This window comes from Chenopodium quinoa, unplaced genomic scaffold (genome assembly GCF_001683475.1).
Source record: "Chenopodium quinoa cultivar QQ74 unplaced genomic scaffold, ASM168347v1, whole genome shotgun sequence".
Taxonomy (NCBI): domain Eukaryota; kingdom Viridiplantae; phylum Streptophyta; class Magnoliopsida; order Caryophyllales; family Amaranthaceae; genus Chenopodium; species Chenopodium quinoa.
The window spans coordinates 2,986,799-3,058,887 of NW_018745523.1; the positions used below are offsets into that span (position 1 = coordinate 2,986,799).

The 72,089-nt window shown below is 33.7% G+C and overlaps 7 protein-coding genes and 1 non-coding gene across 8 annotated transcripts; 4 read left to right on the plus strand and 4 right to left on the minus strand.

Annotated features, from left to right (window-relative positions):
* Nucleotides 1-976: 976 nt before the first annotated feature.
* Nucleotides 977-6,829, minus strand: LOC110715383 (hexokinase-1-like). Its single transcript, XM_021893956.1, has 9 exons — nt 6,052-6,829; nt 5,022-5,172; nt 4,750-4,932; nt 2,660-2,734; nt 2,359-2,514; nt 2,159-2,257; nt 1,925-2,055; nt 1,621-1,702; nt 977-1,485 (listed from the first exon to the last, which is right to left on the minus strand). Exons 1-9 carry the CDS (start codon nt 6,324-6,326, stop codon nt 1,093-1,095), a joined length of 1,545 nt encoding a protein of 514 aa, XP_021749648.1. The 5' UTR covers nt 6,327-6,829; the 3' UTR covers nt 977-1,092.
* Nucleotides 6,830-9,731: 2,902 nt separating this feature from the next.
* Nucleotides 9,732-16,578, minus strand: LOC110715578 (nuclear poly(A) polymerase 4-like). Its single transcript, XM_021894165.1, has 12 exons — nt 15,888-16,578; nt 15,717-15,794; nt 14,611-14,718; nt 14,113-14,175; nt 13,856-14,017; nt 13,263-13,376; nt 12,998-13,060; nt 12,565-12,894; nt 12,299-12,463; nt 11,218-12,093; nt 10,841-10,917; nt 9,732-10,734 (listed from the first exon to the last, which is right to left on the minus strand). Exons 1-12 carry the CDS (start codon nt 15,990-15,992, stop codon nt 10,710-10,712), a joined length of 2,166 nt encoding a protein of 721 aa, XP_021749857.1. The 5' UTR covers nt 15,993-16,578; the 3' UTR covers nt 9,732-10,709.
* Nucleotides 16,579-24,768: 8,190 nt separating this feature from the next.
* Nucleotides 24,769-28,087, plus strand: LOC110715553 (protein IQ-DOMAIN 14-like). Its single transcript, XM_021894141.1, has 3 exons — nt 24,769-25,981; nt 26,838-27,044; nt 27,145-28,087. Exons 1-3 carry the CDS (start codon nt 25,565-25,567, stop codon nt 27,748-27,750), a joined length of 1,230 nt encoding a protein of 409 aa, XP_021749833.1. The 5' UTR covers nt 24,769-25,564; the 3' UTR covers nt 27,751-28,087.
* Nucleotides 28,088-31,886: 3,799 nt separating this feature from the next.
* LOC110715378 lies at nt 31,887-33,973 on the minus strand. Its single transcript, XM_021893952.1, has one exon. It carries the CDS (start codon nt 33,241-33,243, stop codon nt 32,149-32,151), a length of 1,095 nt encoding a protein of 364 aa, XP_021749644.1. The 5' UTR covers nt 33,244-33,973; the 3' UTR covers nt 31,887-32,148.
* Nucleotides 33,622-33,695, minus strand: TRNAF-GAA. The gene has a single exon. It is a non-coding gene; the product is annotated as a tRNA-Phe (tRNA).
* Nucleotides 33,974-38,822: 4,849 nt separating the features above from the next.
* LOC110715527 (zinc finger MYM-type protein 1-like) lies at nt 38,823-41,481 on the plus strand. Its single transcript, XM_021894109.1, has 2 exons — nt 38,823-39,102; nt 39,520-41,481. The coding sequence occupies exon 2, from the start codon at nt 39,548-39,550 to the stop codon at nt 41,375-41,377; it is 1,830 nt and encodes a 609-aa protein (XP_021749801.1). The 5' UTR covers nt 38,823-39,102; nt 39,520-39,547; the 3' UTR covers nt 41,378-41,481.
* On the plus strand, nt 41,389-42,021 carry LOC110715474 (zinc finger MYM-type protein 1-like). Its single transcript, XM_021894055.1, has one exon. It carries the CDS (start codon nt 41,389-41,391, stop codon nt 42,019-42,021), a length of 633 nt encoding a protein of 210 aa, XP_021749747.1.
* A 1,483-nt stretch (nt 42,022-43,504) lies between these two features.
* On the plus strand, nt 43,505-46,834 carry LOC110715610. Its single transcript, XM_021894198.1, has 3 exons — nt 43,505-43,929; nt 44,032-45,671; nt 46,460-46,834. Exons 1-3 carry the CDS (start codon nt 43,875-43,877, stop codon nt 46,538-46,540), a joined length of 1,776 nt encoding a protein of 591 aa, XP_021749890.1. The 5' UTR covers nt 43,505-43,874; the 3' UTR covers nt 46,541-46,834.
* Nucleotides 46,835-72,089: the final 25,255 nt, after the last annotated feature.

Consider the following 72,089-nt stretch of genomic DNA (forward strand, 5'->3'; position numbering starts at 1 on the left):
AAATCATTTACTTCCCTCCTTTCCTGAATTAAATCAAACCCGACCCGTCATCCTTCCAAATCGGGTCTGGGGGGCAAGTTGTTTGGGTCCAATTTAGTCAAAATTGGGCCTGAGCACTAAATGATCCAATTAAAAGCCCAAGGTCAAGGTTCAACTCTCCAATTGCTCAAAAGTCAAAGGTCAGCCCACAAAGTAAGCCAATTGGGCTAAAGCCCAACCTCTCCATGTATGATGAGGTATAAAAGCCATCATATTGACACATTCACGAGGACATTGATATTCCAATTCATATGCTCATTCTTGCATTCAGAAATATTCCACCAAAGCCTCAAGCTACAAACTCTCTTGCATAGTGTCTTCCTTTTACACATTGTACTGACTTTAGCATCGGAGGGGCCTTCCTCGGAAACACCCCCGAGGCTAGTTTACGTGTGTTCACTGTGCAGGAAACCTTCGGCCCAACACAACTTGGATCGAATCCAGTCTTCTCCATTTCAGCGGACCTTCGGCAAGGTCCCATTGTTTTCAACCGAAACAACTATATACAAAGTATATTAATAAAATTGTACTCTATTCAATTTGAAAATTAACGAACATGGTCGTATTCAATTTAAAAATTAATGAACACGATCCATGACATCTATTGTTGATTGATACTGTATTGATTAATTTAATTAATTCTAGTTGACATTGATTATAACCAAAAAGCTAGATAGGCCATATGACGTGGATAATCCAACGAGAAGCCTTGTCATCAGGTTGTTTGAATATTGACTTTTTCATCCTTGTCAAGATCTCAATATTTCAACAACACAAATCAGGGCTTTTTATTTCATGATATGAAATTAATTGCATGATTAGATAAGATAATACAGTAATAGAGCTTCTCAAAACATTAGGAAACTCTTTTATTATTATTATTATTATTATTATTATTATTATTATTATTATTATTATTATTATTATTATTAGTTTATTTAAAAAATTAAGCATGAACTTTCACTCAAATGTACTTCCATTTCCCAGGTTATGAACTCATCCAGAAGCTCATTACATACTGAGAGGACTAATACATGTGACAGAATACAGAATTTACTGAGGTGTTGAAGCCCTAGGAACAACTACAATATCTTCTTGAGTTTCCTTGGCCTCAAGGTAGCGCGAATGAGAAGCAGCTAGTAGGGAAGCTCCGATTCCAGAACCATCATTAGCATGCTCGATGGAAATGTTTTCCCAGACTTGTTCCCCAACAAGCTCTTTCAACGTTTCCTCTAAGCATTCCCGGAATTCAGTGTAATGCTCGTATAATCCACCATCCATGGCTATGACAGTCCTTTGCTTCTCCTTGTTGCTAGGCAGTGTATCTCTTCCCAACATCTTCAAAATCCCCAAAATGCCTGCTGCAGCAAGACGGGCCCCACGTGTTGCCACAATTCTGCAGAGCTCGTGTATGACTTTTCTTTTCTTGAGGGAAATGGTTGGTATCTGAAGGTCAAATTAAAGATCACATTCATTCATGATGTAAGAGAAAATTGGGGTTTGACCAGAGCTTATCCAAATATACTTCTTGTATGTATATACTAAGATATTCTTGGTTACAAATCGAAATAAAAATAATACCTCTAAAATTTCCTCCATTTTGGATCCTACGATGCTGAGATCAGGTGATGAATCATGATGCATAGCTGACATGTCAGGTGTCCTGCAATCACACATTCGATTAGTTCTCCATAACTTTTAAAATTCCTTTTTATGGCAATGTTTTAAAAAAAATCCTTTATTCCAGCTTAAAAATGAAAGATGAAAGGACTAGGAATTTGTCCAGTTTTCTGTATGACAGAAATATTGAAGATTCTTTGAAGGGGAGAAGACAAGAAATGATACATGTATTATTGTTTCAGTATTCAGCAAACATTAATCATACCTTAAGATGAATGGAATCCGCAATTTTGGAGGGATGGTATCACCAAAGAAGGAAGCTTCTTCAGCCATTCGGCACAAAACTCTACGTACAATGTCACCCAAATACATTCCAGATATCATCTTTTCATAAGTCTAGCAAAACCATTATACAGATACAAAAAGTCAGTAACAGCATTGCAAACACTCATGATTTATAAGTGTAAATGGTAGATGAAATGAATATTTAAGCAACCACCTGCTCACCACTGTTGGGACTGTCACAATCCAAGGCCTTATCATATTCTGTCAATGGAAGATGTGATGTTTTAAAATTACCCCATTCCGTGTTGATAACCTGCAGCACAACATTGTTAAATTTCTTAAGATATGACCATGCGGTTTATCCTAAATCTTTAATAACACAACCAAGATAAATAATTGATGCCAATTATGTACCATCTCTCCTGATTTTGGTAGTGGACCATGCCATTTAGGTATCGCTTCTGCACGTTCCACATATGCTGCATTTGTTCCTGTGCCCAATATCACTGCAGCAACGACATCTTTGTTTGAGAATCTACCTCCAGCTAGTGTACCAACTGTATCATTAACCTAGTTTTTATAATGTGGATCAGCGTATCTAAAATGCAGAAATGATAATCAGAAAGAAGTTTCTGAAGAGGTTTGTAAAAAAGTTTCACTTTTTCAAGACAGTACTTTGAGTGAGCAGAATAGCCACATGCAGATTTAAGCTTACCAAAGCTGTGACATGCATATCAACACCTTGTTTCTTCAATGATTTTGCCAACTCATCAGCTACATCCTTACCAACCTATGATAGCAACAGACAGAAGTCAACAAACATATATATCCAGATAAGTTTTCAAAAGTAAAAAAATTATAAATTAAATAGTACACGTCAGTTGTCAGAGAAATATAGAACATTTGTTAGCCAACTGACAAGGTTGCACAAGGCAACAAGAATGGATCTTAACTTTGCAGAACTACAACATCACGGGGGCAAGGGGTTGATCAGAAGTACCCCTGCTAACAAAGAGGATTATTTTTATCCTTAATTCGATTGGCAATCATCATTTGCTACTTCACAACAAATATAAAGTGCAAGCACTTGTAGTTTCATCTTCACTGACGGAGACTTAAGAACAGATATTCCCCAAGTATCACTAAGCAGGTGCCTCTTATCATCTCTTGCCAAGATAGCATCTCAACAAACTTGTACAAATTCAGAATCTCAATATATGCCCTTTTTGAATCAAGGACCTCATAGCTTCTGACCAAATAACCGGCTAAGAAACTACTTATTAGAAAGCTCGGACATATGTAGGAATATTCTGAATCTAGCACTAACAGTCAAGAATCAGAATCCAGGAAAGAGCTCAAGACACTGAATGCATCACACAAGAACTCAACAATCAACATATTTCTCTCTTATTTCAAATCACTATCACAGGCTCACAGCCCCCAAAGCTCTGATCCCAAATCTCTAGCACAGCCCCCCAAACTCTCCCTCTCTCAATCTCAAAAAAAGAAAAGGGAATATCTGTTATGTACAGATTTTAAACTTCATTTTCAATGCTACAAGAATGTCTTCCCCAAACCTATTATTAATTTACATTCAATGGAAGTTTGATTTTTCCATAATGTATCCAGAACTTTGGCCAAAATCTTCTTATACTGATTAATACAAGCCCTGATCCACAAGTATCACCATTGAAGGTCAAGATTGCATTCTTTGGAAACAAGAATAGACAGATTATCATATTACATGTAATTGGAGAGTAAGTTGATTGAGACTACTACAATTCCTCTTCACTTATTGACTTTCACATTTACTCTCTCAAGCAGACATGAAAGAAGGTGAAGAGATTAGGTCAAGTAGCCATCTGGGAATGGCACCAAAGGTTGGTAAGAAGTGAAGTTGGTTTGAAACTACACCAAACTTGTGTATGAGAATATTTGACAGAAAAAATAGGACCAAAGTTGATTCCTTGTGTTTTTACATTTAATGACAATTGACAAACTATTCTCAACGTCTCTAAAAGGGAAAGGGTGGCCAAAGGAACAGGTAGCTGCTGAAAATTCTGTTACTATTTCCTTCTTTGTTTCTTAATAAATACGATTTCCATGTAAGAGTAACAGAATGAAATGCAATGACCCAAACATGACTACAGAGAGACAATATTTTTGACCCTTTCATATGCCAAAATTCAAAGATCCTTAAACCGTTTGTAACTTCCTTGCTATATGCTTAACGTACACTAGGTTTTCGGTCACAATTTTCATTTCTAATAAAAGGAGTTTGGGTATTTGTATCAGATAAATCCCTCCATCTGGAGTTGTTTTCCCCTGACTTCCCTTGTAAAATATAATCATGAGATAACACCATGATTGTTCAGCTATCCCAGGGACATGATAGTCACGGGCTACAAAGAAAGGGGCTTAGGCGAGTATAAATTACGGAATACAGACAAGAAACACCATGTGCAAGTTGTGCACTAGTGCTTTTTGCGTAATAATGCATACTTACAACTCTCAATCTTATTATTTCCTTTTAAAAAAGGGTCAGATGACCAATACTCATCATACACTAAAATCACAGTCTCTAAAACAAGCTACATTCCCATGCACTAAAAGTGTAAACAGGCTTAAACGACCACTCACAAGCTAGAAAGTTCTCGTACGTCATTCACACCTCAAAACTTCAGGAATATGCCAATTTTATAGAACTAAAGTAGACCCATACTAGTTTCAAACAGAATTGCACATTTTCATAAAATTAACCAATATCGAAATTTTGGCAATGACAGTATTAGATAGTAAAGTTACCGTATCATCTATACAGAAGCCTTTTGCCCATGTGATCAAAGTTCCAGAGTCAATGGATGTTTGCATTACAGGGAATGAAAATGTAAATCCGAGCTCCCTTTCTCTACCAGAAGGTAGGCTAAACTCTTGACCTTCTTGGGCAACAAATTTCGCAAGTTCACTTGCAATGTAACCAAAAAGATCCTGCCATCCATAGCTATTTGTCAGTATGGATAAATCTAACAAATTAATAGTATCAAAATGTGACATACAACAGTTACAGAATCACACACATCTGACGTTCCAATCATCAATTCCATAGGGATTGGAACTTCTGCGAATTCCTGGTGCTTAATACCACCACCCTTGCCACCCAACTGAACCCGAAGAACACGAAAATTAGTTCCACCAAGGTCCAATGCATAGAATAGACCCTCCTCATCCCTGATTGCACCGAGGGAAAAAGGCAACACAGGATAAGAACAAAGCTCTAGAAATAAACTTAAAACATTCAGTCATCAAAGATACTTGTAAAATTAGCCACTTCCATAAAACTTGAATTTCCTGGCACCTAATTCACAGTAAAATGCAAACTAGCTTTAAATTCTCTAGAATTCATTTTAATCCTAATTCTTCATGGTTCAGTCTGTTGAAGTCTTTTAAATATTAAATAACCCAGTAACTCATTTACTACCAAAGCAAGACACTTTCACCATACACACAATTACAAAAATCATACTTCGATAAGACTAACATTATCACAATCAACCAAAATGATGATATTATAATATCATGTGGGATTGGTACCCATGATCTGTTATAATATCCCATCTACATCAACACCCTTGTAACTCTATACACAACAAAATGAATAATAATCAATATGAGCAGATGGCAACTAGTTTAATTACTGGTTGTTCGGTTGACATTTAAAAACAAGACAGATGAGACATTGAGACTACCTTGGGATCACAAGGTAGGTGAGTTGTTTGGTTGAAATAAATTTGGGGAATAGGGAATGGAGCTTCTTGTGAATTTCCACTTCCCATAGTAGGCAGGAATTCACTCACCTATACTATACCAGTATCACCCCCCCCCCCCAAAGTAAGAAAGCTAGCTAAATTCCGTCTACATCATTGCCCTTGTGTCTCCGCGCACAACTAAAAATTAACTAAACATCTAAAAAAATAGCTCATAAGTAATAATGTGATTCAATCATGACCAAATAACAAGAACAGGAGCAAAATTTTCCATCAAATTACATTTTCAAATCAACCTTATTATTGAATAACTAGCAATTCATTAAAAATGTTGCAGAATTACCCAGTAGGAAGATTATCAACATAACTAACAAGCATCTTCACACGACCAGCAGTATCAGAAGCAAGTCCAGCATTCATTTCCTTAATCAAAGCATCAGTCACTTGCTTCAATTTCTCAACTGGGGTCCCACATTTCTCCTCAAATTCCCTCAAAATTTCAATCGTACGTCTCCAATTCGCCCCCTTTTTCATCCGACGGCTCAAAATCAACCCCCCTGCCGCCGCACAAACCGCCGCAACTCCCACCACCGCAGCCACAACCACCACTTTACCCATCTTCGCCAAAATCCCAGATACCCAATTATCTAATTATCTCAAAGATTCTGAAATGAAAACACTCAGAATTTACCCAATTATGTACTATCTAATCTTAAAAACTCTGAAATTTAAACACCCAGAATTTAGAATTTCAAGAGAATAACACCCATAACCCCACCAATCCAAAAAAATCCAATTTTTTTTGGAAAGAGTGAAGATATGATATTATTCTGGAATTATTAAAGGAAGTTTTTAATGAAAAATTGAAGGTGATTGGTCCGTCAGAAAAAGGAAAGATAGTGATTGGAGAGAAGAATGATTTGGATCTTTGCTTGACTTTGAGGATTGCTCTTATTACCTGCTTTATTTTCTTGCACAATTGGGTAACTTAGTTCAATGCCAGAGGACAACCCATACAATTTGGTGAGGAATCAACGATAGTAATAAGACTATTAACAAATTCTAATCTTGTTATTAGAGATTTTGAGTAAGAGTAAGATTAAATGGTTACTTGTTAGTTATCCAACTCAATAACATGAGTTATATGACTTATATCACATGTGTTACATGAGTTTATTTTTTTGTGACTTTTTAAAGATTCGTTTATACTTTTGACTTTTATTTATGTTGTATTTTTATTTTTATTTTTGTTACTTAGATTATGTGATAAAAAAATGGCAACTTGTGAATATGAAAATCAGTGTTTAGTCCGGGTGTTGCACCAGTTGTTACTTTAAGTAGACCTTGTGATTATCAATTATATACATTTATTTTCATGTTTATAACATAGCTTATGATTGGCTTAGATGGTTAAGTAACTATCTTTCTTCTAAAAGGTTGGGTGTTCGAATCCCCAAATTTAGCTAGATGGAGTCATACTAACTGAAGGGTACCGACACCACTAGTGAAGTTTCCTCCCCTCCCCAATCTCCACCCACCTTCCACCGCCAAATTAAACGAAAAAAATTAGGGCATGGTCAACCCCAAAGGGTAAAGATGGCCATGTGCTCCATTGATCATTGAAGCTAATGGAAGAAGAATACATTTTTAATGGAAGATGGAGGAAGGAGATTGTTAATTGTGTTTGCTGACGAAGTAGTCTAACGTGGCATTAGTCCCAATCATGCCTGGTAAATGTACCACAATACGTCAATACCCATCACTTAATGGAGGAAATGTCATTAATACCTCCTCAAGTGAAAATGTTTATCATGTTGATCAACTTGAATTTCCTCGTAAATGTGTTCTAATAGTTGCATTACTTCTATACAAGTATCATATATCATTTTTTGTGATCATTTAGTCTCTCAATCTATGAATTCTAACAATAGTTTACAAGTAACATTCAATTTTTGTCAAAAAAAAAAAAAAAAAAAAAAAAAGCATTCAATTTTTGATACTTTTTATATGGTTGCATGTTTTATGTTACTACTAGTATGATCAAAGTTCTACATGTAATTTCATATATCAAATTTAAAGTGAAACAATTTTTTTTTAACACAAAAACAAGATTCATATATTACTGCCCAAGGCGTAAAACATCCATTACAACAAAAGCATTACTCTTCCCATCATAACCAAAAGGAACCCAAAATATGGTACTAATGGAAGAGTAATAAAAGAAAGACTTATTACAAAGGTGAACTAATAAGACAACACTAGGAAAGAAACTATAATACAAACTGGTAGTAGAGCAACTACAGCAAAAGCAATGAAGCGCAACACAAGAAGACATCCAGCACCGCGACAGGAGAACACCAAAGAGACTACCCTGAAGAGGTGGAAGATCAGCATCATTGATCTGCTTAGCAAAAGGAGGAACCAAGAGTTTAGTAAAGATAGTACTAGAACAATTAGATGAATGAAAAGAGTACTAGTACAATATTTAATCATAATAAAGCTATTAAGGACTATGACAAAAAATGAAAAGCAAGAGATTAAAAAGGATAATTAGAATAGTGAAGATCAGCTTATTGTCGTTTTGGAGTTGTCATTGATGTTTTATACTCGTTGTAAAATATAAAATGGATAAAAAAAATATATATATATATATAAGGTCTCGTTTTGTTGTATATGGAAATTAAATGACTATAAGAAGTTACAATTCATGGAAAATTTTATTGCCTAGGAAATATCTGAAATTGTGTTTGGTTGACATATAAGAAATCGTATTTCCCATGTTTAGTTTTCTATGTTTTGTTTGGTTAACTTATGTAATACCAGTGTGGCAGTGTATTATTATAACTTGACCTACTTTTCCAAAATTTTAAGGATAATAATGTAATTTCACCCAAAATACATGTGGGAAGTTTGAGTGATCAAGGTAGGATGTGGGAAATAAGTTCCCATGTTTTGTAGGAATTCCAAATTCCTTTGGAATTTTCACTTCCTACATTTTTGCTAACAAACAACTACTCTTAAACATATTTTTCATGAATTTATATTTCTCCCATTATTGAAGTGCAACCAAAGAAGGCCTAATTGATGAAATTAAATCATCATCCTACCCACAAATGCTTTTTTGTTGTAAAATTTTAATTAGTAGAATCTTAATCACCCACAAATGCTTTTTTGTTGTCAAATTTTCACAAGTAGAATTTTAGGGTCTGTTCTCTTACGTTGAAATTTAGTTCATTTCAGCTCAGTTCATCTCAGTGCAGCTCCTAATTTCCTTCTCTTATAAAAATATTCATTTCATTTCAGTTCAATTCAGTTCAGCTAAGTTCAGTCAATGAGAACAGGCCCTTAATGTAGATTTGAAAACATGTTCGGCAATAATCAATTAAGTTAATTGGTGGTTAATTAGAAGAATTTAGAGTTTAATTAAGTTAATTGTTGCAATTAGGGGAATAGGTTTCCTCTCGAAAAAAAATGAATGTGGTGGTTTTTTTTAATGAAAAACTTTTAAAAGGTTTTTTTTTTCACAAAATGATGCTTTTAAAAGGTTTTTTTTTTTTTTTTTTTTTTTTTTAACAAATTTGCCTTACTTTTATTTAGCAGATTTTCATAATATTAATAGAAATTTAGTGGTACTCCACAAAATTTATCATACAAAATTACAAACTCCTGAAATACGATGTATTTGAAGAGGTTTCTAAAAAAAGTATTTGAAGTTACGACTCAGCTAAATCAAGTAATATCAAGAGATGTCCGAAATAAACATATTTAATTTTTTAAGAAAGATTTTCATAATAGCTTTCCATTAACACTAATTTTTTAAGAAATTAGTTGCTGTTGTCAAAAAAAAAAAAAAAAAAAAAAAAAAGGATGGAAATTCTGTTTATAAAAAATTCAAATATCTTGGGATTTTGTGGGATTTTTTTAAAAAGAACACAGTGAATTACAAGACTACAACTACAAGTCATATTTCATGTAGCATATCCATTGAAATGCACAAGGTCTGGAGAGAAAAATACACCAGTATAGAGACTAAACACAATTTAGAATTTATACTATTATTAACAACGAAATCTGTAAGGTCTGAAACATGAGAAAGACTACATTGCTTAATACAAACTATAAACTAATCATTATAGGACCAACCTCAACCTATCCCACCCCCCCCCCCCCCAAACAAAACAAAACAAAAAAAAAAAAAAAAAAAAAAAACTTCGAACCAGAATATGAACACCACTCGTGCAGTGCAAACTCCAAAGGGCAGACCTGAGTTGAGAGACAAATGGTTTAAGAAAAGGCCAAGAGATCTGAAAGTCCGAGCATACCCTGAGATGTCCAAGGCAGAGCACCATAACTTTTCCCCCAGATTGAAAGGCCAACACCATCAAACCAGAGATGTCCGAGGTGGATTATCACAACTCTTCCCGCCACGCACCAAATTGAAAGGCCAACACCATCAAACCAGATATGTCCAAGGTGGAGCACCACAACTCTTCCCCCAAGTTGAAAGGCCAACACAATCAAACCAGAAATAGCAATGCTTCCATTGTTTCTACATTAAGTTCCTTTTTTTTTTTTTTACTTGATTTGTTCTCTCTTAATTATTTTTTTTTTCAATTTTTTTTTTCTATCTTTATTTTTTTTTTCTTTTTTTTTTCTTTAATTTTTTTTTCCCCTTTAAAATTTTTCTTCTCGAATTTTTTTTTTTTTCTGATTTTTTTTTTTAATTCCAACTTCTGCTCATCAGTTACTCCTAAGTAACCCAAAACTAACTGCACAAATAACAGCAGGACAGAAGTTGAAACCGTCTTAAATCTAGCATCCGTAGTATTGTCTCGAACAACCAAGCAAACCTGAAACAGTCAAAGGGAAGAAAGCCAGCAACACAATATTGCACTTACCCGAGAAACTGGCTTTCTCTCCCACCCACCAAACTCACGCCAGCACAGTCGTTGTGGACCCAGGTTTCTGCAAATGTCCATCAGATTACTACACTGCCCCACTTCAAGCTGTACTAGCAAGACTAAGCCTGAAAATTATCACAGAAAATGCAAACAAAAGCAATATAAAGATGAACATTGTAATGAATATAAGTTACACTAAAAAAAAGGATTCTAAATCGGAAATAAGCATGCCTTATTACTGGATCTTGAATTGTTCTCGAGTCCGCTCCAATGCTTGCCTTCAACTTTACACCATTTATTCCATTTGTCTTCACAACATAAACACAAGAGTCACAAGTAGCTCAGAAAAGAAACATAATAAGCTCAAGACATAAAAGACCAAGGAAATTCCGAATAAAAGTTAAGTGACCAGCCAGCTTTTGCTCAAACTATTAGTTAAAACTTAAAATAATCAAGGAAGCATTAGCATAATTGCAGAAATTGACACAGTGAAAGAGGACAGAGCAGCAAAAGGCCAATATTTGTATAATAAATATTAGCACAATGAACCACAAATTTTGGAGCCAATACTGATATAATAATAGCAGATAAGAGTAAAAAGATAAAACCTCATATCCATCTTGCAATGCTACGTTGCTCTTCATGAAATCACTTTTTGCATTAGTGAGCAAGCCAGAAACTTCCTCAAACGCATCATTTTGAATTAAACTCTGGTTTACACTTCCTTCAGAACTGCTAATTTTCCCACCCTCTTCATTTGCTTTAGGTTCCGAATCAAGATCCCTGAAAACCCCATTGCTTGTAAGAACAGAGACAGCACTGCAGGTAGAGGTAGAAGGAATATCTGACTTTTCTGCAACTGAGACAGTACTGGCAGAAGTAGCCAGCCCAAAATCTTTAGCATCATGATCCAACACCGCATTCTTATTTGTTGAAACATACCCTGAGACCATCCCTGGAGGTGAACCCCGATCTACCACAGCTGTCACATCACACACTGGCAGTGGAGACCCAGAATTATGAAGCACTGAATCAGGAGACACTGAAGCACCACATGGACTAAGTGACCGCCGCTTCCCCGGTTGCCCAGATATATCTTCACTAGAACACTTTCTTTTATTAGACCTTCCACCATAAACTTCATCTTTTGGACTACTCGAACTTTGTACTCGCAGGTCACCTAGAGACCTTGATAATTGAGAACGCTTATATCCCTCTGGAAAAACAAAAGCTGGAAGCAGCTTTTTACGGACATGGGACACATATATATCCATTCCTGGTTTCCAGTAAGAGTACATATTTATTGAATTCCTAAACTCATCAACTGTTACGCGAATATCAAACTGCTGTCCCTCCTGAGCAACCTCGCCTTGCTTCCTTTGCAAACCCATAAAAAATGCACAATGAGCCCTTTGCCTGGATGGATCAAACAAGTCATGTGGACAGGGATGGCACTGCAGTTTCCCAAGAGTATCACGTTCTATCTGAAAAGTACAACAGATAAAACAAGACCTATTCAGACAAAAACCAATAACGAAATGCAGAAGAGACAACTGGAATTCATAAGATAACACATAACAATTGTGTGCAATGTAAAACAGCTTGACAAGCACCAATAAAGCTTAAGCCCCAGCAAAGACCAATAAAGCCACCACTATTCCATTGCAGACAAAAACAAAAATGTCTTACCATCAGAGTCAACTGTCTAAATCGGGATTCTACCCAACCTCTCCAAGAACGCAAATCATCAGCATCAGCAGCAATTATGTCAACTTGTAGATAGTTTTTATAGCTCTCAAAGAACAAATATGGCTCAAACAGAGAGCCCCAGCGTGCCTTGTTAAGCTCAATATCCTATGATAATCAAGTAAAAACAAAAACTACATTAGTGTCTTCCGAAAGATCTTAAAAAAAAAAAAAAAAAAAAAAAAAAAACAGGCTTCAAACCACCTTACCTGACAAATCTTGTTGCCAAACTCGAGCTGCTCCATCATTACCCGGAGAGTACTAGGCGAAACATTGTAGCTAGAATTCATGCAAGGGTACGCAGGCGTAATGATAGGCATGTGATGAGTACGGTCCCGATGATTTTTACGAGGATCCCAAACTGGAAATCCAAGCTCTTCCTCTTCAATCTCACAAAGCATCACAGGGTTGGGCCAACGCCACTGGGTAAAGACCCTAAAAAATCGAGAAACCAGCATACTTGGTACTGCATTTGGATACAGCTGACAAACCCGAGCAACTAGAATTGCCCAATTTACACCTCCAAGAAATCCAGTCACCTAAGCCAACAGATTGATGGAATTAACAAAAGAGGGAAGAAAAAAAAACACTAAATTGGGAATATAATCAACAATAGCAACTTGGAACAGCATAGAAACTCACATTTGAGTAAACACCTCGTTTTTTCGCCCAAAACTTAAGACACCGAAGCACAGTGCGGAAATGCTGAAAATGGAAGATAGTTTATAATTTATAATCATTCAAGGATCAAAGCAACAGCAAATAAAAGCTGCTAGTGGACCAGGACTATAATCATATTGTACTAAAAATACAAAATCTAAAATACAACAAAAAATCATTAATAACTAAAAAAAATGAAGGAATATAAAGCATTGCAAGGCTAAAGAAACTGAGTTTTCATGTGTACCTTGATGTTAGGAACTAACTTAAGAATTTGATCTGCAACCCTGCATCCATTTAAACTTCGAACAGTAGCTTCGTCAACATTGTATAGAACCGAAACATCGGAAATATCCAAGTCCTGCAACAATGCTCATTTTAGTTATCATGCTGGAGTCACACTATTAATAATAATAACTTACAGGAAAAGAAAACAATCACAATACTACCAATGTACAATTCTTCAGCAATATATATAATAGATCCTCTAAGTACACAATAGGAGATCAAATGTTACTATAAGAAAGAAGATGCAGCTAGTATTGGAATAGGATATTGTAACTAACTACCCCAAAAGAGTCACTGCTACTGCCCTTTGCCAAAAAAAAATGCAGTCCCGCAAGATATTATGCAATTACATGCTACAAACTTCAATAGTGCTGACTACAAAATAAAGGGGATGGCATCAAAACAAGCACTACCTCATCATTTTTAACTCCATAAGCAAAAGCATGAGGACAAATAAAAAGGATAGAAAAAATATACTTCACAATAAGAGCCATGTAAAGTCCACAGAAAATTAAACCAATTATAGTGTGAAAAAATCAAAGTACTACTTACTTTAGGAACAACCAAGACGGAAACACTAGCATAAAGAAGATCAATAGAAATCCCATCAAACTTAAATTTCATCACTGGTACATGCGCATCAGGAATTGGTTGAAGCTCGGTCACTTCCACCAATTGTGCCAGAATATCATGGAAAATGTAAAAGAAATCCTCCTATTGAGCACAAGGTAGAAAAACTATTAGAAGCTAAAACCCGGAGCAAATTCAATGAAATTGAACAAATCGCACAAATTAAGACAACTACTTACATCTCGGTTGATATATGATGGCCCCACACATAAAGCATCTATATCAGCTCCGGGACCACTCACCTGTATAGCACATGCAAAGGATAAGTTTCAAATCGAATTAATGCAAAAAAAAAAAAAAAAAAAAAAAAAAAAAAAAAAAAAAAAACAATTAGTATTTATGTCAGAAAATAAGTCATACAAAAAATAACTCCTTTCTGAAAGCATACTTTAATAAATCACAGCAAGAAACTGATACCATAAATCAGCATAGCAAACCAAAACAAGACACGTTAAGAAAACTATGAAACCATCAGTTATCGCAATAAACGACATCAAAAATCTCTGAAAAGAAGTATCAGAAAAACCAGACAAAGAAAACTTTAAGAATCTATAACTTGAGTTTTAATCAACAACGCATAATCAATCTCCTCAAATGCAGATTAACCAGACAGATATTAATCAATAGCAGCAATCTAAAAATGGTTTCACCAAAGCATAAAATCTTTGATTTCTTACCCCCAGACAACAAGATCCAAAAGTGAGTATCAATGCATTAGCATCCTCAACCATTTGATCTGTATACCCTCTTAGCCGAGTAAGTTGTTTCACCCAATCTTTGACAAGCTGAGAAGTAAAAGTATGAATTAATACTCAGAATTCAGAAATTAACATGATATCAGAGAGCTATGAAATAGGAGACGACACAATATCATGTAAGGAAAAGGCAAATATAACAAGTGTAGATACATTCACATATAGTACTGAATGCCATTCAAAAACAATTTTCTTTGAGTCTCTTACAATCCTCACCACACAGGTCATGCAAGAAAGTGAAGGCATAAAAGAAAGAAAATCCATCATACCCTTGTTGTCGTCAATAGTAAAATAATACTATACAAAAACAATCTTAATCCTAAATCACAATCATTATTGAGTTGAATGCTTGGTGATATGATAGTCCAATAGAGTTCAAGAAAAACTCTACCAATACAGACACAATCTTAATCTTGATTGAGATAAATGCTTGGTAATATATATCTAATCCAACAGAGTTCAAGAAGATCTCTACAGCTTCTGGTGGAAACAAAATTTAGTACCTTGACATTAACATGGAAAAAAACTGTCTCTGGCCATTCACCAGAGCAAATCCAACGACCGATAAAAGGAATCACACCGGAAAGGTAATTAAAGAGCTAACGACCACATTAAAGGTAAACTCTTCTAAATTATTACATATTAAACAAAAACATACACTGCTCCATCCATGTTAAAGATTTACTGAGTACCGACACAAACCAACATATGATAAACTTTAACATTTACAGACTAGTTTAATCGCACTCTTCAGCACATCTTTATTCTCTACAAAAATTATCTTGATCATACAGTAATATCTAACTATAAACAACAAATAAATCCACTAAACATATATGATTACAACAACCTCATTTATATTACAACTTCAGCAAGTCTAGGGGCTAGGGCATTTTCATACAAATGTAAACTAATTGACAATAATAATCAACCATCAACCAACAAAATCCCAAATTCAACATAATCAACTAGAATTCATGTCAGAAATAAGAACATAACTTCAACACACATCAATTAAGTTCTTATACCTCTCTAAGGCGAGCCAAAACCGCTTCCCTCTTCACCGCCTCGTCTTCGCTTTCATACAAACCAGAATCAACCAAAAACTGAAATTCCAATACAAACGATCAACAACAATCAATTACCAAAAACAAAAATCCCTAATTAAAATTAAAAATTCAAGAATCAAACCAACAAACCTTCTCCAATTCCCGAGTCTTCTGCAAATCAACAGCAGAAGGTCCCGCCATAGAAATCGGCTTCGTCACTCCAAGTTGCTTCACCAATCCTTCTGTACTCCCCATCCTTCTTCACTCAACAAAAATTCTCTCAAATTTTCACCCAAATTCCCAATAACAAACCCTAAATTCACAATGATCTATCCTCAGAACCAAGAAATAAACCCGAATTTCAAAATTAATTGAAACCCTAATGATCAAAATTCAATCACGATCAAACAAATTAGGAAAGAATGAAGAAAACCCGCAATTCTAAATTGAGAATTGGGAGATAGTAATTGAAAATCAAACCCTAAGAAGAATCGGAACCCTAGAAAAATCGAACGAAGAAACGAATTGTAAGGGGGTTCCAATTCAATTGAGAGAAGAAGAAGAGGAGAGAGAAAAAGGGAGGTTGATCGGTTTGGCGGCCAATTGATATTTTTTTTTTTATTTTTTTTTTTTTTTTTGGAAGAGTTATTTAATATAGGAAAAAAATCTCAAAATCCGTAACATTTTCGGAAAAGGAAATTAAAAAAAAAAAAGGTAGAAATATAAAAATAATGGGAGTAATTAAAGGAAATAAAAGATATTGTTAATGTGATTTTAGGAAATTAGGGGGAAAGATAGATTTTAGCAACGTTGGCTTTAATTGAGTTGGGATTTTTGGCGTACTATTTGTTGATCCTTATACACGTCTACGCGGGTATCTAGTTTGTAATTGTTGTACTTCTCTTTCCTTTTTTAGGATGGTGCTTTCAAATAATATAGTTGATCGTTGTTGGTTGATTTATCGGTGTTTTGTTTGTACTCTTTTCATATTAAAATAATTTTTGAAAATATTTGATTAAAATGGTTGATTAAATAATGAATGGGGTTGATTAATTTTTTTTCAAGATCATGGGTCTCTAAACACCAAAAAATAAAGTTGTGGAATTTGCTAATATATCTCTAGTAACTTAAAATTTGATTTTGTTCAAACTTTTTGTCAAAAATTATAAGGATCTTGCTAATGAACGCCTCTGTGGTATTGATTTGGGAATGGAGCATTTAAAATTAATAAAGTGGTATTTGATTATCAAAATAAGCATTTAAAATTAAATAAAGTGGTATTAATTTGGGAATGGATGACAAAATCACGCGTCAATTAGTGTAATTATGCTTTATTTTGATTTAATATTTATATATTTTGTTATCTTGTTCAGTGCCCTTAGGACGTTCATTAGCTTTTGCCAAATTATAATTGCATATTTTTTGGGTAATGTAATTTGATTGTGTAGTCTTTTTGTCTTAAAATATATTTATGTTTGCGATTGATTGGGGTAAATTTATGTAAATGATTTGATTTCAAAAGGTTAATATTTGATTTGTTTGAAATTGTGAACAACTCATTTTGTGTTTTACTTGTAACCTCATTCAAATTTGATGAGGATTGAATAAGGGTTTGTTTTGATTTACTGAATTGAAATGAATTGAGCTAATCTGAACTGATTGGAGCTGAACTGAACTGAATATTTTATGAGAGAAGGACATTAGAAACTGAACTGAAAATAAGTTGAAGAGAACTTGCCTTAAAAGGACTACTTCTTGTTGTTGAAATTGACTAAACAATTAATGATTGTTGCAATATACTAACATAGGCAAACGTATTTGGTAGTAAGGTCGATGGTGTCATTTGACCCTACTTGTTTTATGTTCAGCCTTCCTAATTAGTAAAATATTAGAGGTTAAAACTAAAAACTTTGTACTCTAGATGAAATTAAACACTAAGATCATTTTTTCACCTTATTTCAATTATTCACTTATTTTATTTAAAAAAAAAAGAGAGTTAAAATATTTAGAAAAAATAAGCTACTTCATCTTCTGCGATTGTTGATTTGTCTATGATGTAATTAGGTTTTGAGGTGTTATGTACTTGTATTGGCATTCTAGATTTCTCATGAATTGTTTGTAAGCGCATTAAAATATCTTTTATTGATGAAACCTTAAAGTTAAGAAAACAATTTTTCCTAATTAAAATAATATGGCTCACAAATATCATATTCAAAAAATGAAGTGAAGTTCTTAAACAATTGGGCTACTAACCATTGTCCTGTCGAACAACAAGTGACATTATGTATTGGTGGCCGAACAAGAGTGGAGAGTACTCCGTGCGATCTGGGTAATGGTTGGGAAAGCAAAGCCTTGCTTCTAAGGGTCTCAGAGGGCCACCAAAACTTGCTCATTTTTTGTGGAAAGTGTGCAAGGGGTTCCTCGCTGTAAGAGAAAGGTTGCACTATCACCATTTGATCGATAATATGACTTGTTCAATTTGTGGGAATGGTGACGAATCTGTTATCCATGCTACCTCTGAATGCAATGCTACCAAGGAAATTTGGTATGCTAGCAGCTTTTCTCATCTTATTGCACAAGCTCCATCTTCTAGATTTTCTAGACAGACTGATTTGAATGGCTTCTCATGTGAATAATGGGGAACTAAAATCCTTTGCTACACTACCATGGGTTGCGTGGTGGTGTAGGAATTTGGTTATATTCGAAAATGCGAGTCTTTTCCCTGTTATTAGTATTGCTGCAAACCTGTTAAAATTTGTTGCGGATCGTGGAGAGTATGCGAAGAGATTGTTTATGAGTCAGGGGGTGCCTGTGATGCAATCTCAAACATCTTGGAAGCGGCCTGCTGAGGGAATGGTGGAGGTCAATTGTGATGCTCATATTGGAAGGGTGATTGGTCTTGGGGTCGTGATTAGGGATACTGCAGGGAGGGTCTTAGCTGCTGGTGTGAGACAGGAGAAGGCTGGATGGGCTGCAGATCTCGCTGAAGCCGCTGCTTGTCGCAACGGGTTGCAGGTAGCCACTAAACTCGGCTTCTCCTAGCTGGTGCTTGAGAGTGATGTGTCCAATGTAGTGCAAGGCGTGAAGAAATCTGCTGCCAGCTTTACCCCCTTTGCTTTATTGATTGATGATCTTTGTACTCTCTCTCGGTCTTTTGCTTGCTTTTCTATTTCTCATGTTAAAACGTGCGGGTAATTCTCTAGCGCACCATGTTGCTGGATGGGATTCGAATGGTTATAATGAACTTGTGTGCTTAGATCCTTTCCCCCAAAGCCTTAAAACTTTGGCGGAAATTGATCTCTATTAATAATATTATCCGCAAGTGTTCTTAAAAAAAACAAAAAAACAATTGGGCTACAAAAACGCCGCATGATTGGCTACTTGCCCACTTGGCAGTAGTGGTACTTGGTAGTATAGAAAAGTCCAACAAGTCAAACGGTGGGAACAAATATTGGATAGTCATAAGAGTATTGAATGACACATGACCCACTCTTAAAGCATGATGTCAATGCCCCACTAGTCCAATTGAATATGCATATCCCATAAATTACGAAATATGTAAGCCCACTAACACAGAACATGATGCACGAATCACAATTCAGCCCAAACAAAAGAGGTAGTACTAATCCAACACTTTCCTCAAAGTCTTCAATACCTCCTCATCTTCCCAAATACATCTCCCTTCCATCTGTATTTTACATGGTTTTCATCACTTACTTTTTAACTATGAAACTTAAGTTACAATGAACCAAAAAATTATGAAATGGTTAAGTAATACTGTAATATTCAGTGAATCGAATTTAATTAAAACTCATTTAACAATCTTTTCTATATGGGAGTACAAAATATACAAATGAATCAATTAAAATATGCTTAAATGATTAAATTAGCTTTAGGACATGTTTACAATTACTGAATTGAACTGAACTGAACTAAACTGAACTGATTGGAGCTGAATTGATTGGAGCTGAACTGAACTAAGCTGAAATGAATATTTTATGAGAGGGAAATTAAAAGCTGAACTGAACTGATTGGAGTTGAAATGAAATTAAGTAAATGTGAACAGACCCTATTAAGAATATGTTGTGATTCTAATCCACAAAAAAAAAAAAAAAAAAAAAAAAAAAAAAAAAAAAAAAATTACAAATTTACAATATATCTGAGTAGTCTTTTACAATTTAAAATGGTAACAAGCAATTTTATAATAGTAAATCAAGATCTATTAAAGTGAATAGTAAAACGTTGAGAAAAGTCATCTTATAATAATAACCATACTAATCTTAAATAGTTAACATCCCATCACTGTAGATTGTAGAATGTGCTAAAGTATTACCCGTTCTTATTGTCATGAAAAATAAAATAATGTCATCAACAATATTTACGAGTATGTGCATTCATGAGTACATTCTATGACATGTTTTCATATATCATAGATGTCTAGATCCTCTCCCTCTCATAAATATTCAAACGAAGTAATCTTCAACCTTGTGATGACTATTGACTAATTAATAAAGACATAATGAAGAATGAAGTATGCATGTCAGCAGTAGGTATAATGAGTAAAGGTAGGGTTAATGTTCACCATCATGACCATATATTCCAGTCTTCAATTTGTGTTAACGGTTCAAAAATAGCATCATTATTCTTAAGACATAATTTTGCCTATTACATGCTTTGCTTAATTGCTTAATAACTCAATTTTATTCTATTCAAATTCGAAACTTAAACATGTATGCTAATTATCATTTAACTGACATGATTAAGTTCGTCCTTCTTTGAGCTTAATAATAAATACCCCCACCAATATCAAATTAATCACAAAAGCCAAGAAGTAATATATTGGAAACACAAACAAATTTGGAAACTTTTGAACCTTTCTTGATAATAACATTTTAACAACATTATACCATATTAATCAGCTTAGCTTCATCTTAGCTAATTACGATAGCTTTGACATTCTAGGAACTTTGAAGGGACTCTCCAACTAAATATATTAACTCTTTCTAATTTTTTTATTTTTTTATATTTGATTATTATTCATGTCTTTTAATTGCAGCCCTACAAAAATTTATTTGATACTCTATAATACACCTTCCAAATTTTATTTAATTATTTTGTTGCAAATGAGCCATTAGGGCATTACAATTTACAATTACAAATGTGAGAGAGGAATTTTGACTTTGTGACCTATTGTATGTAGGCTTTTAGTTTTCATTTGCTAGAATTGCCACTACGCTAAAACCTCATTGAGTCATTAACTCATTGGTATACTGTATACACCTAACAAAAGTGATCCACATACACTAATCCAATTAAAAAATAAGTATTACCTCGAAAATGGATATATGAAGTTTTTGAATTAGATTAGTCATAATTAACTAGGAGTTGCCTTGATTATTTTTATTGTGAACCCTGAAACGATTTTTACTAGAATCAAAATTGACCTAAGAATAACGAATTCGACTAATTGAATATATAAAAGTCATTGGTTTGTTATTATATAATCTCAAATACTATTTGCTACTTTGTTTTGTATTTGTTACTTGGATATTTGTATTCTCCTTGAATCCCTTACCTTGATTGATCTAGTTGCTTACCATGTTCTCTGATTTCATGCCATGACCTAAATTCCCCATGGCCTCCCCGCACGTTGGCCTCTTACAAGTCTTACCGTAACTCTAATGTTTCATTGGTACAAAAGCAACTACTCAATCAAGCCTGCTTGAGAGTAATACTTGATGAAATATAACTCGTTATATTTATCACTATAAAAATTAAAATTTGTTGGATAGTATATGGTTACATCACTATACAAAATTAGGAAATTTTAGGATGTATAAATAAATCACGTAACAACATACAAACTAGGGCATGTTTTGATTACTAAACTGAAGTATACTGAAATGAACTTAACTTAAGCTGAAGAAAATAGGTCCTTAAAGTATGATTGTATTTTTCATTCGAGTTGTTTGTGTGTTCCATATAAGACTTATTATCTATGTTTTTTTTGTATCTTTTAATTAGAGAAAACCTTAATTGAGTATATAATTTGGATTAGAAAATTAGGAACACAATTGAATTGTTCATGGGGTTGTCAAAGAGTTGAAAATTTTTTTGTCACAATTTTTCCTAGCGTCTTCCAAATCCTTTAAAAATATAAATAAGTACAAATATTCCTACTTAATTACTTTATTGTATAAAAAAAAATATGGAGTACTTTATTGTAATCCAGGTGTTTTTCTTTAAAAAAGATTTTTTTGGGTAGGGTACATAGCTCTATAAAGCAAAAAATAAAAATAAAAAAAAATAGTAAAAAATAAAATAAAATAAAAGAGAGGTGAAATTTAGTTGCAGACTATGATTGGTGGAACAAAACTTTTTTTGAAATTGATAAAGGGAAATACGGAGTAAAGTTTTTGATTCGTCTAATTTTATTTTTGCTCTAACTTTTTAGGCGTAAAATAAACTCCGTAATACTCAAAAATAACTTTTCTCTCTATTTTTTTGGTTCTAAATTACTTGTTTTTCATTACCTTAATTTACTTTATAATCTGACCATTCTTTTTGTCATCTAATGCACTCTTTCACAAGGCATTTGTCAGATTAAAAGCAAATCTTAAAAGATAAAGTGAAAAAAGAAAAGTAATTAACTAAAACACAGTTGTTTTAATTTGTTGTCAGAAAAAAAATAATTTGAAAAGTAGAAAGAGGAAATTATTTTGTTTCTTTTCATTTGAAATCACTAGAGTAAATTATTTTACATGCAAGGGGCAAATTCATTGATTTGCATGAAATGTTTTCTTAATGAGTATAAATTGCCTTCTCCTCCTATTAAATTTAGATACTAAGGATATGTTCTCATACGATTATTTTCAATTCAGCTTAGCAATAATAAGTTTAGTTCAGTTCAATTCTGTTCAGTTCAACAGCTTTTAATTTTCTTCTCTTATAAAATATTCAGTTCAGTTCAGTTCATCTCTAATAAATTCAGTTCAATTCAGTCCAGTTCAGTTCAGCTGATTAGAGCCTGTTCTCATTGACTGAACTCAACTGAACTGAATTAAGCTGAACTGAACTAAACTAAACTTAAATAAATATTTTATAAGAGAAGGAAATTAGAAGCTGAACTGAACTGAACTAAGTTGAAGTGCTGAACTAAGCTGAAATGAACTGAACTGAAAATAAACGTATGAGAACAAGCCTTAAGTACTCTTTTTTGGTACGCAATCGAGATTTGTATATCACTATATCAAAACTATCAAGTACGTTAATGATAAATATTGTATATTGACGAGCATAAAATTTTAAGTGAAACATTTAGTGGTAGACACATATTCTCTATTTTTAAATTTTAAGTATTGTTAAAGCAATACAAGTTTACAACTTAGGGCCTGTTCATATTTACTGAACTGAGCTGAACTGAACTGATTGAAGCTGAACTGAACTGAACTGAAATGAACTGGAAAATTAAAATGCATAAAAATATATGAAAATGTTTATGAAAATTAATGATAATATATATAGTGGATTATGAAAAATTATAAAAGTGTTTTAAAAATAACTCTGTATTTTAAATTATTATATTTTAAATTATTAAATTTTCGTGTATTATATTTTAAATATATATATATAAATAAAAAGTATTCTTCAATATTTTACTGTAGTCAATCGTTGCTTGTTGTATTCTACACAATTTTGTTCGTTTACATGAACTAGGGGTTCCATTCACGCACCAAGTTGAAGTCATGGGACTAACAGAAGATCATACTATGTACGATGATAACAGAAAAGCAGCTATGGATATTGTACGAAACCAAATAACTGATCAGATATGGGAGTCAATTCAGAGGAATGCCGAGGTAATGGAGCAACTTAATGAAGAAGAAGAAGACGAAGAACTAACCGATTATGAAAGCTAGTAACTGTTGTGTAGTACTCTCATTTTGTCAATGAGTTCAACTATAAAAAAAACATGTGACCATTTTGAACGACGAATATAATTTAAAATAATAATAATAATAATTATTATTATTATTATTTTATTTTTATTTTTTTTATTATTTTATTATTATTATTATTATTATTATTGTCGTTGTTGTAATATAATAAAACATCTAAAACAAAAAAAAATTAACAACTGAACTGAACTGATTAGAGCTGAACTGAACTGAACTGAACTAAAAATAAGTAAATATGAACAGGCCCTTAAATTCATAAAAATCACGTCACATTAGCAGCAAAAAAATCATATGCAATTAGGCAGTGATTAGTGAGCGACTGAGCGTAACTTTCGTTTTTTAAGAAGTAGGATATGTTAAACCTTGGATGTTTGTCATCATTCTTTTCCTTTCAGGTTGTACAAATCTATATGCACTTAAATCAATCGGACTATTTATCAAGGTTACAAAACACCAATACAGGATCATATCTTTTAATAGAAAAACTCACTTTACCTTTGCTGATACAGGGTCAGGTGATCATAATATTAAACCTAATCATAAGCTATTACTCACATAATCAAGCTTTATAAAACCATATGAATTCATAGTACTATTTGTAATTAATTTTTGTTAAAAGATTTGCTATGTTGCCAATTTTCGTTCCGTTATACAATATTTCCAAACTGTGATACTCTAAGTTTGCCTATGCAATTTGAAAACTGAAAAGGAAATTTTGGTTCCATGATTTGCTTTGGATTTGTTCAATTCCTCTTATTTAAGGGTAACTCAAGTTTAAATTACAATTAAATTAAATTCTAATAAGTTTAGATATGTGAAATCAGGTGAATATAACACACCCTTAATTAAAATATATAATAACATTTCTGTAGTGTTTGATTCAATGAATCAACTTTATTGTTTGTTGATGATTAACATATCAAAACTACTATTGTTACTAATAATACTTATTGATCTAAACTACTTTGAGTGCTAATTTAGTTAGGTTCAACAACAATCTTCTTGATAGCCAACACCCAATGTACATCATTGCCAATTTGTTACCAATCTTTATCATTGATTTTTTTTTTTTTTTTTTTTGAGGGAATAAGTTAATCATTGATTTTTTTTTTTAGTTAAGCGTAAGAACTTAACCTTCATCTAACTCAACCAATGAAATAAATTTAAATATTTCCCCATAAGTCAATTATAAGTTTGGCACCGAAATGTTAGGGGAGGAAGGAGGTAAACCTTCAAAATAGAAATTAGTGAGAACACCAAATATACCCCATGCATAAACTATTTTTTTTTAAAAAAAAAAAATAATTTTCTTAAATATATTTTTATGAAAATTTATTTTAATTTCCAAAAATCACCAAATCCTTTTTGACTTTTGACTCCAATGCATCATCACAATTTAAAAATCAAAATCTTTACAACCTTCTATTTTCCCCATAAAACAATCACAATTTCCAATTCAAAAAAGAGCAAACATTTTCATTTTATTATTCTTTTTACTTCCATTATTTTAAATTGAAAAATAAAAACCCAATAAAATAAAAAAATAATTAAAAACTTAGTTCTATAAATACAATCACTAGTACCACTTTGGACTGGCAAACACCCCTGTTTTATCAACTCCAAAACCCCAAAAACTTCCCAACTTCAGTGCTTGCAACATGTAAAAACTCTCTGACCCATCAATCAAATCTCAACATTTACAATTTATTTCTCACACCCATCTTTTTCCTTATTTATTCCCATTAATAAAATTTATTATCATATCTTAAAACCCATCTTTTCAAATCTTTCAAAACCCCCCATTTTCTCTGTTTTTTCCCCTGTTTTTTTTGAGTAAAAAACAGAGCAATCCCCTGTTTTTTTTCAAAAATGGGCAGAGCAACTCGATGGTTTAAATCCATTTTAGGAATGAAGAAGCAAAATGACAATGAAAAAGCTGCTAAAAACAGTCAAAATGAAGATGGGTTTGGGAAGAGAGAGAAAATAGGAATGGTGGAAAAAAGATGGAGTTTCACAAAAACAACAACAAAAGAAAGAGTGAAAGAAAAAGAGAATCAATGGTATAGAGATTATCAAATTTCTGAGACTGAAAAAGAGCAAACTAAACATGCTATTGCTGTTGCTGCTGCTACTGCTGCCGCCGCTGATGCCGCTGTTGCAGCGGCACAAGCGGCGGTTGCTGTGGTTAGATTGACTAGCCAAAACAGGGGAGCTCTGTTTTCTTGTGGTGGTGGAACTGATAGATGGGCTGCTGTTAAGATTCAAACACTTTTTAGAGGTTATTTGGTAAGTTTTTATTCTATTTTATTTCGGCCACTTTATTTATCATTGAAATTTGAGTATTTCGCTTTTTTTGGATTTTTGACTTTTAAGTTTTAATTATTTTATTTTTTTATTTGTGTGATTTTGGGTTTAAGATGGGTTTTTGTTTTGTGATTATAAGTTTAATATGGTGGGTTTCTGATTTTATATTAAGATTTTTATTCTGTTGATGCTTAAAAGGTAGTGATGTAGGCGGGATTTGATATACTTACGCTAGTTGACATTCATATGAATTTTTGGGTTATCAAATTGAATTTCATGGACAAAATGTAGAATGTGAATTTTGTTAGATTTTCTATAGTACCATGGTTTTAAATTAATTTTTCAACTGTGTACTAATGAAAACTTTTAAACTGAAGATATGATATCTAAGAATTGGTTGGAAATTGAAGAGTAAATGATTTTCACACTTTCTAGAGGTGGAAAAAGGTATTTCTGGTAACTTGAAAAGATTATTTTCATGTTACTACTTCAAGAGTGATTTGGTCAACTTTTTTTGTTAAGTTTGTTTCTTCCTTTTCCCATGTGTATTTGACATTATGAGTGCATTATTTATTTTTGAATTTGAAACTTACATGTAGAATATTGTTTTGTAAGTTAGTTTTGCCTTCCAAAGTTTTGAATTTATAATTTCATCTTATGTAAATAATTACTCATGATTAACATGATTAAGAAACTAAATTGGATTTACGTTTGATTGATGAAATCCGATTGTATTACCGAGTTTATAATTTGTTTAGCGAATTGTATTAACTTGAAGCTAAATGGTTTAGATTCTATTGATGAAGGAATGTAACATTTTAATGTTTTGAATTAATAGGCCAGAAGAGCACTTAGAGCTTTAAAAGGACTAGTGAAACTACAAGCTCATGTTAGAGGCTATCTTGTTCGAAAGCGAGCTGCGGCAACTCTACATAGTATGCAAGCTCTCATTAGAGCTCAAGCCGGTGCGCGTTCTCAAAGGGCTAAATTAGCTCTAAATCGAAGTAATAAGGTTCCCTCGGAGTTTCGATCACGAAAATCCATGGTAAGAGTCTCAAATTGTATTTGAAAAATAGATGATCAAAATTTAATTAATTGCATCTACAATGACTAATGTGTGATGTTTCCCTATTTTTTTTTTTCAGGATAATAGGTTTGATGAATCGCGGTGTGATCAATTTTATAGCAAGAGACTATCAACATCGTATGAGCCGTACAATAATGCATATGAAGGGAGTCCAAAAATCGTTGAGATTGATACATATAAAACGAAGTCAAGGTCAAGAAGAATCAACCCTTCAATGTATGATTTTAGTGGTGAAGAAATGCAATACCCAACAATGTCTTCACCACTACCATCACATCCTTACCCAGGCCGGATTTCCATACCTGAATTTAAGAAGACCCCACATGACTATGACTGGGGATTCTATGGCGACGAATGTAAAAGCTCAACCGCACAAAGTACACCCCGGTTTGCAAATTCGATCCGATCCAATGGTCCTATTACCCCCACAAAGAGTGTGTGTGGGGATAGCTTCTTTAGGCCTTACTCGAACTTCCCTAGCTATATGGCAAATACACAATCGTTTCGAGCCAAGTCGAGGTCTCAGAGTGCCCCAAAACAAAGGCCGGGGGGGCGGCCTAAGACTCGTCTATCATTGGAAGATATAATGGCAGCTAGAAATAGTATAAGTGGTGGTAGGATGCAGAGGTCTAGATCTCAAGTTCATGATTGCTTGAACTTGTGAAATGAAATGAGAATCACTTTGTGTTTTGGTGAAAATAGTGAAGGCATAAAAGTGTTTGTAGTCTTGGTTATGTTTTTCAGTAAAAATTTAGAAACACAGAGTGCTTGTATATTCTAAAGAAAATCAACTAATTATCCATGAGAATGGAAAATGTCTTTACTCTTTTTAATCATATTAACCTTGTGCAAATTCTGTCCAAAGTCCTCATATAGTCTTATTTATAACTTCAAAAAAACATAAGGTGCATTGCACTTGGCTTATATAGATTTTTACGACAATTTTATGGTAAAGCCAGATATACTCCCACCCACTTATGGGTTTTACATTTAAGTCGTATCTATAATCTATAAATTTTGTTTATTAAAGTCTAGAGTCTCTTGAGAATGAATCTTGTGCGGAGTAAATATTATTGTCCGATGTGACTCTTGTTGACCCTTATGAGGTTTTGATGATGATGTTAAGAACTGAGCAAACTTTCTTTTAATAAGGATTTTCTAGTGTTGTGATGTTTTCAGGTTCAGTAAGCAGTGGCTGAAGTAGGAACTGAGACAAAGGAACTTTAGAAGATCCAAGAGGATAAGTAAAGACAGAAGAAGAGTTCCAGTAATGGAACTTCCCGAAGTTTCTCTACAGGAACTTCAAAACGGGTTGTAATGACTTGGTTCCGGTGTAATGCTGGGGCAAGCCTCAATAACCAAGGATCAGTGCAAAGATCGAGATATCAACCGAAAAAGATGGACTTCATAACTTAATAGTTGTATAAAAGATAAGTTTGTTTTTGTAGGTTGATGTAAGCATATTAATGGTTGTTGTGCATGGAATTTATTAGAAATCAGATAAAGCTTGGCAAGCTGATTGATTCGTAAAAGATAACTTTAGTTTTATGAAAAAGTACTTAATTGATTTTATCTTATAAAATCTGATTTAACTTGGTTTTATCTTTTTCATAAAATTCTATCTTTTAGTTAAAACGAATTTGATAAAATTGGTTTTCAGATAAAGCGAAATTAAATCTGTTTTGATTTCGATTTTAAAGAAGATAGAATCAGATTTCTGTTTGATTTATCTTATTTGCGAAAATCCTAGTTTGTGTAGCTGAGAAACTCCTATAAATATAGAAGTACTTCAGCTTAGCTAAATGAGAGTTTTTAAGCGTGAAAACCACTTAGTTCTTAAGAGCAAGTTTGCCAAAGGTTAAAGCTTTATCATTTTGATTTCGGGTTTCATGTGTAGCTTTCCATTTATATGTTAGAGTGTGTCTTTGTGTTGTAATTGGTTTTGGGGTGAGATTGTGAATTCTCTTAAATTCACGCTTGTGTATGAGTTTGAATTCTCTAAAATTCAAGTGGTAGCTGTGAGTGCACAGTGAGTGAAAGGAACCCGAGAGGGTGACTTGGGTCACCTAGGAAGTGTCCTGGGTAAAGGGAGAAAAGGGTCCTAGGAGGTGTCTTAGGTCTGGTAGGAGGTGTCCTATCATATAGTCAAGTGTCCGTGGTAGAACTTGCAAAGCAAAGGTCTGTGTAATAGGTTGTACTAGGAGAGTTGCCTATTATAGTGGAATTTGTTTATAAGTCCCAATAGGGCCGAGATTTTACTTCCAGTTAGGCACTGAATGGTTTCCTCGTAAAACTTGTTGTGTGCTTTAAGTTCCTTTACGTTTTAATTGTTTATTTCCGCTTAAGTTCCGCGATTGGAACCTACTACTATTCACCCCCCCCCTCTCGTAGTAGTTCATCTAAACTAACAACTCTCTACACATAAATGAAAAATAAATAAAATGATGAGAGACATACATGTATGTATATGTGTCAATTAAACCCCAAACTTATCCTCCAAATGACACATGATCAACTCACTCTCATTCCATGCATTATAATTACTCTCAAAGATTTTTATTTATTTTTATTTAGTATTACTTTGGTAGATTCTTGAAAGATATTGATAATCCACAAATAATTTTTTTTATATATTAATAATTTGTGATTAAATTTTTTTTTTTTACCGCTAAAATCACAAATAGTCACTGGTATGTTGTATAGTGGGAGATTTTTTTAGAAGTCGAATCTATTTAAAGGTTTCTATGTTTCTTCTTCCATTCAAAATTAGTTGACATGCTTTGACTTTGACACTATTTATAATCAAAGCATTAATATATTAACGTTTGTGAATTGATATGAAAAAACAAAGTTATGTGGGATCATGTTATATAGTATTATTAAAAATATTTTCGGTTAATTTTTTGCATTGACAAACGTAATAATAAACTAGTTTGGAATGGAGGATGTTTGTTGTTTGCTAGAGAAGAGGAGTAAGCTTTTATTTTATTTTTTTTATATACTTATATTTACCTTGTATATTTTAAGAGCTTTAAAATGAATTGAGTGAATTAAACACAACCATTTATTTGACAAAGTCGCTCTGACTAACTTTACTAACCTAAATCTATAAATTGTGATTTTTTTTTTTTAATTTAAAACTTGATTTACATTTATTGATAATATGCACTTTTAGTAAGCTAGACTAGATGTTTTAATTAGGTGCAATCTAGTAATCTAGATATGCAGTTATGGAGGGAAAATAGTCCTATTCAAAAATTGTATAAAATATAGCTAAACTTTATTATATTTTATATGAAATATTTTCTAGAGTCTAGAACATAGCAAACGTTTGGTGAAATATTTGAAATTCTTACAAAGTTACAATGTAGCTAGCCTAACTTAGTTACTTAGGCTTAAATTATAGAGTATTTATTTCTCAATAATGTAAGCTTCCATGCAGGTTCTCAGTACATATTTGGCTTCATCTTGTTCTTAGTAATATAACCTTGTACAAATTAATAAAAAGGGCACATTTTTCTATGACATAAAACCACTTTCTTTTTGGATTATTTGAGCTAAATGGTTCCCCTCCTTCCTTCATGTAACCTCAAAACTATAGGTGTTGATTAGTTTATGATATAATGTTGTTGTAACAAAATATTTTATAAGGGTAGATCCCATTGCTCAATGATAAGAATATTCCTCTTAAACTATGAGGATTATCAGAGATCTAGATTCAAATTTTCAAATCTTGAGTTCTTGTCTAATCATATTATTACGGGATTATAATTACCTATTGTTATAGATCTAACGAGCTGCTGGCTTTGTGTTTATACAAATCACAAGTTAAAACCGTATTAATGTTAATTAGAAAATGTCGATATTATAATCCCATACATACCCGTGATAATTTATAAAAATATACTCCTTCAAGCTTAAATAAAAAACCACAATTATTCTACAAGTGTATGGTTTTATGTGAGGAATTGTATTAAAATTGTTGACAAACAAATTTCAAAGAAAAAAAATACTCCATAGTTTATTGTCGACAAGAAACCCTAGTTCTTTGGAGAAAAGAATCAAGAGATCTACGAAAGTTGTAACCCACAAATTATCAATAAAATCATTGTTTTCGTATATATTTATACCTCTTTAATTACGTATTGCAGGTTTGAATTTCTATGGTTCCCAACTCATCCCATTAATGCACATCTCTATAGCAGAGGTTTCAGTCAGTCGGATCTTTACATTCCAAACTTAAAGCGCACCAACGGTTGATGTAATCAATGACTGAGCTAACTCAAATTGCGCAATGGGATTAAGAGCCAGTCATTGATTACATCAAACGCTGACGCGCTCTAAGTTTGGAATGTAAATATTGACTGACCGAAACCTCTGCCATAGAGATGTGCATTAATAGGATGAGTTGGGAACTACATTACATCCTAAAGGGTATCAAACCATGATCTTTTCAAGAGTTGGCGACGAGAGCTCATGACATGAAACTATCGATCACCTATAACAAGAAGAAGGGGCTTTCTTCGGAAGCTAAGAAAGAAAAGAAGGAGTATTATAGTCTTCCAAAAATTCAACTAAGGAGACGTTGTCTGTGACTACTTCTTCGACTTTAAACTTTGCCTTAGAACGATATGAACATGCCCTTAAACTTTCCCTTCCTTCCTTCGAGGGTAAGGGCATGTCCAGCGGCTAAAACAAAGCTGAAAACACTTCGTTGAGCTGTCTTTCTTCATTAAAGTCAGATAGTTGATCGAGAAAGCACCGCATCAAAAGGGCTACATCGAGTTCTATACCATGATCTGGGAACCATGAAGACAGCCCGCCACTGGAACTTGCTCTCGCTCCGCTCGTTCCCACCTGCCTTCTCCCCACTAGAGTGAGAGTCACTCTAGCAGGAACCTCACAAACCTTTTCGGTCTGTTACTAGTATGTTAGGTTTTTTCGGTCACGGAGCCGGAAAAACCGGTATCGGGATCTTTACAAAAAGCTTTCTAACGTCTTTTTTGTTTTAGCTGCGAGCAATCCACGTTTGTGATCTCGTATATTTCGATTTTCCGGCATCTTACTGACCCTCATCTTTTTGCAAAAAGCCGCTCCACGGTAGTAAAGTCTCATCTTGTGTGTTGGCTGAAGTGACAATAGTTACATTGAACCCTCGAATATGTTCGAAGATCTCAAAATGATCTTCTAGTTCCGGGGAGAATTCGCAAAACTCCGTTTCCATCGAGAATTGAATGGAGTTTTCCCGTATTTCCACCAGAGAATCTAAGAGAGACATTACTGTCGAGAGCTCCCTGCATAGGTTTGAATAGATTCGGCTTTTCTCCCGCCCCTCTTCTCGGCTTTTTTTTAGAAAATATAACCTATTTTCTTCCTCAGCCCCTGCAAAATAGGAGTCGACAGCCCTCTCCATATTGTGAGGATCCTCCACGGGGATCCCCTGCTCCTGAAGAAATTGTTGCATCAATGAAACAATTTCCCCCTTTAGGGCTCGGGCCCTTGGAGAGCAGGCGAAATCTTCCGGAAATGGAGTTTCGGGCCCGTGCCGGGGCCTCTTCCGTAGTCTTTCCTCCCCTGATGGACCACCTGGCTGCCCATCGGCATCGTCAGGAACAAAAGATGGATCCCCCAAGGGTCCCGGTGGTGTACTGGACCCCCCGGGCACTCCCCCCGAACTAGCCGGCAAATGCTCCGGGGCTTGGGCAGGGGCAGCCACAGGGGCTTGGGCAGAAGCCTCCCTTTCGGGAAAGAGGGACTCTAGATTTGGATTTTCCGCCATCATGGTAGAATAATCCTCCCCTGGCGAGTTAGGGGGGGAAGGAAGAGGAAGCGGCTGCCCTAGAACCCCCAAGACCCCCAAGAAGGAGCAGAGGCACATCGCAAAGGTAGCATGTAAGTATATCCGCCCACAAAAAAGAATTATACCTCCGACAATAAATAGAAACAAGTAAACCGCGAAAAAGAGCCCTTTACCATACCGAACCCTTAACCTATGAGAGTCAATTCTAAAGAGAAAACAAAAGAAAAAAAAGACTAATAAAAGTAAAATCAGAGTTTTACCCGATAGAAAACCCAATACTTCTGATCCTAGAAAACGTCCGAAAAAACCAGCTACGGAACTACCAAGCAAGGGCAAAAAGACGATAAGTAAATACATAATTTCGAGTGTGATCAAACAACCAAAAATCAGACAATGACAGAGCGGCGAGTGATAGATTGATCGACGTCCGAAGAAGGCTCGACCAAAGAAATAAGTCACAAACACCGAGAGCCCTAGAAAGTTAAGAAAGAAGTCTAATCATCTTTTACCATTAATGAAAAATGTGCTTTTTTTCGTCAGCCTTATAGCCTACGGGTCTGTGCACATCAGCCCATCACATCAAGGTGACAGGATTCGAACCTATGGCCCTCTGTACCCAAAACAGATGCGCTGACCAGACTGCGCTACACCTCGTTTCACCCTCCGAAGCATATAGATCTACCCGATCGATCAAGACTCGAACCGAACTCGCTCATCCTTTTTGGACCCTTCGCCCGCTTAGAAGTGGATTCGAACCACTGACACAAGGATTTTCAGTCCTTTGCTCTAACCAGCTGAGCTACCTGAACCACTTTCCTAAAGTCTGTTTTCTTCATCGAAAAGCGCCCTACACTTTATTCTTAAGTAAGAATAAAGAGAAAAGCCCTTTAAGTTTCAGTTAAGGGCCTTTTCGCTTGTTCGTAAAGCTTTCGAGCAGCTCTTTCAACTGCCGCCTAATCTCCCAACATGCTCAAGAACCGAGAGCCGTCCAGGTACCTACCGGCCGGAGGGAGCTTGCTTATAGAAAGAAGATAGGCCGGTCAAAAAAACAAGGCGCAACGGGCTCTCTGCTCCTAGTCACTAAGTAGTGCTAGATTTCAAAGATAATCCTTATACAAAATATATCATAAAGAATATTTTATGGTATTCTCTATCACTTTTAAATAAATGGTTGTTAAGAAATTAACATGTTAAGCGAGTAATTATTGACAATTATTTCCATAAAACAACTCTTTAAAGAATTATATTGATACTCAGGAGATGAAACTCTCTAAAATGCACATAATGTAAATCATCTTATTATAGCAAATCTAATCTTACTCGATAAATACTCAAGGATGAACAACTTACACATCTAACACATGGTTTTTTTTTTTTTTTTTTTTTTTCTAAAAAAAAATAAAAAAAAAATCCAATATTTCAAATCAGTAATGATTAGTTGGATATTATGGAGCGATATCGTGATAGTGAAAGGCATAAGAATCTCTTGGAAAGCGAACAAACTACTTGTGGGCTTACGTCATCAATGGCCTCATGGGGTCATGTTATTTGTGCACAACCCTTTTGACTAGAAACTCACCCCACATCATACCATCAAGGACATTTCGTACACTGTGAAGATAAGAATCTATCCACCATTGTCTCTAAAATTACTCTTTCTATTCCAATTTTACCCCTGTAATATAAGGATTTTTAACCAAAATCTATGTTTTTTTTTTTTTTTTTTTTTTTTTTTTTTTTTTTTTTTTTTTTTGTGATTTGGTCTTTCTAGTGTTGTTTTAGTATTTTCTTTATTTGTTTCTTAGCTCGCCTTGTCAAAATCTATCTTTATTTGAAGTACTACTATAAAGTTTATTACGAGTAATTGATTATACTTCCTTTGTTCTTAATTATACTTCCTATTCTTTTAAGTTTATGAACAAAACATGTATTAGCAGAGTAGCTTATTTAGGCTCTTATTTAGGGTTAGAGGTGATCAATATTGGCGCGACTCGTAAGCCCGGCCTGAAAATAGGGCGGGTTTGGGCAAACATAAAAACACATTTTTAGATAAAAACCCAAACCGACACAAAAAACCTGCTTAGGCCCGACAAACTCGCTATTTTTTTACGGGTTTGAGCACGAGGAATTATGTTAAGGCTTGGCCCGATTTTTTATCACCTCTATTCAGGGCTTGTTCTGATTGACTGAACTAAACTTATTAGAGCTGAACTGAACTGAATATTTTATGAGAGAAGGAAATTAAGAACTGAACTGAATTGAACTTATTATAGCTGAACTGAACTGAAAATAATATCAAGAGAACAGACCCTTAAACTAAGTAGAGCGAAATAGGACTGAGTACAACAAATTTCATCCAAGCAGAGCAGAGCAGACCACACCACACCACCTCAAAAGAACAGGATCATAAGCCTTATTGTTCTTCTAAATTGATACAATTACAATGTAGTAATCAAAGTATCAAACTAAATTGAACCGAAAAGAAATCTAATTTAGTTTAGTTTAGTTTAGCTATTACAATGATTTAGTTTAGTTTAGTTTAGTTTAGTTTAGCTCAAGAGAACAATGTCTTACTTTGGATACAAATATGTCAATGAAAGTGAAAAAGTAGAGACAAAGAAATCAACTTAAAATAATACAAAGAATAATCTTACTTTTAACGATGTATTGCAACTATACTTGAGAAATTTTTAAAATGAATAATTTAATTTTTTTGGTATGGATAGAGAGAGCCATAAAGGTAAATGACGTAGACGCGGTTTCTGTTCCGATTTACTGAAAACAATTGAACCAAACTGATTAGAACAGAACAGAACTAACTGATTGGAGGTAAAATGAATTGAAATATTTGACTATGTATTAATGATTTTTAACTATGGATTTAGTAATGATATTGATCCACTAAAAATTATGAAAAATAAAATGATGTTCAAAATTAATCCATTAATAGTTTTTTTTGTTTGTTTGATTTTTTTATTTTCATGTTAATTCATGCCTGTGAAATTAATCTATTGTAATTGTTTGACTATTAAAAAATGAAAAAAAAAAATCCACGAAAATATCCAAAACAAAAAAAATGAAAACAAAGAACCAAAACTACACACTTCCATTCAAAAAAAAAAAAAATCGCACTTCCATTTGAACAATTATTATTATTATTATTATTATTATTATTATTATTATTATTATTGTTATTATTATTATTATTATTATTATTATTATTATTGTCATTGTTGTTGTAATATATACTAAAAAGTATGAAATTTGGCTTTAATTATCATTAGATATAAAGATGAACTTAAAAAGATTAGCCCAAAGGCATGCCTAAACTAAGGGCCTGTTCCAATTTAATTACTGAATTGAACTGATTGGAGCCGAGCTGAACTGAACTAAACTAAGGGCTTGTTGTCATACGTTTATTTTCAGTTCAGTTCAGTTAAGTTCAGCTCCTAATTTCCTTCTCTTATAAAATATTCATTTCAGTTCACTTCAGCTGAGTTCAGTCTATGAGAACAGACCCTAAAATGAGCTAATCTGAAATGAATTGTTTATGAGAGAAGGATATTAAGAACTGAACAAAACTGATTGGAGCTTAATTGAACTGAATTGAGTTGGAATGAAAATTAAGCTGAGCAGAACAGGCCCCAAATTGTCATTAACAATACCATTAGCTAAATCATATAAAACAGATAAATTAGCAAAAGGAACTGAATTGAGCTTAATTGATTGGAGCTGAACTGAACAAAACTGATCTGAATGAAGTTGAACTGAAATTAAGATAACAAAATAGACCCTCAATGTTTAAGTATCATTCGTAAATACCTTAATTCACTAAGCTATTTAGTGAACTCCACTTGGGCTTTATTTACGTTACTCTTTTGGACTTACTTTTCATTATTACAGTTAATTTAGTTCAGTTTAACTCCATTATTCAATTCATATTAGTTTAATCAAACTTTTAAGTTAAGGTAAGCTTAATCAGCTCTAATAAATTATAAAGAAATAAACTAAATTCGTTTACTTAATGACCTTGAATCACAAGGTCTCAAACTCAAGTTTCTCCACTAGATCGCATCAAGCATATAAGGAGTGTTATCTTCACTTTATATTTCTCACATACCCTTAACTCGTATTTTAATCAATAATTATCACGTTAATAGTGTAATTTGCTCGAGTGATACACTAAAAATCTAAAATACACATTCGGACATATGGAATATGGAACTCGAAAGCAGTGAAAATGACGTTAGTGAGACCTAACTAAGATTTAAGGAAGCATTTTTGCTATATAAAAAGGTTTGTCTGTTGTAATTCAAACATCAAAAAGATTAATAAAAGATGCTGAAACCCTGAAACCATGCAACCAACCAATTAAATGGCACATGTAAATAGTACTACTTCTACTAAACTTTTTTTACCAAGTTGTTAACACACAAAAACAGCTCTTTTCTGCCAGAACATGGGAAGATTTAGCTGTTTTTTGTTCTTTTAAATCCATACACTGGCGTCATTAGCGTCATCTTATGTTCTTATCTACTAATTAAATTATAATTTTCTTGTTTATGCATTAATCTCTCTTCTAAACTATAACGTTAATTCAATCGAGGATTATTATATGTCCTAATTCTTATGTGTTTGTACGATTTTGAATTTTGAAATGGAGACGATTTGAGGCAATGGTATAAGATTTTTTAAATGAAGTTTTATATAGCACTATTTTTTTTTTTTTGGTATATTACTAGTAAACTAATTAAGTACATTTGACTATATAGGAATTTAAAGAACATTGAGTAAACCCAATAAGCATATTTGAGAGTTATAATCCTGAATTTAGGGATCGACTCGGGTACTTTAATTTGACTAAAAATAATCTCTTTTTCATTGCCAAATAGAAAATGCTCCTTTAAAAAACTTCACTAATTTCCAAAGAAAAGTACTTTGCTTTTGAGTTTTTGATGGTGATTACCAACGTTTTACGGAAAAATTGAGGTTTAGCTACTCTACTTTCCTTACCTACACTTTTAACTTTTTTCAATAATTTGGAGGATGATGGGAATCTTAGCATGGATGTTTTGTTTGCTCAATGTAACCTTTGCCAATTGCCAACACTTGGCATGCCACAAATTTTTCTAGAAGGAAAGGGGGGTCTATGTTATTTAGCCGCGTTGTAAGGTGTTGGATTAGAGCAACTCCAGTGACAAGCTATTTTGACATGCCACAAATTTTTCTAGAAGGAAAGGAGTGTCTAACTGTCTATGTTGTTTAGCCGCATTGTAAGGTGTTGGGTTAGAGACTTAAAGCTACTCCAATGACAAGCTATTTATAAAATTAGCTTGTCATGCCATATAAGCTTTTAATCTAATTGTCATCTTAACTTCAATGGCTATCTAATAGCTTATTATTCAAATGGACCACACCTCCTTAATTTAAGTTGTTAAATTTCATTTATTTATTTATTTATTTTAATTTGTTTTATTTTAGCCAGTTTTTTTCCAAGCAAATTAGCTTGCCAAAGTTAATTTGTTTGGCCAAACTAATTGAATTTTCTAGATCCAATGGTTAAGCTAGTAGCTAGGGATTATTTAATGTTACAAGCAAGTGACTAACTACAACCATTGGAATTGCTCTTAAAATTCGCAACGAGCACAACCCTTGTGTAGTTATTTTTTTTTTGGTGCTTAGAGAGCCACAAGGGCGGGCAGTGGCGGAGCTAGGGTGGGTTCAAGTGGGTTCATTGAACCCACTGATTTTTTGAAAAAAAATTAAAAACTTTTTTAAAAAAAAAATCAAAATAGGTTTAAATAGAATATTTGTGTATTATATGACAACAAGTAAAGTTGTAGCCTAGTGGTTATTTTTACCTCCCATCACACAAGAGTTTGTGGGTTCAAAACCCATAACTCACACTTTTTTTTTTAATTTTGTTTCCTGAGCTTTCCCTGCTTCCAGCTTTCCTCTTCCTCATTCCCCCAAATTGCAAAACCCTAACTTCTTCCTCCTTCTCTTAATCTCTTCCCGTTCTTCCTCCTTCAGTCCTTCTCTTCCCGTTCTTCCTCCTTCTCTTCCCGGCGCAACACGGCAGCAGTCAGCAGAACGCCAGAACACGGTGGCAGCGGCAGGCCGGCAGCGCACCAGCCACTCACCCAGCAGGCCAGCAGACCCACCGTCGTCCGTCACAGCACTGACAGCCTCACAGCCGTGTATCGGTGTATGTAGGTAAGTGAATTTGGGGATTTTTTTTTTTGCAAATGTAATTTACTTCTCAATTTGGGGATTTTTTTTGCTAAATCATTGAATACTTGAAATTCATATGCTAAATTGCTAATATACATTACGAATTGCCAATTTTTTGTAAATTGCTGAAGTTTGGTTATAATTATCTAATTTACTTCTCAAGTTCTCAATTTGGGGATTTTTTTTTGTTACATTGTTGAATTTCATATGCTATTTTCTGTATTTCGTTTTCTGCCTTCTAGTTTTCATAATTTCATATGCTATTTCGTTTTCTGCCGTCTAGATTTCGTTTACTAATTGAGTAATTGACTGTAATCTTTAATTACGATAGTTTTAATTAGCTTTCTAGATTTATCATTCATTCATTGATTTCATTCTGCATTTATCATGTGTGTGTAGCAGACTAGCAGTATATACCTATTATACCATGAGTTTAGAGTCATTTTGGAAACGTGCCGGGAAGTCACAAAAGTCTTCAACTTGTTCTTCACCTAGTTCAAGGGATCCTCCAATAGAAGAACATGTGTCTCCTAATGATGATGAGGTTCCTATTGCTGCAACAATTCCACCACCTGAGAACACAGGTCCAAGTGTTCCAAATACTACTGTTGACTCCGATGATACTCGCATTTATGATGTTGATCTTCTTCCACATGACCCTGGAAAAAGAATTCCAATTATGGAGTATCCTCCTAATGATCGAGATGCCGTAAGGAGAGGCTATATTACAAAGAAACGTTGTGATCCACGCACACATAATTTTCCTCAAAGAAAAGTTGGAGGTATGCGCCGTTTTAATGTTACTTGGTTTGATAAATATGAGTGGCTTGAATATAGTGTTGAGAAAGATGCGGCTTTTTGTTTTGTGTGCTATTTGTTCACTGATAAAGTTGATTATTCTTTGGCTGTTAATGATTCCTTTATTAAAGGGGGATTTAGAGGATGGAATAAGACTGGTAGATTTGATGTTCATGTGGGTGGTATTGGTAGTTTCCATAATCAGGCTAATGAGAAATATAGTATGTTTATCAACCCAAAGACATCAGTTGCTGAATCTCTTTGCACTTATTCTAAGGAAGCTAAACTACAATACAAATCTCGGTTGACTTATTCATTGAAATGTAATAGATTTCTTTTAAATCAAGGTTTAGCTTGTCGTGGGCATAATGAAAGTGAAGAATCTTGGAATAGGGGTAATTTTCTTGCACTCTTAACATGGTTTTCAGAAAATAATAGTGAGGTAGCAAAGGTTGTTCTAGGTAATGCCCCGGGAAATAATCGAATGACTAGTCCTTCAATTCAAAAAGAACTTATTAATTGTTGTGCCAAAGAAACCACTAGACTTCTTATTGATGATATTGGGGATGACTATTTTGGAATAATGGCTGATGAATCAAGTGATGTATCTCAAAAGGAACAAATGGCCCTTTGCTTGCGTTATGTCAATAATAAAGGGAAGATAAATGAGAGGTTTCTTGGAATTGTACATGTTAAGGATACTACTGCTTTGTCACTAAAGGGTGCAATTGAGTCTTTGCTTATGGAATATTCATTGAGTTTGTCTAGAGTTCGTGGACAAGGTTATGACGGTGCTAGTAATATGAGGGGGGAGATAAATGGTCTCAAGACTTTGATCATGAATGAAACAAAACAAGCCTATTATATTCATTGTTTTGCTCACCAACTTCAATTAACCCTTGTTGCTGCTGCTAAGGATAATGATGATTGTATTTGGTTGTTTGATCAACTTGCTATTTTGTTGAATATTATTGGTGTTTCTTGTAAGCGAAGGGAAATGATAAGAGAAATACAATCTCAACATATTCTACAAGCATTAGAACTAGGAGAAATTGAAAGTGGGCAAGGTTTAAACCAAGAACATGGCTTAGGTAGGCCTGGTGATACTAGGTGGGGATCACATTACAAAACTGTTTCAAATGTTACTGCATTGTATGCTACTATTGTTAAAGTTCTTGAGAAGATTGGATCAAATAAGATTTATAAGGATGATCGCGTGAAGGCTATCACTGTCATGTCTACATTTGAATCATTTGAATTTGTATTTATGATACATTTGATGTCCGAAATATTTGGGATTACTGATAAATTGTGTCAAGCTCTGCAAAAGGGGGACCAAGATATTGTTAATGCCATGGCATATGTTAAATTGACTAAGGAGGGATTACAACAAATGAGGGACCATGGGTGGGAAGACTTTTTACATCTTGTGTTTGTTTTTGTGTTAAACATGATGTAGAAGTTCCTACTATGGATGATATGTATGTTCCTCGTGGAAGGTCAAGACGCTTCTTTGCCAAAGTTTCAAATCTTCATCGATTTCGGGTAGAAATGTTTATAAGTGTCATTGATTTACAACTCCAGGAGCTCAATAGTAGATTTGATGAAGAAAATATGGAGTTACTTATTTGTGTGTCATGCTTAAACCCGATCAATTCATTTGCGGCATTTGATATGCAAAAGTTGTTGAGACTTGCTGAGTTATATCCCAAAGAGTTTCCAACTAATGATATGACGATGACTGCACTTCGTCATGAGCTTCAATTTTATATTAATGATGTGCGCCAAGATGCAAGGTTTGGAGACTTGAAGGGTATTCATGAGCTTTCTATGATGCTTGTTGAAACAAATAAGCATACTACTTACAACTTAGTTTACTTGCTTATAAGACTAGCATTGATCCTTCCGGTTGCAACTGCAAGCGTGGAACGAGTGTTTTCCTCAATGACATACGTAAAAAATAAGTTGCGAAATAGTATGGGTGATCAACTATTGAATGATAATTTAGTCACTTTTCTTGAAAGAGATTTATTTTCAAGAGTTAGTGATGATGATGTATTGGAACGCTTCCAAAGTATGAAGACTCGAAGAATGCTTCTGTAGTCTTTTTTTTTTTTTCATTTTTCTATGTGTAATCTATTTGTAATCCATAGTTTGAACTTATTTATGTACTGAATATGATTTCGAAAATCCTGGTGACGCCACTGAGGGCGGGTAATGAGAATCGATCCCAAGATCTCTTGGAACCGGGAGGGGAGCTCTAACCACTTGAGCTATCCCTCACTCTCACCCTTGTTGAAGTTACTTTTATTGTTGATATTGCGTATTAACTATTAAGTGATATCTTATTAAGAGATATTTTCTCTCGAGATGGATCTATATTGGCCTTATAATGTGTGAAGTACTCTTATTGAAACTTGAGACGCTTTGAATAATTTTTTGGCTTATTTGGGAGAGGAGCATCCAACCTCGCATTTCGTTGTACATTTTACATCCATGCTCATTCAATCTCTTGTATTCGTTATATCTTGGATTAGATTTAATGGTTTATCACAAATTCACAATGCACTTGGTATGATTTTGCTAATAGAAAATTGAAGATAATGAATAATGATCAAACTTGTTTGGGCCACATATTGGGATGGACCAATATATTGGCCTTAGTCAGGTTTAAACTGGGCCAAGGCCGATAAAATAAACTAGGGATCAAGTCCATGTGGATAAAAGCTCTATCAACGTATGAAATTTGGATTTTTGGATTCTTTAATTAAAAAAAAAAAAAAGGATTTTTTGACTTTAAACTTTTTTTTTTAAGGACTTTAAACTTTTAAAAGGTCATATTAAGAATAGTGATATAACTTGGCCTTAGCCTAACGTGAATTGAAGCCCAACACGATGTTGTTTAGGTCAGAATTTTGAAGAAGGTGGCATGTTGCTTGATACTGAATAAGCTCTTGGGTAGGGATGTCAACAGAGCATTAGAATGGGTCGGATGTGAATGCTGGTTTCTCCATTTTTCATTCTCCATCTTATCCACCCATATGAGTCACAAACTCACGACGGATACTGAATTTATACCCATCTCCACCCCACCTCCCACTTGAATATCCACCCTGCACTTAGTACATACCCACCTTACCAGTTACACAAGTCCACCACCTACTAACCCACTCCAAAATCCACCACTTTTTTTTTTTTTTTTTTTTTTTTTTTTTTTTTTTTTTTTTACCCTATGTCAAAGTTTAAACTTGTTTAAAAACCTAAGATAAAAAAAAAAAACTTATTTAGTTCGAATAGGTCAAGTTGATCCGCATCATATTAAATCATTTAGAGTTATGGTCGAAAATTTATGAAAATTCATACCAATTTAAGTCATTGGTTTCGGGTTGGGTTAGTTTGGATGACTTAGTTCTATCATTATAGGCTTAATAAACGGTTCTTTCATTATAGGCTAATAGTAACCAGTTTTATGAGGTAAGAAAAGTTCAGATATAGGCACGACTCAGGTCCATTAAGGACATGTTAAACAAATCGATTAAGTTACAACTGATTTCGCATAGAGTCAATTTATCCGAATCAGTTTCGCTTTTACGTCATCCGTTCTAGGTGTAGGTTTTTAAATTTGATTACAATTTGGGTTGAACCAATATGGACACAACTAGTTTCGACCCTCCATACCCACACACAACACCAAAACGCTTATTACTGAAACCATAAGTCCAATTAAAAACAGCATCAATTTATCACAAACACAGGCCCAAAAATTGGATCATACCCTGAACACTCAACAATCCCAACGGTCAAAAAAACCTGAAACCTCCGAATTCAAAAATCCAACAAATCCCATATAAATAAATTTGCAACGGTCATTTTTCTCAATTGTAATAACATTTTCTGCAATTCACTAAAAATACTCGGAAAGTTCCAAGATCCTAAAAAGAGAAAGCTTCAAAAAAATGGAAGATCCTAAAAAGTATCTTTCTCCATCATCACCCAATTATTCTCCTTCAGGTATTTCATTTGTTTTAATTTTACAAGTTAACTTCAATTCAATTGACTTCATTTTTATCGAAATTCTGAAGTTTAACACAGAATTTCTCCAATTAATTGCAGGAAACAATGAAAATTTGAGTGAATTCAATCGAAATTCAGAGCAAAGGAACAAGAAATTATTCATGGCACCCACAATTTCTACTGCTTCAAAGAATATAACTCCCAACAAGAAGAAGATCTTAGCAGAGTGGAAACCGCCAAAAAAGGGTACAATTCATGATTCTAATCCTAGAAAATCTGTTTCAAAAATCCCATCATTTTCTGAAGATGAATCTTTTGTTCTTGATTCTTCTGCTAATTCTACTACTACATTGCCTTATGATCCTCTCACCAATTATCTCTCTCCTCGGCCTAAATTCCTCCGGTATAACCCGAATCGAAAGCGAAAAATCGTGTTTCGAAAAGAACTCGAAAGCAGTAGCAGTAGCAGTAGCAGCAGCAGTAGTAGTACTGTTATTGTTAGCCCTAAAAGATATTATCTTGATTCTGAGAGTTCTTGTAATGTGATTGAAAGTGAGGAAAATCTTGATCAAGAAATGGAGGAGGAAGTTGAAGAAAAAGGAATGGGGTGGAAATGGGTGTTATTCAATTGGGTATTTGTGATTTCTGGGTTAATTTTCAGTACCATGTATATTTCTTCAATGAATAATTCTGCTGCAATTTACTCAGAAAATATTGAATTTCAAGATTTTGGGAATTTAACTTCTGGGGTTGTTGCATTGAGGGATTCAAGGTGTATCAATTCTGGTGGATATTGGGTGTCTGAATATGATGCTGAATCAGAAATTAGAGGGGAAATCTTGGGAAGATTGGAGGAAAATCAAGTACCCTTTAAACCTGAAGAGGAGAATTTGAATGTTGAGTTCAATTCTGAGATTGATTACTCAGAAAAAATTGGGGTTTTTGAAGCTTTTCATCAAAATATCAAGGATTTTGATGGTATTTCGGCTGAGAAAAATGTAGAAAATGAACCCTTTAAATCTGAAGTGGAAAATTTGGATGTTGAGTTCAATTTTGAGTTTGATTATTCAGAAAATTTTAGGGCTTTGAGAAGTTTTCCAAAAGTCAAGGATTTTGATGGTGTTTTTCCTGAGAAATATGTGGAAAATGAAGGCAACAATGTTGCTGAACCTAAAAATGAAGAGGAAAATCTGGTTTCTGATGCACCTACTGCTGTTCCTGAACCCCAATTGGTTGATTTGGAAGAGAAATTTTTGGATTTAGCAGAAAATAAGGTAGAAATTGTTGATGATAGTCATGAAATTGATGATCAGAATGACATGAAAATAACCCAAATGAAATTCATTTGGATGATTGGATTATCTTGGTTGGTTGTGTTGGGTTTGACAGTGTTGGTGTGTTTTCGCAAGAAGTGTAAGAGGGCTTTTACAAAGGCTACTGCTTCATATAGGGTGAGAAGTTCTGCAGCTGTAAATGAAGGAAGGATCAGTTTTAGACCAAAATGTCAGATAAACAATTATTTGACAGGTGGTGTTGATGAGACTAGGATGGATAGGGAGAAGACTCCAACACCTAGAAGAAGGATTCCGGAGGTGAAGCAGCTCGGTGAGGTTGAATTCGGAGGCGAATTCAGTGGTGGGATGCAGAAGAGGGAGGACAGTGTGTTTGCTGTGACTGATGAAAGAAAGGCAAAGAAGAGTAAGGTATCTAGTTCTGCTTCAGAATCTGCTAAGCAAGAGGTATGGCCTTAAATTTGTGTGAAATTTCTTGGCATTAAATCTGATTATATTGTTTTATCATCATAGTATTGATATATATGCTTCATAATATATTTTAGAAGGTTATTTTGTTATGTATGATATCATAGTTAGAATAAGCTAAACATAAACTTCTTTGGTGTTAAGCTGATCATTGTTACTGACTGTTACACTTTCCTCAATTTGATTGTTTGCAGTATTTAGATAGTGAATTTAGCTAATTATACTCTGATATTGATGAGCTAAGAACACATATATGGCGGATAATTAGTTTGTTTGTTAAATAATTCTGTAGTTCTGATCATTACGCAAAGAAAAAACCTTAATATAATGCCTCTTTAGATCATAATTCATACTTAATATAATGCCTCTTTAGATCATGATTAGTCTGAGACTGTTTCTGAGTCTCCTTGGTTGTTATGTTATCTCATGCCTAAGTACATAGATCCATGAATGCCTAGTGCGAGAGGCACCTCGATACATAAGTTTGATACACACGAGTCCGAGTAGCATACTCCTAGACTTCCAATGCCAACTACAAGAACTAGTAACAGATAAATACCAACAATTACCAACTCTTTAGGAACGCACCTTGCTTATAACTTGTTTTGTACAGAATATAACTTGTTTAATGTGATTGAGCATTGTTGTTAATACAAAACCAATATAACAAATCCTGTTCTAATTTCATCAATACATAATTGCTTATGTATGCACTTGTGCAAAGGATGATCATGGCCTAACGAACTTGTTTACAAAAACTTAAACAGGATGTCAAAGAGGAAGGGACAGGGACAGCATTAAGGCGATCGCAACGTCTTCGGGCGGCTAAAGGAATTGCATCTCCATGAAGCTGTAAACAACATTTTGGTGGCTATGTCCAACCTTAAGCATAACTAGAAGCAGCATATTTCAGTGCTTTCCTGCTGAAATTAACTTTAGGATAGTCTAAATTCTTAACATTTGCAAAGTTAGGCCTTATTTGTTTTAAAAATGTTGGAATTAATCAATACTAGTTTATGATCATTTTTGATATACTTTTATTATGTACGGAGTAGTAAAAGTGGAATTATTCTAGGACTATTTGATAGTGACTAACCAAAGTTTGCCTTTTTTAAAAAATTAATTAGTGAATTGGCCTACTAATCTTATTCTTGTGATTTTTTTCCCCCAATTTTTTGGACCACATCAAAAGTTGCCTAATAATTGGCTTTTTTGTTGTGGATAAGGTTAATGTCAACGGAGGTGCATGCAAATTTCACATCTACTAGTAAAATTGTTATGAAAAGTTGGGATGAATTGGAATCCATTTTTAGAAAAAAAAAAAAAAAATAGAAGAAGAAAGGTAGACTTTAAATACTGTGTGTCCGCACCATGTTTTCTTACCTTGTAGTTATTTATTTATTTTTTTTATTATTATTATTATAATTTTTACAGTGAGAACAACAAAAGAAAACAAATAACTCAAAAAGACCACAAAATAAATTCTCTAGCACGAGCCTTCCCAGCTAACCAATGCGCAGGAGCCACCCACGCTCTAGGCACCTTCAAGATCATGCAAGCCTCAATCGTGGATAATAGTTTTCTGATATCCTGAAGTAACCAACATAAAGTGACATCATCCTGTTGCTTTTGGGCCAAAATCATACACAGGGAATCATAATCTGAGTAAATAAGGATCCTGCGAAAACCTGTAGAGTAGGCACTCTTTAAACACCAGAATCAAGCCTGTAACTCAGAGTGTAATGCTGAAGACGCAAGAGAAGCTTGGGCACCTCCCCCACGAACTGAAGGCGAAACACAATCACGAAAAATCCAACCAGCACCTGCCGTATTGTCCGAAGAAGACCAAGACCCATCACAAATTAGACAAATATCAAAAATAGAAGTAGACCCCCCACAAAGAGCAGTTGTGACACTCGAAACAGAAGAGTGTAGATAAGGACCCAAGGAGGAGAGACGAGGACTAAACTCCTGAGCTTGTTGCCCCCGTTCTATCCACTGGGAAGCAAGGATCAAAATATCATCTGAAGAGATATCCTGCTGTCGAAACTGGACGTTATTGCGAGAAATCCAAATCGCCCATAAAAGAGAGAAAAACCGTACCAGGCTCAACCAATCCTTAGCAGCTGTAGGGAATAATTTCAAGCTTTAATCCCACTAGCTTGAACCCCACTGTGATCATACACTAAAGTACGGTGGCGTCCAAAAGGGAAGAAGATAGAGCAAAAGAGTCGCCAACAAGTTTTTAAGGAACTTGTAAACCGTTCACGAGGTGAAGGTTACACCCCTTAACGATCCAAGAGATCGTCAACTCCATAAGGTCTAGAACCAAATAAGGGTTCGGGGATGATGGTACAAATCCAACCTAAAAGAGATTGAACCTGCCCTAATAATATGCCTCTACTTTATTCTGATCGTATTCATGTGCGCTTTCTGATTAACATGCAATCAATAGGATTAACCCTAAACCTGTTTATCTATGTTGGTTGAATATTAATGCACAAATAAATCTATTATTGGCGATCACTTGAATTATAATCAAATTAACCCTAAACAAGATTATTAATCATCTTATTAAGCGTGATTACAAGTACAAATTCCCTTTAAACATGCAATGAAGGTGATCAAGCAATAAAGAATAAATAATGTATCAAGCAACATAATCAATAATAATCATGAATAATAATAATAATCATAATAATATCATCATAATAATAATAGTAATCATGAATAAAAATAATCATCATCAAAATAATAATAATAACATTCATAAATTATCATAAATTATAACAATTATAATCATAATCATGTTCATGTTAATATTAAAGCATAATAAACATAGCAAGATCCTAGGCATGATACTAACAAGATTAATAACAAACCCTAGCATGTCACTAAGCAATAAAAATCAAAGCTTTAACCCTAACATGATACTAACAGTCATAAATATTAGGAAGAACATAGGAAGCATCACAACAATCATATTAAATGTTAAAATTACCCTAGACATGATACTAGGAATCAAGATAACAATCTAAGCATGATATCTACATCATAATATCAATTAAAAACCATTAAAGTACTTACTTTGATGCCTCGTACCTCTTTCTAATAACAAAATACACGCGTTAGTAACTTCAAGGAAAAATAATAATCAAAGCAATTAAATTAAATAATTGAAATAGAGATTTGGGACCAAACCCTCAGAAATTAAACCTTTCACGTCTAGGGCGAAGGCAACTTCGAATATGGCTAGGTGTATCTAGATCTTGTGAATGCAGAATTTTGTATGAAAACAAAGTAAGAAAAAATTGAATGTATTAAAGAATGCTAATTAAATTTGTGAATGAGGAGAATTGGTGAATGATAGATGTAGATGATGAATGATGATGATGAAAACGGAGTTTTTAATACGATATTTATAGAGAAAATCAGCCAAAAAAGATAATTTAACAAAACAGAGTCTGACGCTCAGGAAACAGAGCTGGCGCCAACCCTGGCTAGTTGGCGCCAGGAACCAATGGCTAGCGTCAGGCGCCAGTGGCTAGCGCCTGGCGCCAAGCCTGGTTCCAGGCGCCAAGGCCTGGGGTTGGACGCCAAACTGGATTTCAACGCGTTTTTGAAAATCTGATAAATTTCCCGTACTGGAGGATAAAATAATATAATTTCTTCGAAAATGCTATTTGATTTTGATTAAAACTCTGAAAAGTCAACAAAGTCAACTTATCAATGCTAATTGAATTAGGAATGAAAAGAACCTTCTAGAAGATTCTAGAAGACTAAAACCATTCCTAATTGCATTAGGAATGATAAATCATATTAGGCCCTCCCCTAGATCATTGGGCCGTACATAAAGCTCAAATCGGGCCCAGTTTAGTAAATTGGCCATAACTTCCTCAATATTCATCGGAATTGGGCTTATAATATATCGTTGGAAAGGTCTTTGCAAGCCCCATCCAACTACACCACTATTTGACCCATATCACGGACCAACCAAACTGGATTGGCTGTTTTCTTAAAATAAGTTTTCAAAAACAGAGAGAAGAGAAAGAAATAAAAACTTTCCGCAACACTAGACCTTTCCACACTTTCGTTTCATTCGATTATGATTCGACGTGAAAGGTACTCATCACTGGGTTTGGTTTTGGGGAGACACAAATGGGTGTCTACAGCAGCCCCTAAAAGAGAGACCATAGTGGACAACCATTGGAGAAAAGGAAGATGAAGAAGACCATGTCTATTAAATCTTAAAGAACTACGCACCCACAAAGGAGCAACAAATTCACAATCCCGAAACAAATGGTCAATCGTCTCCTGCTCCTGCCGACAAAAGCAACACATCGGATCAACTGAAAGGCCTCGAACAGCTAAAATTGAGGCAACAGGAAGTCCAGAATGAATAATTTTCCAGGCAAAAATCTTCCATTTAGGTAGAATGGGAAATCCCCAAAATTTCCTCCACCAGGAAGCAGAAATGGAACCCCCAGAATGTAGTCCGGTAGATTGCTGGAGTAAGATAACATAGGCAGACTTCGTAGAGAATGAGCCATCCTTAGTGAATTTCCAATACACAAAATCATCCATGAGTTCCAGCGGACGGTCCAAACTAAGAATTTGAGAAGATGTTGGGCAGTCAAAAAGTCGATGGACTCTCGAGGAGTCCCACGCGTTAGAACGCGGATCAATAATATCAGACACATGAGTCAGAAGATCCGACTGAGATAAACCAGCCTTAAACAAAACCGGACCCCCAGGAGCCTAGTCATCAATAGTAATACAGACACTCTTACCACTACCAACCTTCCAACGACCTTACCTTGTAGTTGTAGCCTTTAATATCGATGCATTGTTACTATACGTTTATAAGAACATTGGTTAGATACAATACACATATCGATGTCAACTAGATTAACTAAATAAGGAATTAGTTTATCTGTGATTACTTATTATAATTTGTGGGGTGCATAATGCGCTTGGTGCACCTGAAAGAACATTTAGTACATTTGAAAGAACATGGGTAAAAAATGAACATGTTTTATTTTCTTGCAACTGCAAATCCATCACTCTCTTCTCCTGCAATTTCTCACTCCTCTTTCCCTTCCTATCACTCTTTTTCTTGCTACCAATTTTCTCTCTCCTTTACACCATTGTTTTCATCTAAGAATTTCAATAATGAAGGTCTCAAATTGGTCTCACTTTGCTGTCAATCTCGTAATACTGGTACCTTTCTACTCTTAGGGTAAAAATCATTTTCAAAGTACTCATTTTCTCTCTCTCTAGAACTTTTCTCTCTATCTTTTTCTATATTTCAAAAAAATTTCAAAATAGCAAAATTGTTCATCTTCAAATTGAAACCCAAGAAAAAAAAAACTTATTTCAACAATTCAACCTTCAAACTTGAATAAATGGTGGATTCAAATAAAATGTAAGTATAAATTTTGTACATGCAAATTGTTTTTGGTCAATAATTTAAAGTCAAAGTGTTTAATTTTGTGAATTTGGGATTTTTTTAAAAAAAATAAATAAAATAATTAAAGCTATGTAGTACAAGTTGTTCAAAAAAGAACAATTGAAGGAGAAAGAAGAATAGTAACGAATTGAAGCCAACTGGAAGATAACCAAGCAAGGTTAATTTTTCAAACACTAGCTTGTTCTTTTTCAAACACTAACATGTTCTTTAAAATATGCCTAATGTTCTTTTCGGAGGCAATGTTCTTTGTCAAACACAAACATGTTTTTTTGTTGAACACTATTATACATGTTCTTTTTCAAATACTAGCATGTTCTTTTTCAAACACTCATATGTTTTTTTTTCATGTTCTTTAAAATAAGCCTAATGTTCTTTCCGGATGCACCATGCTATTTTCATACTTATTAAGGAACTAGCATAGTATCCGTGCGATGCACGGTTTATAAATCTAATTATTAATCCCGTAAAAAGAAATACTTCAATTAGTTATAAAGAGCTCATCTACACTAACTAATTAATTATTATAATTTTATCTACTTGCACATTATAATTATTACATATTTAAATCTTTCCTTTCACATGTATTCATTGTTTTAATTTATTACATACGTTTTAATGCATGGTGACTCATTTCATTATGTTTTTCTATATTATTGTGTTGTTATTATAATAATTTAACATTTGTGCAAAGCATGAGGTTTAACCTAATATCTATTCAAAAAAAAAGTTTAACCTAATATTTTATTAAATCAATTACATAATATGTAACCCCTGAGTGACTGAGTAAAATCTGACCAAGTAACCCCTGACCGAGTAGCTAATGACTGACCGAGTATCGCCTGACGGAGTGAGTAACCCGTGACTGACCGAGTAACCCCGAACTTTCTTTCAAAAAAATAAAAATAAAAACAAAAATGTGGTTTAATTTGGCGAGCCACATATGAAAGGTTGTGTATTATTTTTATAATAATTGTATTCCCTTTTACTTTGTGCTCTATTTATTTAAAATAGTTGCATAAGATATTGAGACCTTTTAATTAATGGAGAATAAGCTATTAGAAGGTTGATATAGTGAAGATTATAATATATCATAGCACCCGTGCGATGCACGGCTAACCGTGTGGCTGGAGTTACCCGAGTTAATTACTCGGTCAAGGGTTACTCGAGTTACTCCCGACCGAGTTACCCTTCAAGTAACCCCTAGAAGATTAACCCCTAAACGAACCCCTCGAGTAACCTATGTTCGAGTAAACCCTCGCGTGACTTTTACCGAGTAACCCTTTAAATAACCTCTGATTGAGTAACCCTTGACCAAACCCCTCAAGTAATAATCCTTGACCGGATAAGCCCTTGAGTAACCTTTCAAGTAACCTGTGACCGAGTAACCCCTAAAGTATATAACCCCTGACTGAGTAACCACTAACTGAACCCATCAAATAACCTATGACCGAACCCCTTAAGTAACCCCAGACCGCGTAACTCGAGTAACCCTAACCGAATAACTCGAGTAACCCCAGTCACACCGTGTGGCCAAACACATATAAAAATTTGTGCTTTAAAATAACCTTCTTATTCTTAAATTGAATGTAAATTAAAGTTTTTAAATATAATTCAACTCAATGAATGATAATCAATACCTATATTAAGTCATTTTTTTCTTCTCATTTCTACTTGAGTCACTGGCTACCTTATTTTAAAATTGATTAAACTCTGTCCACTAACTTAATTTGTAAAGTTAATTAAAAAAAAAATACATACAAAACTTAAGTGTACATTTTTTTCTTCTTGTTAGATTCGTCTCAATTGTATATTTTTTATATTTATTTTACTTAATGATAATTAAAGACAATAGTTGATAGAGTGCATTGACAAATGTAAAAGTCAAACTGTCGTAATTTTAAGAAAACGAAGGGAGTATGTATAAAATAATTGACCTAATTAATGGAGACTAATGGTAAAAAAATTGATCCAGATTTAGATGTAGATTAGCATGTCTGTCTTGCGTTATATAATGCAAAACGGAATTCTTTAGCAGATTCCTTCAGTTGTGTATCTTATCTTTGAAATTTATTTTGGGCAGTTTCATGCTTTTCCAGTACAACTTGTTGAAAAAATGAGTTGACTTTACGATACTAAATTGGAAATTCTTCGTACATTATAAAAAGAGAAGGTGAACCAAACCAGTTACTTAAGTAATGACTTAATAAATCTAAATCTAAATCTAAATCTAAATCTAAATCTTTCCCTTAATTAAATAATCTTTGATCTAATACAAGTGGCTTTTAATAATTTTTTTCGTACGTTATAACAAGTGAGTGTTGTCAAGGAGTTTGCTATGATGGTTGGATGGAGGTGTTAAAGCCAATAAGCTGTCACTCCTTTACAAAGTTTTATATGTGTTTGGTCACACTGTAAGACCAATCATTATGAGAGCTACTTTATTAGTCCTATATATAGAGGTTACTTTATTAATGTTGTAAGGTTTACTCAAGCCCTGTTCTTTTAAGTTGTTCTGCTTTGCTCTATTGAGCCCTATTCTGCTATGCTCTGTTGAAATCTGTTTTGATGTGCGTTGGAAGCTTTGGTGATTCCCTGCTCTACTCTGTTCTGCTGAACCGTGCTCTACTCTGCTCATAAACTCAAAAGAATAGGGCCTCACTCGGTCATGAGGGGTTATTCGATCAAGGATTACTCCGTCCGGTGATACTTGGTCGTTCAAGGGTTACTTGGTCAGAGGCTACTTACTTGGTCAAGGATTACTAAGTCGGTTAAGGATTACTTGATCGATCAGGGATTACTTGATTAGTCATGGGTACTTAGTAGATTAGGGGTTACTCGTCGGTTAGGGGTTACTTGGTGTGTGTCAGCTAGTCACACGGTGTGTCCAACCACATACAAAAGTTGTTGTTACTCTTTTCGTTTTCGCATTGTGTTGCAAATTTGCTATTTTCTTACTCATTATCATGTATGGTTTTTGGTATTAAGAAATTCCACAACCACAAACTTTTATATGTGGCTGGTCACACAGTATGGCCAATTATTATGGGGTTACTTTGTCAGTGTTATAAGGGTTACTAACTCGGTCAAGGGTTACTAAGTTGGTTAGGGGTTACTCTGTTTGGAGTTACTCACCCGGTCAGGGGTTAATAAGTCAGTCAGAGGTTACTCATTCGGTCAGTGATTACTAATTAAGCCGCTCAGGGATTACTCGATCAACAGTTACTTGGTCATCTAGGAGTTACTTGGTCGGTCAGGGATTATATACTCAGTTAGAGATTACTTGTCGATCAAGGGTTACTTAGTGTGTGTCATCTGGCCACACGGTGTGGCCATCCGTACACAAAAGTTGCTGTAATAATATTATTATCACAAATTTTTATATGTGGATGGCCACATCATGTGGCCGGGGTTACTTGAGTTACTCAGTCATGGGTTATTTGAGTTACTCGGTCAGGGGTTACTCATTTACTTGGTCAAGAGTTACTTAAAGAGTTCTGTCAAGGGTTATTCAGTCAGGAATTACTTGAGATACCCGATCAGGGGTTACTCGAGTTACTCGGTCAGGAGTTAATTAAGGGGTTTGGTCAGGGGTTGAGTTACTCGATCAGGGGTTTTTAGAGTTACTCAGTCAAGGGTTACTCAAGGGGTTCGATTCGGGGTTACTTGAGGGGTTTGATGAGGGGGTTACTCGAGGGTTTGGTCAGGTGTTACTTGAGGGGTGCGGTCAGGAATTACTCGATCAGGGACTACTTAATCGATTAACCCCTGACCGAGTTATTTGAATAACCTCGGCAACTCAATTAATCCCCGACTGAGTAACTCAACAACTCAAGTAATCTCTAAGCGAGTAACTCTGATCACATGGTATAGCTGTCCACACACCCAAAAAAAAAAAAAATCCCCCTTTTAGTGTTACTCTACATGTTCTCCTACATAATTGGTATAAATAATAAAAACTTGACTTTACAATATAATTAAGATATACTTTTGAAGACATTATATATAGAGAAGCAGATCAAGTTGCTTTAGTATCTTTCAAAACAAAATTAAGCTCATCATATTAATATAAAGCTGTTGATTACCAAAATGGTGACCCTGAAGCCCTTTATCTTAGTGGGCCAATTGACCAGATTGGTAAATAAAAAAGACCCTTAGCGACAATTTGGTAAAAAAATAATTCCGACGACAATTTGGTAAAAAAAAACCCTAAGCGACAATTTGGTAAATAAAATAATTTCAGGCGACAATTAACCCAAAAAATACAAAAATTTCCGACAAAATACTCACGAATGCTTAATTTAGTTTGTTTTTCATGTTTTTTTTATCAACCCTTTTAATGGAAATAACAATTTCAAGAAAAAAAAATGTTGAAGTATCAATTTCACTTAAGTTTCGTACCCCTTATTAACGAAATTCTTTTAAAAAGGGGTTAAAAAAAATTGGTATTGGGATTTAGCAAAATAAAAAGGGGATGGCATAATAATTCAAAATCTTAAATGGGAAAAATAAATTTAAAAACACAAAAAAAAAATTAAATTAAGATTTTTAAAGAGTTTGTCGACAAAAATAAGATTTTTTGGGCTAAATGTCGCCGGAGTTTATTTTTTTTTTACCAAATTGTCGCATATAGTTAGCTTTTTTTACCAAATTATCGCCGGAGTAAGTTTTTTTACCAATTTGTCACTAAAGATCTTTTTTATTTACCAATCTGGTCAATTGGCCGATCTTAGTGTTACTGTTGATTTTCACAGCATCTAGTAATGATACTTACTTTTACCCCTTAATCAATATTTTTTAGTATTTATCGGCAATTTAATTTGATTAATGAATTATTATTGTATGTTGTAATTTTGCAGATTTAGCAAAAGGGCAGGATTCATGCTCCCTAAAAGGTTATCAATGCAATGTTAATGAAGAAGGTCAGCCTATACCGTTGTGTTGTGATGGGCTTCAATGTTTGTACGGTTTGTGGGGAGGTTACCACTGTTGTAAACCCAATTACTATGTATTTTGGCCAGACTGCAGCACATGATCCAACCAAATAAGTTTTTGTTGTGTCAAAATCTTTAAGGATTTGTTGTGTCAATTTGTTCATTTTCTTTTCTTTTTATTTAAGGATGATTTGCTGTTTTGCACCCTATCAGTCCCTTTTTGTTTGCACTTACAGGGCGTTTGGAATGTGGGTATGGGAGTTTGGGGATTAAAATGTGGGAACGAGATTGAGAATTGATTGTTGGGAATATAGACAAATATGACAATACTTTGTTTGGATAGTAGATGAGAATAGATTGGGAATAAATAACAAAAATACAAAATTACCCTTACTAATCTTTCTCCTCCATTTCTTTCATTAATGGCAAAAGTGTCATTTTGCACTTATTCCCATTCCCACCCATTTATTACCTACCCTCCCTAGGTAATAAAATGGTGGGAATTCAACCCATTTATTCCCAATCCCATCTAACAAACAAGAGATTTTGTTTTATTTGGAATTAAAATTCCCATTCCCTCCCTCAATTCCCATTTACCAAACACCTCCTATGAATTTGTGAGAGTTTCTTGGGTGAAATGGTACAAAATAGGGGACATATGTAGTAGCTTTTAAATTGTTGGAATAAAACTTGTCAACAACAATCTGTATTGATTCTCATGTTACGCATCTTTAAGTTTTTATTTTGGATGCTTGATCTATGAAAATATATGTGCTACGTATATGTGTATCTATGGATCAGATTAGTAATTATTTAATTCATACGACTATGTTACATCTTCATTAGTAGACTTTTCATCAAATACGTCTATAACGTACACGTCATTTATAACATGATTATCTCTATTATATATATTATATAAGGTAAGGGGTGAGGAAAAAAAAAACGAAAGGCAAGGGGTGAGGAAGTGGTGTGACTGGTGTCCAAATGTTTGAGATATCTTTTTTATTAAGTTTAAGATTATTGTAATCGAAAGGAACTCTATTATGAAATCATGCACACATCATATCCATATAGCACAAGTACCTACCAATTGTGGTAATTGGGACTATACTTGGTAGGGAGGACCTGTGTTCGATCCCCCGCAACAACAATTGGGAGGGGACTGGAACCTAACCACCCAAAACTGATCCCCGAATCCGGATTAGCCCAAAAGGGTGAACTGGGTAGAACACCAAAAAAAATAAATATAGCACAAGTACCTCGTAATACAATGCATACGGTTCATTAACAATCGTCTCTCAAGATAAACAAATCTGGCAGAGATAATTAGTTAAAGATTAGTAGAGTTTATTGAACTCAATTATCAATTATTATGTGAAGTGCATTATGGACCTGACCAAATGACTTGAACCGTAAACAATAGATTATATGGATTATCCAAGCAAAAATTTACTTAAATCAAATCAACCCGACACGAGAAATCAAGTACACCTGAAATTGATCTATGTCCCTTGTTGCCTATTGGAAATATACCGACCTAACCCAACTAGTACCCGATTACCTATTGTTTACAATTCAACTTGTATCCGACTACCAATTATTTATGGTTCGGCAAAACTAATGATTTCAATCATAGACTACTTAGTTTTCGTATGGGAACATTGATAACTATTGACTTCTAACCTTTAATGATGTCCGCCATCCTTCAAATTTATTGTGCAACGGCTTCAAAGTTACCCCAAAATATATGTAAAGTTACCCCTTTAACAAAGTTTTATGGAGGGTTAACTTTACATATATTTTGAGGTAATTTTAATTTTGACTATTGCAAAATAAATTTATTGTGCACCTGGTGTATATAAAACTGTGTAAATTGAAAAAAAAGCTTATCTAGTACATACTAATATGTAGTGATGAACAAAATTATCCGAAAAACCGACTAACATGTGTGCACATAATTTCTTTTCCTTTTTTTTCCTCTATCTCAAAGCAATATAAAACGACTTTCCTCCAAACTTCTTTTAAAAACAAATGAACGTATTGGCAATAATGTAAACTAATATAATTATTGGAAGACTTTATAATCTCTGGGAAGTCATTAAGAAGACGTGAGAAATATAATGAAATTAAATTAGAGTAAAACTACAATTAAGAGGATAAGCATGCTGCCATGTAAGCTGGCGTGTACATAGTATAGTCAAGAATCTTGAGTTAAGACCAAAGTTAGTCCCTAATATTTGCAAAAATTCGTGCTAATAAATATGTTAATTAACATCATCTATTATTTTTATTGCTACAAAAATAGATAAATTTAATTACCATATAAATACTTTAAAACTAAATCTACTTTTTTTTTTGGGTACCAAAAAAAAATCAAATTGAAAACAAATTAGTAATATTTTAGAGGAATTCTTGGTCTCAACTAAGTTGAGTCTACTATGGATTCAACTTTTTTTTTTTTTTAAAAAAAATAAAAAATGAAAAGGCTAAATAATAACAGAAAAGAGTAAAAGGGAGGGGGACCTAGTGTCAGTACTTTTGTACCTTACCTTCCCAAATTTCACTGGCAATGGTGGGGAAAAATTTCCCAAAATTCTCCTAATCAAATTTTCAACTAAAAATTTATGGAATTCTCACTCAAGGAAGACATGAAATTAAAAATTCAAGCGGACAAAGGTAATATTAATCGTTTCTTTATTTTCCGTTCGCCTACTATTATTGCTTATTGGATGAACTAGGCAAAAGAAACATCTTCTTGCAATAATTTAGTTTAGGAAAATTTGTGTAGAACTACACGGAAGATAGGGTGTTTTGTGAAGAACTACCCATTTTTTATATTTGTTTACAGCTACCCGAAAGAGGGAAAACGTTTGGGTAACACCACCCAATAACGTTTTCCGTCCATTTTACACGTTAGTGGGGCCCACTTTTAACCTTTCCCACCTAATTTACTCCCCCCACCTACCTTTTTCTCTCTCCTCTTTTATTTCCCTCCATTATTACTCCACCCTCATCCTTCATTCTCTTCTTTTACTCTCATCATAGAATTTACAAGCCAAAAATCTTCTCTCATGTTTTTTTGTAGTCCACGACGTCTCCAATTTTGGTGGGATGCCACTATTGCACTTGTTTGGATGATATTGCATAGAGGAGTGGTATGATGAACTCGACATCCTACCAATTACAATGTCAATTAGTAATATAAAGTACTTAAAAATGCTTCACAACTCAATCTGTAACCCAAAATAACTCAAATCAAAGACTCAATTGAATTCCTAAACCCTAAAAATCAAAACCCCCAAATTTGATTGAACTCATAAACCCTAATTTGAATTAGAAATTTAAAGCCTAAATCTTTTAATTGCATTCTTCTAAAAATTGTATACAAATGTGAAAAACAATTAATTAGTACTAAATTGTGAAAGATTACCTGAATTTGTGTTCACTTGCTTGAATTCTTGTTGAATCTAAATTTTTTAGTGAGAAGGGAGGGAAAATTAAGAAGGAATTGAAGAGAAGAGAGAAAAGGTAGTTGGGGGGAGTAAATTGGGTGGGAAAGGTTAAAAGTGGGCCCATTAACGTGTAAAATGGACGGAAAACATTATTGGGTAGTGCTACCCAAACGTTTTCCATATTCCGGGTAGTTGTAAACAAATAAAAAAAAAAGGGTAGTTATTCACAAAACACCTTGTCTTCCGGGAAATTTTCCTTTAGTTTATTATGCAATCTTTTAATATATGGGCAATAATTGTAACTCAAACACCAATTACATCCTAGATGGTATCTAACTTGATGACTGAACATCAGCTAAATACCAACGACGACCTGGATGGTATATAACTGAATATAGTGACTCATCTGAATACCACCAGCAACCTTGATGGTATGATGGTAAATCCTGTTGGTATTTGTAAATGAATTGTAATCAAGGTGCTTGTAACTGAATGGTAGCTGAATTGTATCATACCAATACCAACAACTTCCCAAATCACATCACAAACCAGTTACCATACCAATGTAAACATACCCCATAAACTTCAAGTGGTATTCGCAAATGCTTTCTCTCTCCTCTCTCGTCAAGATCACTTACGTGCCTGCAAATGCACTTAGTTTATGCGATTTTAATGAAAAAAAGCTACTTATATCTACCTTTGGTTTCACTCTCCTCTCCTGAGTAGGAGCTAAAGAGGAATTCGCAAATGCTTTCTCTTTCTTGTCCAGCATGTTCCCCGCCTTCAATATTTATCAAACCGCCTCATATTTCATTTTTAATTTTGAAACTGAAATAGGGAATCTGACAAACCAGAGCTCACACCTGTTCTCCTTTACAACTTTACTTGGTTTTTTTAATTTTCTTTTTAAACCAGGTTCAAATGACTATTTTGCCCTTAGTTGAGTCATTGTGGACTCACTTAGTTGAGACCAAGGATTCCTCAATATTTTAAACAAGTCACTTTATGTAATATTTTTCTGATTAAATATTATTTCTTTTACTTAATTATTAATTAAAATTTAAAACAAAAATCAACCCCCTATACCAATCATCAGTCCTTCACCCCAAACCCCCGACTGACCACCACCTACAACCTCCCCGAGACCACTTTCTCTTCCTCCTCATTGAATGCAAGCCAACCCTCCTAAACCCAAAAAAAACCCCAACTAGAAATTCGTGAAAATAGAGAAAGGGAGGAGCACAAGCGGCTTGGTGGTGAGCAGAAAGAAAGAGAAAGGGTTTGGTGGTTGTCGGTGGGTGGAGGGATTATCAGCGGTGGCATGGCGTGAGTGATTGGTCGGCATGGGAGGTGGGAGTTGTTCAACGATTGGCCGATTGGGGGGCAGGAGGTTAGTTTCTTAAAAATGTTAAATATTAATTAAAAATTAATGTTAAAAGTGGAGTAAAATGTTAAATATTATTAAAAACTTTTATTATTAAAGGGCTTTTTGTCAAAAGCAACCTATTAAAAGCCATTTTTTTGTGAGAAACTACCTAATAAAAAAATGTTGTAAGAAACTACCTATTAAAATGAAAATGTTGTAAAAGACTACCCTTTTCACCGGATTTTCACCGTTAACTAATTTTTCCGGCGTTGACCACCTATTTGCCAATCACGTAAACTTTTGAAACCTTTATTTTTTCCATGCCCCACCAACAATGCCACCTATCATGTGACCGGCCGAACATGCTCAACGCCGGAGAAATTAGTCAAAGACGAAAATTCGAGGAATAATAGCTTTTTTACAACATTATTTGCTTTAATAGGTAGTTTTTTACAACATGTATTCTAATAGGTAGTTTCTTACAACATTTTTTTTATTAGGTAGTTTCTCACAAAAAAATTGCTTATAAAAGGTAGTTTCTAACAAAAAGTCCATAATTTAAAGATTGGGATGAGTAATAAAATAATAGTATTAGATTAATTAAGGGTATTAGAATATAAAAAATGCAAAGTCTCTAATGTTTGGTCTACCTAGTAAGAAAATCCAAAAATTTAATCAAGGTCCATAATATTTGATCCAGTCACCATGCAAGGTTCCTAATGTTTGGTATAATCATTAGCTAAGGTCCCTAATGTTTGGTACAATCATCGGTTAAGGTCCCTAATGTTTGGTACACTCATCAGCAAAATGACCACCCAAAGTGGTGGATGAGGGACTAAATTCACCCTCTTCAAACGTTAGGGACTAAATCCAAATTCTTTGCAAACATTAGGGACTAATTTTGGTCTTAACTCCAAGATTCTTTGATGCCATCGAATTAATAAGCAACTTTTTTTTTTTTTTGAGGGGAGAATTAATAAGCAACTTCGTTTACTTTGTTATCTACATTTTATAAATTTTTGTAAATCATTGTTTATATTGAGAATTTTGCATATATTAGCTGTACAATCTGCTTAAACAATAGTGAATGAATTGAAGTTGACCTTTGAATGGAAATGACATTATAAATAGAGAAGATGTCAATGAATAAGTAATTAATCAAAAAATTATGAAAATGGTGTGCCTAAAAAATCTGAAGCCAATAATCTTTGTGTTAATGCTCGTTTTCATAGCATCTAATAATGGTACTTTATCGCGTCAATTCCTTAATTGATCAAATTAACAAGCTAATGATATACGATAGTACTAATTATTTTTGTGCAATTTTACAGATATGGTATCAGCGGATTTGTGCTCCTTGAAAGGTTATCCATGCATTAAAGACGTAGCGCATTGTTGCGATGGACTATATTGTAGCGCGGTAATTTCAGGTATTTGTTGTGAGTCTAGATGGTGGGGCCTGATTGCTCCCACCAGCCAATGAAATATATTATCTCCGTTAAGTATTAGTCACAACTTTGAAATATTTAACGGTGGTAATATTAAGGTCGGATGGATGGATCGATGAAGGAGTTGTGAAGTTGTGTTAGTGGATTTGTTGCTGGTCTACCAAGATTTCATCGTACTAATGTTTAAGTTATTGAAATAACTCAAATAAGCCGTTTCCGTGTGGACTATGGATGTTTTTTTTTTTGTCATCTTCTTATTTTTGTTTTGGTGTAGAAAGAGTCACAGTAATCTGTAAAAGATGTCAAACTATCATATATGTGCTACTTTCTCATAAATGTACTTTAATTATGAATTTATCTTGTGAATGTTGAGAATGATAAAGAGTCTTCTCACACACTAGTAGAAAAATACAAAAAGGCAACCCCCAAATGGCACCGGTTTAGGCCAAACCGGTGCCAAAAATCGGCCTAAAAATGGGCGGGTTTTTAGACAAAGAGAAATGGCACCGGTTCAGATCAAACCGGTGCCAAAAATACAAATGGCACCGGTTTGAACCGGTGCCATAAGATGTAAAAAAAAAAAAGGTTCAACAAATAATAAACCCTAAATAAATTGACTCACTCCGCCTCTTTTAATATCTTTCCCTCTGATCTCCTTCTCTCTCCTCTCTCCCTTCTTCTCCTCTCCCTTCTCTCTCCTCTCATCTTCCTTATTCATCTTCATCTCCATCTCCCATGTATATTCGATCTCCTCTCTCTCTACCGATCTTCTTTCATCTCCTCTCCCTAGCTTCTTCGATCTCCTCACTTTCTTTGATGTACACCACCACAAATTCGACCACCACCACAAAGCCCACCACCACAACATCACCACTGCCGCAAAGCCGCCGCCACCACCACAAAGGTCGACCGTCGCCGCAAAGCCCACCAACATCATCATCAACAACAATTTCTGGGTATCCTTCGAGGTTAGGGTTTATTCTATGGGTTTAATTCGATGTTAATCGAGTTTGTTGGATTTAAATTTGGGTTTGATTTTGGATTTAAATCGATTTTTCTGGGTTTATTCAATTGATTATTGGATTTTAATTTGAGTTTTGTCAATTTTTCTGGGTATAATTATCCGAATTTAATCGGTTTTGTATTTTAATTCGATTTTTCTCGTTTTTTCTGGGTATAATTATCCGAATTTAATCGGTTTTGTATTTCATCCAATCGATTTTTTTTTTGAGTTTTCTGGGTGTTTTAATGTTAAAAGAGAAAATTCGTGGATTTTGTATTTTTCTGGGTACATGCATGTTAAAAAAAAATGGATGAAATACTTGTGTTAAGCCATTCTTGTTAAGTAATTCGGGGATTTTGTTTTTTTTTTTCAATTTTTCTTATAATTTTGAGTTTTTGGGTTTTTTTATTTTCAGTTCGTGAGTATTTTTGGAGTTTTTTCTTTTTTTTGGGGGGGGGGGATTTCTGGGTTTATTATCTTGCTTTTAATTTCGTGATTTCTGGGTTTATTTTCTAGGTTTAATTTTCGTTTAGTTTATTGTGAGTTTTTATTAATTCGTTGTTTTAATTGATGCAGGTGAAGAATCAAAGTGTTGATTTTGGAATTTTTATTTATTGTTGTAATTTTTTTTTTCGTTCGATGTGTAATATTTTTTTTCTTTGATGTTGTATTTTTTTTTTTGGATTTTGATGTTGTAATTTATTTTATTTTTTTGTATTGTAAAATAACAATTTAATCATCAATACATTTCTGATTATATTTCGTATTCAAGCTTGTTATATTTTCTGATTATATTTTGATCAATATCTCTGATTGAATGTGTGGATAAAGCAAACTTTAAAAAAAAAAAAAGAAAAAAAAAAATTGGCACCGGTTAACCGGTGCCAATTGACTTTAATTCCCAACAAAAAAAAAATAGAAATAGATATGGCACCGGTTAACCGGTGCCAAAAATCAATTATGGCACCGGTTTGAACCGGTGCCAAAAAGGGGGGGGTTTTGGCACCCCTCACATTGGCACCGGTTCAAACCGGTGCCTTAGGCCGGGTTTGAACCGGTGCCATTTGCTATTTTTCTACTAGTGACATAACGCAGAATAGTATCATCCCTTGATTTTCGATCCTCCCAAATCTTCAAATCTTTACGCAAACAAGTGAGTCTTCATATCACCAAACCTATAACAATAATACATGTGTTTGTCCATATTGCATTCGAAATCTCTGTTTAAAGTTGCCTTAACCATTATACTTTATGCCTTCTTCTGGAGGCCGTGAATAGTAGAAATTGATGATCATTATTTGATCAAACATTTCTTAATAGTTATATGGCAACACATGATATTATTAATGTTTTTAATCTTAATAATATAGCACATGTAATTATATACATTGATCATGGTTCATCTAGAACATAATAAAACAATCTCAAGCATAAGTATCCCGTTAATATTCTGTAGAATTTTCATAATTGACATGATAGTTCTCTTGCAAATACAAATAGTAATTTTCACTAACTTTCATATGCTCAATCTTCAGGTTGAGATGTCAGTAGTCACATTGACTTATCAAGAGTTTGATAATAATTGAATTGCAATATTCAAGATACAAACTTTGTAGGGTTGAATATTTAAATACGTCGTACATAAGTTCTTCAGGAACTCTTCTTACATGATTCATAACATGCTATTTAATGGACGTCATCAATATTTTCATCACAAGTATAAGCCCATTGGAACATAAGTATTTCTTTCTAATTTTCCATCAAAGTTGTAAATATGTCTTACTATACTTTGAATGAACATTGACATACACCACAATTATTATATAAAAATTAAAGCATGCCATATGAGATATAAAAATATGATAAACAAATTATACAATGAGTAAAGCATTTACAACTTCGAACATATGCAATGAATAATCCAATAACCTACAACTCACACATGCATATGAACATAAATAAGACTCCAAATAATCTAAGACACTGTATAGTGTGGATTTTAAAAATCCATATTTCTTTGGACTTCTGGTCCATGATAAACGTTTATAATTATCATTATGTCGACATTAAAATAGACATATATTTTAGGTCCCTTATTCACTAGTCCATTATACCATGCATATGCATTATTTATCGATTCCATCATATAACGGTATCATCATATAATTCCTCAAGGTACAATTTTAATTTGCATGCTATTTTGACAATGATATCTGAATACCTTTTTCATTGGTACCATCATAATTTTTTTTACATCATAGGCCATCTATTATAATAATTCAGATATCTATATCACTTTTAGGGTGTTTCATTCACTATGGTATTTATATACTATTACACTATTAGTGTTAACTGCACTATCTTGCCAAATATCATATATTAAACATATCTTTATTTTGGAACCGATCATATACAACCTACACTTCAGGTGTAGTGATTCAAGTACAATTGGCAAGATTTTATCTCAATGTATACACATAATTAATATGACCAAAATGTATCTTCAACGCTATGCAACATGAGTCATAACTGAATACAAATCAAATCATAAATGTGCAACATATCTTGATAATATATATACAAAAGTTGGCATATATATAACTTTTCAAACTACCATTATAGGGATCATAAATGTTCTTTATTTATTTAATTTTTCCAACTTTTGCTAATTCATTCTTCTCCCCCTAAGTTGGTAAAATATCTCATTTATAGGGGCGTCTTATTATATACCAACTTAGTAGATAAATTTGCATTAATAAAATTCACTTCATTAGGAAAATTACAATCAAAATTTATTTCTCAGAAGATCTGTATTAAACAAGCTTTTATCTCTTCTAGAGAGCATTTTTTAAATCATTTCTTCATTAACTATACATTGCATAACACATATGTATTTATTTATAAATCTTTCATAATTTGAGATCAATAATTCAACATCAATGGGGAGACATGTTATGCAGTTGAATTTCCTTCTTTTCTATTTCTTATGTGCTGACATACAATAGCCCCCAATCAATAGAATTGTTATACAAACATATATCACTTGCTTGTAATTCTATTAGGTGGTGATCTTTTGGATCTTTAAAGACTTAAATAGTGTATTTGATGAACTTCTGGTCACATAATAGTTGGCAATAATATACACGTTATTTTGGTAAACTTCTGGTCACCCATTACTCTTTTATATAAGAAATCAAAACTTATTAACCCTTGAAATTCTCATATATACAAATTATTATGAATCACAATCCAAATATAGCTCAATCTCAATGTTATGTCTTGCCATTCAATTCATTTCATATATTTAACATTGAGAGAGCGTCAGCACATTATCAAATGAAACTTCAGGTTTCCATAACGGGTAATTATTCAACCCGGATCGCCTAATAATTTTATTATCACATCCAATCACTTCTCTAAATTAAACTCTGGTCAGTTTTCCAACACTAGTGATCAATTTATTATTAATCTTACGTTATGCATGGCCATGAATTTGATGTGATATTTGAACATCAACATTTGTTTCTTTATACAATTGGCAAGACGATCAACAAATATTTTATCCAATATTTTATCCAATATGTTAATCTTGTTGAATATTTCATACTCTTCTGGAGTCTTTTATATAATCATGAAACATATAAATTTCACTAAAAGTGATTTCTTCTAGAAATGTAATGGGATTTATCATTTCCTCAAATTTGTCATTGTCAATAGTTGCTCCATTCCTTTTCCGAAGGTTGTTATATTTTACCTCTATTGGACTACAACGCTTCAGACGTGCTTTAGGTTCATTAGTAACCGATGTTGTCCTTCCGGGACAATAATTTTAATTAGAGCATTTATAATTAGTATGTGATCAATGACATTTATATCCATCTTCAAGATGGTATCATTTCAAAATATTTAAATAACGAACATGTGGCCACTTCTATTAAGTAAATCGTTAATGTTTAAGTTAATGTATGAACCAAACTGACCATCAATATATTATATTATTTATGTACAAGGATTAAATAATGGAATAATTAATACAATCTTCCCCTAATCCTTGCACATAGGACATAAAATGGATCCAACAACATTTAAATCTCATCCACAAGGCATAAATTCTTGTAGCAATACGTGTATCAAGCATAATAAAGTTAAACTTGTTCTTACTCGTAATTCTTGCCCAATTATATTAATTTCTTATAAATATGGGCATAATAAATATGTTTTTATAAGTAAGCTTCCCATAATGTCATCTATCTCTTGCTCAAATAAATATTGTGCAATCATGTTTAATTTGCAGATCGTATAATTTTGCATGAATTATATTCATTACAAAAACATGCATGTATCATCTTAATTATATAATTATTTCTCATTTATTTTAGGGAGTGAGTATATCTAGTAATATATGATTTACCAATTCACACCCACCCAGAGTTCGGTGTCGTCCAAAATACTATTCAAAGTCTAGCCTTTTATATATTCTTTCTCATGGCGTCAAGGAAAGAATAAACTTATAATAATAGTCTTGCTCATATGTAACAAATATTAATCGTGCTCATATGTATAGACTCGCGATCTCATCTCATTTATAAAATCAAACTAAATGAATGTATGAGCATCAAACAAATTAAGATGATAGCATTTAAATAACAATTATTAGTCACTCCAAATATATCGGTCCAAACGAGAAAGTTAAACAGGTTTCATGCATATCCTATGTTTTGCAAAATTGCAACAAATATCTTTATCTGTACTTGGATATAATGTGAATTATTAAAAGGTGAAGAAAATATAGAAATGTTCCAGCTTTCAATCTTTCATATGCTAGTATATAAAATCATATATACATAGATCACTAGAATATATGAGAAGTAGTGAACGAAACTTTAACTACAATAACGAATGGATCCCAACTCACAAGGAAGCATCATGTTATATGGTGAGGGTTATAGTAGAGTACATACATATACTACCACACATAATGTAAGGAAAGGATGTAGAATATCCTAGCTCTTCATATGACAATCATAATAATTATAATATATGTATCTGAACAAAATCTTAAAATTCTAATACGACATGCTGGTAATACCATGAAAGAGTTTGGGGGTGATAATACTTTCAATAATCAAAGGAAACGTATTTCTAATACAAGCAATGGCTAAGTCTGACTAGATATATTAAAGCTAATAATACAAAAGATAGCTACATATACGCTATAATAGAAAATAAGATATGCACATAGATTCTTATAGTTACAACAAACAGCTAGCAATAGGATTAGGATAGAGTTAAATAATTCATCTATTAGGATAGAGTTGAATAATTCATCTCTTATCGTCTAGAGTATGCATGCAATATATTATAAATTACACTAGATTGCAAATTACTAGCAGTAGATTATATATCTTTAGCCACTTTGTTAAAAATCATGTAGTAGACTAGCTAGTAGTCATTATTATCAATTTATCATCACAATTATAATTCATTAATCAACTACTGATTATTTCTTATCAACACATTAAAAGATCCACGTAATTAATATAAAAATGTATGCTACAAAAATAGTGCAAAGAATTTTAATCACGGTAGCTTAAAAATATCACAAATCAGTTACAAATACTTGTGGTTTGCTATCAATCGACATATATAATACCTTAAAGAAATCAAATTATATAAAAACTTTAACAAAAAATTTCACATTGGACGACACTCAAATAATTAGATGTAATAAAGCAATGTAAAACACAAGCTAGAGTTAGGCACAAAATATGATAACTGATTCCCTGAACATATGGGATAAATATTGACTATCCTAAAAGGCTAACTAACAGCTAGTACTATGCTGAGTATACATATTGACTAAAGATGTATACAATAAGTATGATAACTACAGCAACATATGATTACATAGTCATATGCTCGTATCTATAAGACTATAAGGCTTATTAACCAATACAAAGTATGATTCTAAAACCAAAAAGTAATCCAAGGATTTTTGCCTAACCCAGCTTCAATACTACAATCTAAGATAGTATGACAATATAGATAAAAACCTTAACACCATAATAAAGTACTCGTGTAATACCAAGGGAGTTTTCAATATGATGTAAAGTGATTAATGCAATACTAATTCGACTAGTCGTAATTGTGATTAAACAATAACAAAGTGGCGCAGTAGAAACTATATGCAAATATTGAATTAGTTTGGGAAACTATTATTGGGTAAGTATTGAGTAAAACATATAAATACTGATGCAACTACTCGACTTCCTTTAATACTAGTATCCACTAAATTATGTGTTAATTACTTGATAAACATCTAGTCGCACAACCAATGTCCATGACTATAGATTAACAATCAACGAAAGTAATATGCATAATCAAATAGTATATATATATATAAGATCTTTTCACAAACAAAACCAATTAACCTGGTAAAGCCCAAAGAATCCGTAACGATTTCATGCATGCTGATAATTATAGATAACAAAGTTATATCAATTTATCTCGCAAAATTAGTGAAACCGTAACAGTACCTTCTGTTGCGATAAAATTAAAATTGTAGTATAGAATCCGCTCAATCAGAGTGAAATTGGGAAGAGAATTGATCTGTATCTTTTATTCCATATGATAAGGTATATATATACATACAATATGATTAGGGTTTGGATGGATAAGAATATAAACCCTAGATCTAGATTGTTCTAGAATGATACAAAGGAGGATAATGGATATCCACAAATATTTCATAACACTCCGTAATATGTTTAATATTTACTACATAATTGCATATGTGCCTTTCATAACAAAATTCTGAATTTACAATTTATTCAGCGAAAGTAGTGATAATAAAATTTATGAAATTGATTATTCTCCTAGAAATCGTAAGGGTAACTAATCAACAATTGAAAGTAACAAATATTTTCCCGGTTGTCAAAAAAAAAAAAAAAAAAAAAAAAAAACAAATATTTTCCCTCTCTATTTTTAGCTTAGTTTTAAAGTGCCGATTTTTCCCACCTTCACACGTACATATGCAATGGCAAATACATGCCGCAGATCACAGATTCACAAGTTGTGGAACACTAATTGTTTTTAATAAATCTCGTATCTCATGATCCATTAAAAGTAGGACAATTAAAAATCTCTCTAACTCTTACTCTTATGAACGTATATCTAGAGATGTTAAAATTTGACCCGACTTAAAATTCGAAATTGATATGAAAATATCTGATTCGGATTTCGAAAACAATAATGAACATATTTCAAATTTGAAATTAGACCCGACTCGAACTCACCAAACTCTAACAACTCTGCATACATGTCACTAAGTCACAAGTTCATTGAAGACCTTGCCAACACTACAACCTAAGCCCATATAGGCTTTATTATTTCTCTATTAACTATAGATGAAGTATATTCTATTATTGCAAGTAACACATTTATGTTTTGAGTAAAGTAAAATACAAGGTACATATTAATGTTTGAGAAAAGTTGCAATTAGAGTACTCATGTTTGGAAAGTTGCAATCACGAAAATTAAACCTTGGTCGGAGGTAAATAATTCAGTAGTGACGTCCATCAAACGATTACTTCCATTTTTAATTATATACGGAGTATTAAAAAAAAAATTAAATTGCCAAGTTAATTAATTATTTGCCTCGAAAAGGAAAAACCACCATTTATAGTAGTAACAATGACGCAATTAATAATAATTAAAAATTAAAAACCACTATCAGCCCAGCCCCAGCCACCTCCCCGCACCATCATCGGCCTAGGCTGGTCGCCAGCACTGCCGCGCCCCAACCGCAGCTCCCTCGTGCCTGTTGCCTCCCCTCCCCTACCCTCTTCAGTCACCTCTAAACCACCACAACCTTTACCCAAATCAAGGCATAGTTAGGGGAAGGGGGCCAAATCGAGGCGTGGGAAGGGAAAAAATAACACTAACGGTGTGTTTGGATTGAAGGAAATGGAGGGAAAGGAAGGGAAGAGAAGAGAAGTGAAGTGAACAAAGAGATTGTATTTCTTTCACTTGGATAATAAATGAATAAGGAAGGGAATTGGAGGGGAGAGAAATTGAGAGATTATATTGTAGGAAATTGGTCTCTCCATCAATGGAGAGATTTGGAAGGAAATGTCACCATTCTTCCCTCACCTTCCCCCCCCTTCTTTATTTAAACACACTGTAATTGTTTAAACAATCAAGTCCAATAAAACTTGAAATGGATTTTCATAATCATTATTCATATTCAAATACAAAGGCCCTGTTTGGGAGAAAGCTGAAAGCTGAAGCTGATTGAGTTAGTTGATTTTGACTAGCTGATTTTATTAACTGATTTGACTAACTTATTGTATTAATTAATTATATAAAAGTGTTTGGTAAATAGTTGATAGCTTAAAGGTGATTGAGTATGTGAAATGACCAATAAGCTAATTGTGAGGTAGGTAGTTTAGATAGGATTTTAAATTAAATGAGGTTATAAGTGTCATTTCACAATAATTAATGAATAAGCTAATTGAAAAAGCTCCTAAAATGAGCTTTTTCAAAAAGAGCTTATTTAGTGGAATAAGCTCTTTCAATAAGCTTACTACCAAACACTTGTATTAGCTTGTTTGACTAGCCAATCAGCTAAAGTTAGTCAAATAAGCTAATATACCCCCAATAAGCTAACTACCAAACAAGGCCAAAGTAAGGGGAAAAAAATTACTGAACAAGGGTTCTAGAAAG

What these genes read in the sequence shown, in the direction of transcription:
- LOC110715527 (XM_021894109.1), top strand. Translation starts at nt 39,548, where the DNA reads ATGAGTTTAGAGTCATTTTGGAAACGTGCCGGGAAGTCACAAAAGTCT.
- LOC110715474 (XM_021894055.1), top strand. Translation starts at nt 41,389, where the DNA reads ATGGATGATATGTATGTTCCTCGTGGAAGGTCAAGACGCTTCTTTGCC.
- LOC110715383 (XM_021893956.1), bottom strand. Translation starts at nt 6,326, where the DNA reads ATGGGTAAAGTGGTGGTTGTGGCTGCGGTGGTGGGAGTTGCGGCGGTT. An exon ending in TACCAAAATCAGGAGAGATG is followed by an intron (nt 2,258 to 2,358) that starts GTACATAATTGG and finishes GTTGTGCTGCAG; the next exon opens with GTTATCAACACGGAATGGGG. An exon ending in AAATGGAGGAAATTTTAGAG is followed by an intron (nt 1,486 to 1,620) that starts GTATTATTTTTA and finishes TTTGACCTTCAG; the next exon opens with ATACCAACCATTTCCCTCAA.
- LOC110715610 (XM_021894198.1), top strand. Translation starts at nt 43,875, where the DNA reads ATGGAAGATCCTAAAAAGTATCTTTCTCCATCATCACCCAATTATTCT. An exon ending in ACCCAATTATTCTCCTTCAG is followed by an intron (nt 43,930 to 44,031) that starts GTATTTCATTTG and finishes AATTAATTGCAG; the next exon opens with GAAACAATGAAAATTTGAGT. An exon ending in CAGAATCTGCTAAGCAAGAG is followed by an intron (nt 45,672 to 46,459) that starts GTATGGCCTTAA and finishes AAACTTAAACAG; the next exon opens with GATGTCAAAGAGGAAGGGAC.
- LOC110715553 (XM_021894141.1), top strand. Translation starts at nt 25,565, where the DNA reads ATGGGCAGAGCAACTCGATGGTTTAAATCCATTTTAGGAATGAAGAAG. An exon ending in CACTTTTTAGAGGTTATTTG is followed by an intron (nt 25,982 to 26,837) that starts GTAAGTTTTTAT and finishes TTGAATTAATAG; the next exon opens with GCCAGAAGAGCACTTAGAGC. An exon ending in TTCGATCACGAAAATCCATG is followed by an intron (nt 27,045 to 27,144) that starts GTAAGAGTCTCA and finishes TTTTTTTTTCAG; the next exon opens with GATAATAGGTTTGATGAATC.
- LOC110715378 (XM_021893952.1), bottom strand. Translation starts at nt 33,243, where the DNA reads ATGTATTTACTTATCGTCTTTTTGCCCTTGCTTGGTAGTTCCGTAGCT.
- LOC110715578 (XM_021894165.1), bottom strand. Translation starts at nt 15,992, where the DNA reads ATGGGGAGTACAGAAGGATTGGTGAAGCAACTTGGAGTGACGAAGCCG. An exon ending in AACGAGGTGTTTACTCAAAT is followed by an intron (nt 12,895 to 12,997) that starts GTGAGTTTCTAT and finishes CTGTTGGCTTAG; the next exon opens with GTGACTGGATTTCTTGGAGG. An exon ending in TTAGACAGTTGACTCTGATG is followed by an intron (nt 12,094 to 12,298) that starts GTAAGACATTTT and finishes TGTACTTTTCAG; the next exon opens with ATAGAACGTGATACTCTTGG.